The sequence below is a fragment of the Wolffia australiana genome, chromosome 2 (genome assembly GCF_029677425.1).
Source record: "Wolffia australiana isolate 7733 chromosome 2, ASM2967742v1".
Taxonomy (NCBI): Eukaryota; Viridiplantae; Streptophyta; class Magnoliopsida; order Alismatales; family Araceae; genus Wolffia; species Wolffia australiana.
Window position 1 is genome coordinate 16,335,997 of NC_135836.1, and position 72,089 is coordinate 16,408,085.

General features: G+C 39.2%; 2 protein-coding genes and 1 pseudogene across 2 annotated transcripts; 1 reads left to right on the forward strand and 2 right to left on the reverse strand.

Moving 5' to 3' along the window:
* Window positions 1-13,905: 13,905 nt before the first annotated feature.
* LOC144717011 (protein PIN-LIKES 7-like) lies at window positions 13,906-17,811 on the forward strand. Its single transcript, XM_078592321.1, has 10 exons — window positions 13,906-14,247; window positions 14,528-14,607; window positions 14,673-14,797; window positions 14,882-15,003; window positions 15,090-15,260; window positions 15,344-15,451; window positions 15,526-15,626; window positions 17,097-17,149; window positions 17,222-17,407; window positions 17,557-17,811. Exons 1-10 carry the CDS (start codon window positions 14,113-14,115, stop codon window positions 17,679-17,681), a joined length of 1,206 nt encoding a protein of 401 aa, XP_078448447.1. The 5' UTR covers window positions 13,906-14,112; the 3' UTR covers window positions 17,682-17,811.
* Window positions 17,812-21,735: 3,924 nt separating this feature from the next.
* On the reverse strand, window positions 21,736-23,402 carry LOC144717012 (uncharacterized; annotated as a pseudogene).
* A 3,953-nt stretch (window positions 23,403-27,355) lies between these two features.
* On the reverse strand, window positions 27,356-39,192 carry EMB2763 (ribonuclease II family protein). The gene is made up of 24 exons (XM_078592322.1): window positions 39,053-39,192; window positions 38,773-38,913; window positions 38,524-38,681; window positions 38,213-38,268; window positions 37,922-38,044; window positions 37,674-37,804; window positions 37,338-37,581; window positions 37,105-37,258; window positions 31,154-31,394; window positions 30,900-31,056; window positions 30,758-30,826; window positions 30,092-30,217; window positions 29,961-30,013; window positions 29,751-29,857; window positions 29,462-29,516; window positions 29,254-29,353; window positions 29,069-29,180; window positions 28,872-28,992; window positions 28,725-28,784; window positions 28,538-28,643; window positions 28,354-28,449; window positions 28,172-28,253; window positions 27,718-27,783; window positions 27,356-27,634 (listed from the first exon to the last, which is right to left on the reverse strand). The coding sequence occupies exons 1-24, from the start codon at window positions 39,104-39,106 to the stop codon at window positions 27,442-27,444; spliced, it is 2,805 nt and encodes a 934-aa protein (XP_078448448.1). The 5' UTR covers window positions 39,107-39,192; the 3' UTR covers window positions 27,356-27,441.
* Window positions 39,193-72,089: the final 32,897 nt, after the last annotated feature.

The window sequence follows — 72,089 nt, forward strand, 5'->3', positions numbered from 1 at the left end:
AGGTAGTGTAGATATTGAAGAATAGGTTCTTCAATGATCTTTATTATGCATAAGTACTAACTGGATTGATGGATTATACTTAGATGGTTAACCATACCTTAAGCCATTGGGATTCCTATGCAGATGAAGGATTGTAAATCTATGATAATCGATGACAGTAAAGGCTCAGTGAGAAAGTTGATACACTTCTATGTATCTTCTATTGGGTTCTAGAGGCCTTGACATATATGAACAAAACAAAATGGTTCGTAGCGGAAGATTTGAACGAATCAAACGGCATCAACAAAACCATTAAAAGGAGTACCTTTACACAGATCGCATCCGTGATTTCTTGGATCCCGGAGTGAGACGAGTTGAGTCGCTCATGTGTGCAGCCTCTAGACGTATCCGCGCGATCCTCGGCTCGCCGAATCTCCTCCTTCTCCATGACAAGCCCCGTTCTACCTCCACTATCGTCGTTATGCCGTTCCGATCGCATCGGGCATGGAGAGGGGTGTGGGGAGACTGGAGAAGAAGGGGAAGGCCCCCTGAACAATTCTGGCCTGGGTGAATTTCGTTCAGGGCCTTCTCCTATTTATACTAAGTGGTATTTTTCATAACCCCCCAAAACTTAAGTATATCTTCCGACGTCCAAAAAACCATTTGTGTGTGACCCTCTAGGCCCATATATCAGTCTAGATAACGACTCCAACGGCCTAATAACCTCTATTGGCCTTCAAAATTAATTAACTATATTATCATATAGATTAATTTAACCCAATTGATAGGTCGAGTCTTTGACACGTGGGGTGCCAATCTACACCTCGTGTCCTAGAAGATACAAAGAAGTGTGTATCAACTCACTCGTGGAACCTATTCGTCATCAGTTATTGTGTATATATAATCCCTCATCCACTTCACGCTCCTTGGATGACTTAGGGTATGGTCAACTGTAAAACCCTAATCGATCATTCGAGTAAGTACTGATGTATTCAGAAGTCATCGAAGAACTCTTCTCTAATATTTCACTGCCTTGGCCTAGGACTTCATCGCATCAACTTCCTTGAGTTGTCACCTCTTATACTGAGAGTGGAAGATCCCATCTTGACCACTCAATCTTCTTCGTGAACTTCTTGATGTACCCGAACTAAGACCACTTAGAATCCCACGATTAGAAACTCGTTGGCCATCGCCAAAGTACAATCGTCCGTCCACAAGACGTCTTTTGTGTCTCAGGTCTAAGGACCATTTACACAACCGTGACGTGAATCAACCTGATTGACACTTCAGTATAATACCATTCAGGGATTCGTACGGATCAATTCGGTGAACTCTTTCCACTAAAGAGCACCCACTATCTATCCTTATTGTCTCCACACTAATGGCTTTCGGAACGGCCATACTCATCATATGAGTGAGGCTAGATAGTGGTATTCTATCCGGATACTACGATGTCCTTCTCGCGTATCCTTCGAATAAGAATGTTTAGACACATGCTTAAAGACTAGTGATCTTTGTATTACAATCTCATCATAATTCACTAAGTCTGATCATGTGTTCACGGACGTCATTATAAGCATCACACATGCACTATAATGAATATGTTCTATTAATGAACATGGAAAGAGATGTGGAATGCGTGGTTGGCTTGCCGACCACATATATTTCCATCATCTTCTGGAGGACAAGGTATAGCTTGGAACCCCATCGATTGGTAACTAAACCTGTTGATGGTGTTAAATTGTTCCATCATTAATTATCTATATCTTGATATTATTAATATAAGGTTATCAATAAATGTTATTGTGTCACTAAATTAATACATGTTCCTAGAGGATCACACAAACATCTATGGATGCTGGTGGATATACTAATATTCTAAAGACTTTTATGAAAATATCCAAAAGTAGTATAAATGGAGGGGCACCCATATCAAGTACACATGCAAGATAGGTTTGGGTTCCCTTTTATTCTCTAACTCTCCAAAATTAATCTTATTCAAAAGTAACTGGATGGTGAAGAGATTCAACATGAGATCCAATTTTCTAGTGATCATGGGATCCAATTTTCATCAGGGTCCAAAATTTATCTTCAATCCATGTGAGTGTCTTGAAGGAACCAAATGAGAGTGTTATCTATTTTAGAAAAGGTCATAGCATCATCCTACGTTTTGTTTCTCAAATATGCATTTATTTTTTCATTCCACTTCATAAAAGATCATTTCAGATAGTGAATCAAGCCCATATCATCCAAACCCCTACACATTCTATGTTGATTAAATGAGGCATGCATGTAGGCCTACAGGGAGAGTAATATTATAACATATTTATATTCATTGTATTTTTTAACAACTAGCATGTATTTACACAAATTTTTAGATTTTTTTAATAGGGAAAATATTGTCTCAATCCTTTGCTATTATTTATATCCACTCATTACGTACAATACCTGAGATATGATATCTAAGAAGTGGTTCCAACATCCGCCATCTTGTTCACGATGGTGACATTCAATATTTTCCACAATGCTGATATCCATCTTGATATTTTTATCAGATTAAATCATGTTTTCTCCCATATCAGATATTGGTCTAATATCAAACATCAGGACCAATATCAGAGAGCAAACACTACCATTGAGTCTCCTTCCAAATTTCATAAAATTTATGATTATCATTTAAAAGATATTTTTTTCTTTTCTGAATGAAACATGAGGGAAAATTAGTTCAACATTTTATCTTTTAAGAGTGACTTCATTTTTATCTTTCAATATGGTCACCCCTACCGAAACTATGTTTTCCGTTCCAACATCATTTGCAAAGGTTAGTACATCTTGTCATAATTTAAGATAAAATATTTGGACAAAAGACATTACACTCTTGAAATAAAAGGCTTGTTGATGAGGTCGAGTTTGGGATCTTGAGATTAACAAAATCTTGTCTTAGATAATGAGATAAGGGTACATGCTAGAAATTCAAATGAGATTCTAGGATTATTGAAAACTTTTAGTGTCATGCTTTCTCTCTATCTCTCTGTCCCTCTCCCTATCTATGTTTAGAATTACCTATACATCCATCTTTCTATCTGTGTATACTTCCATCCATGTTTCTTTCTCATAGACTTTCTCAAAATGTTTCTCTCCATTCAATCAGTAGAGGATTAATGATGTCAAATGGATTGAATGGTCAAATGGATAAACAATCTATAAAATAAATTTCTCTCACCATTTAGATAAATTAAATTTAAGACACACCCAATGCCCTGTTGGATCTTCATGAGAATAAAACTTTTATCAGGTGAGTTTTTTTAATGGTTTATCAACATTTTGAATTTAATGAGTAATTAATCATTCTTGATGCAGGTTATTAGAGTAGTTAAAAGAATACTATTATTTGATTTTATAAATAATAATATTTTATTAATATAAACTTGGTTTAAAAATATTATTGCTTTGGGTTTTGAACCCAAGACTTCTCAAGAGTTTGTTTTAAAGAAGAGGGCCTTTAACCATTCCTCCTACTTTACTTTTTTGATATAAAAGAAACAATACCTTTTTCGGCCCATTAGGGTAAAGGTACTATAAAAGCACCTTTTTTGGAAAACGTGCTCACTTTTTTGGGCGCCCACTCTCTCTCCAAATTTTGTGCTCACCTTGGGATGTGAGATCAGTTCTTGCTAGAGGGCTTCAAGCTTCAAGAAATTGGGGCTTTGTTGGTGGATTGATTCAACATTCACTCTTTGGGATCTGCATTCATAAAGACTGGTGAGATCGTTTCATAATAACTACTATTGATATTTTCAAATCCTCATTCCTGAGATATTGGTTCATTGATTCAATTCTGATAATCTTGTTGTGAATATAATAATAGTTTCAATCTGTGATCTGCATCTTGAATCGAAGTTCTGATATAAGTAGTTCAGATTATTCGTCACTCATTTTAAATTTTCTTGATTCTTCAATCTGAAATTCAAAATTGAATATTCCAATCTGAGTTTACTAATATGAAATCTGAAAATGACAATTCCAATTCGATTCTTGATTCTTTAATCTGTAATTCAGAATTGGGTATTTGAATTTGTTTTTGGGATTACTAATCTGAAATTCTAAATTGACTTTTCTATTTTTGATCCCTGAAACCACATAGATGAAAGTTGACATTGATTTTCCTAATTTGATTCTAAAATTATTGATTCAATTATTTGAAGACTGAGCTGATTATCCAGATTTAAATCATCGCTTATCTACTCTGAAATGCATTCTTGTTAAATCGACTTCGTGATAATCAATCTATTGTTAATCATTCATCTTATCCATATCATATTTGCTTAACTTCATCAAGTAAGTGCATTCATATAATTTGATCATAACACATAATTTGATTCGACATTAACTGTTAGTTGAAGTTTATCATTTCATTGCAATTCAATTAATCTGATTGTGACCATACTCTTCAACTGATTCTATTTGTATTTTTTAATTCATTTCGATCAGAAATTTGATTGAAAAATTGAACATATTTGTTTTGGTCATTGATTTGATAATACTTCATCTCATCTGGTGTGCCTAAGTTTTGACTTGATCACATTGTGGAGACAATTTAATCAATCTGTAAAATTGACTTTATTTTGACTTTATCAATTACTTTTTACCATTCATAATTGATTGAATATGATTAAGACAATTGAAGTGAATCTAGATTGTTATTAGACTTTATTTGATCACACTGAGCTTATTAGCTTTGACTTGAATTATTGAACTGAATTTGAATTTCCAACAGGTTTCATTCTACGATTCTGTTTTGATTTAAATTGATTATTAAGATTCCGTATTTGATCCATATTACATTAGATAATATCAACATGTACTTGATTGGAAGTGACTTATCACTCTGAAGTTGATAGTGTAGTGTCTTTTGATCCATTTAGTTAGGAAATATATTTGGACTGAAATTGGAAAATCTAAGAAGCCAGTGTGTTGACGAAGGGTCAACTAGGGAAGATTGGGCTTTGTTCTATTGCAGGTAGGTGGTCACGGAGGCTGAGAAGATTAGCTTGGGTCAGGAAAAGGAGGGTGGACGTTAGGAGCTCCGTGGTGCTGTGGAGGAGACATCTCTAGTTTCCTTATTCTTGACTTAAGTGTAATTGTAAGGCGAGAGTGACGCTCACCCCGCATATAGTGAATTACGGTTTTTTATAGGACTTTCACTGGGCTTTTGAGCCTGTGACTGTCCTGAGATCTAGACAATCTCCCGCGGCTGCATTAAGGGCACTTTTGTGTCCCAAAGCACAAAAATACTGTGTTAAGGCGAGAAGAGTGCTTGAGAGACAATATTAAACAAGGAATAATGAAAGGACAATTAGATCATATAAATACAGAAGTAGACTAATTCACCCCCCTCTTAGTCAACATGCCCAGGTCTAGATCAATCCATCAATAGGTACATTCAAATTTATATAAATATTATAATTTTTGGGATGGAGAATGGATGATGGTTACAAGTACATGGGTGGGACAAAATGGACGTCTGTTCAAAGGATTCATTGCTTTCTCGACCATCATTCATCACCATTACATCAATAGTCTCATTCAACCATCCATTAGTGCTGAAAAATGGAACACATGACACAATTTGGACGTCAAAATTACTCATATTTTAGAGAAAACATAAATATTTTGTATTTATCCCAGTCTATCACCCATGCTAAAGTTCTGAAATGGAAGCTTTGTTCATTGAAAGATCTGAAAATTATAGGGACTAATGAATATCACATTCATGATTGATGTCAGACGTCGTCAAGACGTCATCCGGTCGACACCGAGGGTAGCGGCTCGGTATCGAATCAGGATCTCAATCAGACGACGACGGGCAGCGTTGTCCGAGAATGCTGATGGGCAGGTATAAATGATGACGATGATGCGTGAAAGCCCTACTTTGGTACGTGCGTGCGCCGAAATGCGGTGTTGCCCTTCCTGAGAATGACGGGATCGATTTTGGTGAGGTCAAACGGACCTCTCGAACCTTGCTCGAGAGGATCGAGGGCGAGTACGTCGCCGAACGGGGGATACCCCGTTGATATGCTCACACGCGTCGGGAGAACCCGACTCGTACCGGGCAGGTAGACTCTCGTATAAATTCGTCGTTTTCTCAACCTGTCCCACTCACCTATATCTAACCCGAGCACGGAGGAGACAAATCGAAAGTATCTGAAGAAAGTAAGAGACGTAAGGAAAGGCAAGGAAAGGAGTACCTTCGTCGCGTCCAGCGACAGTAACTTCAGTCAATAATCTTCGGAGAATCAGCAAGCTCGATGGCGATGGCGGGGACTGATGCGGGAGCGGAGGGTGGCGACGGTGCGGGCTGAACCGGGAGGGTGACGGCGTACTGGGCGCAGAATGGGCTCCGGCGCAGCGCAGGGCGGCGAGGCACGCAGGTGGCCGCAGCGCGTGGCGGACGTTGTGCGCGAGTGAACACAGCGGGCTGACGGGCGCGGCTCGCTGGCGGGCGTCACGTGCGGCAGCACAGGGAGTGGGGGAGCACGTTGCGCAGCGGCTTGGCACGTGAGCACGGCGCGCTGGCGGGCGCGGGCGCGGGCGGACGCAGCGTGCGGCCGCGTGGCGCGGGGAGAGGCGCTGGGCAGTGAGGCTCTGCGCCGCGATGAGGGTAGTACTGGGCGACGACGTCGAGCAGACGAGTGGGTCGTGGGGTGGCAGACCGGCGGGGCGAGGATGGCCGGCGGCGGCGACTGTCGGGCTGCGGCGAGGCAGACCGAGCGAGGTGAGATCGATCGACAGCGGTGGGCGTGATTGCTGCGGCGAGTCCGACCAAATTCGGCGACGGGAACAGGCATAAGGACGGCGGCATGACCGTCTGAACGGCGTGGTCAGCCGACGGTGGCGAGCAGACGGCGGCGACAGCAAGGGAGTCAGACGAGCTGCGGTCGATGGAGGTGGAGCAGGCGACAAAGCTTCTTCCTCTTCCTCCTTCTTCCTTCTCCTTCTCCTTCTTCCTTCTTCTTCTTTCTTCTTCTTCTTCCTCCTCTCACAGTCGTGACTCTTGGAATTCCAACGTTATAACTTTCAATGAAAATCAAGAGTAAGTCTGGGGGGGCGCCCACCCCTCCTTATATAGGAAGGATGAAAATGGGCCCCCTTAAACAACAAAGGGAAAAGAAGAAAAGGAAAGAAAATAAGAGGGCTTGTAAGGCCCATTAAGGTAGGTGGGAGGGGAAGATATCCTCATATGGGTTCTTCCCCTCGCTACAACGACAAACGATAAAGACGAAAAGCGATGACGGGAAAATAAGAAACCAGTAAATGATCTGAAGGTGGCGTGTCATCATGCCGTATATCTGAATCCGGGGTTGCGCGTCGATGCTGCTGCTCGTCGTGTCGGCTGGACACGTGTCAGTGGCGGGCTCGATGACGGTGCTGGCTCCTCGCGTAACGACCCTGCGGTGTCAGACGGTGTCGCGCCATCAATGATGCTTGACTATAGCATTCTATTTTGACACACTAAAATATTCTTTTTTGATTTTATCCCTCTATTCCATTCTTATTACATCATCCATCATAATACATTGTACCTCTAGCATTTTCTATCGCCATTGATTCATCATATTAGATAGATGACTGATGACTACTGACAAAAATGGCTTTTTCATTTTTCATTCGCCCACCAGTGTACAGGATCACAGATAGGGAATAAATGGGTGATGATATGTCATCCATTCTCCAATTTTAAAAAATGTCACCTTTTTATTATATTGATCACTTAATTAATCATATCACCCTTTTATTTGGGTTTCTCTTTCCTCTCTCCCTATGTATCTCCCCTTCACACACACACACTCTCGCTCTCTCTCTCTTTACTTCTCTCATGGTTTCTAAGTGGGACAACTGGCTTCCTTTTATTCACAAATCACAAGATGGTTTGGTGGTTTCCCACTAAAACTGACATCCCATCATTAGAAAATTCTTGGGAGAAAAAGAGCCAGAAATGAGATGTTCAGGATGCCATAGAAGTGCCATAGCCTACCAAAAAAATTATAGAATTATTCTATTATCACTTTATTTTTGGATTTGCATGTTTTACCATCCAAAGGTTCAGTATGAACCCTTTCTTTGAGAACTCACCGTCGGATTTTGAATAAACTTGAGCTCGTCTTATTTACTCATGAGAGTCCTTGAAGTGTCATAACCATTATATAAATGCCATTTTTGTTGCGCCCTAGTTTGCTTGGTCAGTTCTATAAGTAGCATCACTGCCTTCTATTTGATTGATACCCCACACATACCCCTTTAGATAGTCCAGTACCCACAACATCCTTGTCATATGCTTGATGTGCCTATCATTCCTCTAATGCTCTTTGTGCCTTCCACAATTTGTGGCACGTGCCATGCCAGCATGTACGCCCTCCCATCATACCACACTATGAGCCTCACCTTGGTGCATGCTTCCACATGACCTCTCTCTTGGACAACACGACATGACCTTGCTGCACTCTACCTGCACGCTAATGGGTACCTTACATGCCAAAACAAATCTTACAAGAAATCCCTGTGTGCATTATCAAAGTCAAAGTTTTGGGAAATTTGATTTTGGAGCTTCAATCAATGTGGATACAAAATTGATTCTGCATGAAAAGAATTCTGAAAAGCAAGAACATAGAAAAAAACAAAACATCACCTTTACATGAATTGAATTTACAATTTTTTGGTTCCTCCCATGAGTATTTTCAAGCTGTTAAAATGTCCAGCATATATATATCCATGTGATCTTCAAAGTGCTGGGTCTTCTCTTCTTTCATGAACTCTAATCCTAGAAATCTGATTTCCTCTCCATCCAGTCACCACTAGAAGTAATACTCATGGAAGAGGAATAAAAGAAAGAGGGGGTCACGGAAACTGATCACATATGTATCAAATGAGAGAGCCTCCTCTTTTTATACTGTCAGATAATTTTTTGGAAAATGCATTAGAAACAATTAATGAAAGCCCAAGAACTTTTAGTACATCAACCAATGTCCAAATACCTTGTTCGTGTGACCCCTTAGGCCCATGTATCAGTCTAGTTTATTACTTAAATGGCTTGATAACCTTTATTGGGATAACCTTATTATTTAACTATGTCTCATAAGCATCGATCTAACCCAATTGATTTGTTAATTTTCTGGCCCGTGGGATACCAAACTAGACCTCGTATCCTATAAGAGATAAATGAGTACGTCAACTCTCTCATGGAACCTTTACCATCATTGGTTATTTTGTATGTTTAATCCCTCATACACGCTAGACTCCCAAATGACTTAACGTGTAGTTAATCATCAAACCCTAATGAGCCATTCTAGTTAGTACTAATGAGCAACAAAATCATCAGAGAACACCTTCTTCGATATTTCCACAATCATGGCCAGAGATTTAACTACATGATCATCCTATAGTAGATCTCCTCTAATGTTGAGGGTGGATAATCCCATCTTGACAACACAATAAGCTTCATAGACTTGTTACTGCATCCCTAATATGACAGATTAGAAATTTCTGATTAGAAACTCGTAGGTCATATTAAAAATACAACAATTAGATAAATCAAACTAATTGATGATAGTATAATATCATTCGAGGATTTATACAGATAATTTCAATAAACTCTTTTCCCAAAGAGCGCTCACTATCTTTCCCTTATATCTCCACACTAATGGGTGGGTGATTGGTTGTCTTCATCATATGAGTGGGACTAGATACCTAAGATCTACATGTAACAAAATGCACCAATTTTCAGTGGCAATGTTGTTTAAATTAAACCACCCCAAATTAAAACTATATATTTGGGTGCCGTGAAAAAAATAATAAAATCATTATATTTATTACAATGTTTAGATATTTTTGTTTTGAGGAATTAGAAATTCCAATTTATTCCATATTTTTATGTTTAGAATGTTTGACTTCTGCAACTGAGTTTTTCTACGACATGTGAAAGCAATATGTCTGATGGATAATTACTAGAGAATCGTGAACATAAGGATTCCATGCAATAGAAGACTTATAACAGAATCATAACGACATCGTTAAAAGCAGGAAATTAATTACTTGAGCACAGATCACATCCATGATTTCTTGGACCCTAGGGCAAGACGAGTCAACCTGCTCATGTATACAGCCTCTAGACGTATCCACACGATCCTCATCATGTTGAATTCTCCCCCTTCACCTTGGCAAGCTGCGCTCAACCTCCATCACTGTCGCTATGTCGTCTCAATCGCATAAAATGGGGATGATGGATGGGGAATTTGTATAAAATGGAATTTGTCAAGGATTATGAAAGACAATAATATAACTCCACGAAGAAAAAAGATGAACCTAAGAAAATCTGGGGCGTAAATACTAACATCAAGCTATTAGACTTTGGTGAATTCAGTTTAGCTAGGGCGGAAATAAATTCAACCATGTAAAATGTGTACACTATCTTCAAATTTCAAATAATAATTGTTTTCATTTTTCTAATAATTTATGAATCAGTACTTATTGAGTGATATTTAAATAATTTATGAAAACTGATGAAACATTTATTTCATACATTGTACTGGGAAGACATCATGTCCTCTTACGATAATATTTTGGGTATTTTATAATTTACATGAGATGTCGAAGCTATTTTTTTACTTAATATATATACTATTCAAGGATATTTATAAACTGAAAAATAAACTTCTTGGTGATGTCAACCATTTTGAATTTATTGATGTAGACAAGCATAAAAATTATGCCTATGAGTATATACATTATCTAAAATCTGAAAAACTTCTAATAGTCTATTTCCTCCTAAAACAAAAATAGGAATGTCGACTCAAAAGTTGAGAATCATATTAATCTACGAGATGTTTGAAAATTATCCTCATGCAGGATTGGCCAACCAAATTTGCTTAATTTTTTTCCTTATAGATGCTATGTTAACATATAACACAATTAAATAAACCATTTAAATATTCTTGGTGAACGATAATGAGCCTTATAACTCTAAATTGTCCTCACCTCCAAGTGGTTATTTGAATTATGCTTTAATTTTCAGAATTTATTATTATTGTTACAATTTAATGCCTGGTATGAACACCTGTAATTTATCAAAAAATAATTCCCTAACCGATAGTGCTAATATTTAAGGAAATCAAAGTCATAGAGAATCAGGAAGAAAGAGTAGGAGAAAAATAAAGATATCAAAGCCCTTGAGATTCATATTTGTATTGTATAGTTATTGTGCACAAAATATTTTTTGTACTTTGAGTGTCATGTGACACATATCAAACATGAAAGAAGCGAAGGAAATCATTCATGTCAATATAAAAAATAAAATATCAAGTAAACATCACAACTGCTATTTATTGACATTAAACAATATTGAGTTATTCATAAAAGTTATACATTAGAATATAAAATGTGATCTCAACATCATTAAACATGCATTTATCACTATGATATAATAAATAAATATTTCAAAAAATCACACATTATCTAGGATAACTCATGTATTAAGTAATTAAAAATCGAGAATATTATAATTTCAAGTCACTATTCAAAATATTAAAATGATCCATATATTTTATTTATGTTAGTACAATTTCTGTCCTATGTGATTTGAATAAAGTTTCTCATTCTAAGTAGTATCTCATATTATTATTTATTTTATTCAGTGTACTATTTTTATTATTCAATTATTTGGTTTAGGTTTTGGTAAGAATATATATTTTTTCATTTTTTTCATTTGCTTGATACCTATATTGTTCCAAATGCCAGGTTAATATGTTTAGTTAATACATATATCATTATCAGCATCTCCTATGCATATAATGCAGTTCATACCATATAAAATATGAATACGTTTAAAAATTTTTGATTTATTCACATTCATAACCACCTCAGTACTGAAATGTTAAAGTGATACAAATGACCAATTAAGTTTGTGAAAGGTATTTCCAACATAGGGGCCATTTATGTTATACATCGATTTTTGTGGGAAATGGATCTGCTGGTTCACTGATCCATGGGGGTTTTAGGGTCTCTATACCAATGGGACAATCTATTTACGCAACATAATTGGTAAAATGAGGGCTCTCTGCAGTTGCTATTCTCATCCCTTAAGCCCTTTTAGTTCTTAAAGCAAAATTGTTCAAGTGACCTGTGTTTGCTTCTGGGATAAGTAAATAATTAAGGATGTACCTCCTAAAGTAACGAAACACTAATAATTAGTGGGCACCATTATTTTTTGACATTTATTTTTTGCAAGCTCAATATGGTTACTACATTAAAATGGAGGGTCGTCTTCATTCAGGATATCTATTAAATACTTGAATACTTCTTGTTTTATCCTAATTTGATGTTAATTGGTTATTATGTTAGTTAAAATATATGTCGATGTGACCTGTTTGATTCAGCCTTGGCAACGGACTATATACAGAACATCAGGATAGTCAAGAACCATGTATTGAGTGGAATTGTTTATATTCAACTTAGTCTCTCATTAACTACACGACTCAGCATATATTTATAAACTCTATTCTGATTATACATGTTTCGGCCCAAATGGCAAAATATTTGTAGCTCATCTTTTTTTGCATGACTTCCATAAGCATGTTACGATGTGCTTGGGCGTCTGAAAATGCTTTCACGTCCATCTTTAAAATACTGGGAAAACCTGTTCTGTTTTCGTTGTTATAATAAGATCAGAGGAGGCCTCGTAAAATACCATCGGCTATGTAGTCTAGTAAGTTGATACTCAAGCAAATCTTCCCTGCCCCAATCAATTCGTCGTCTTCTGGTTATTTTGTTCGTGCCTTAATCCGTTTATCGTATGTTGAGACCAATAAAATAAATCAATTCTCTACAAAGGGAATGATTTCCTCTTTGGCACTTGTTCACAATCTTTCCATCACCTCATAACTGTTCATTTTTTTATTTAATATCAAGTGGAGCTGCGATCTCCAGTTACGTGGGGATATTTTATACGCTGTCGACCCCAGTCTAAGATTCTCCAGAAAATAGTTCCATTGGCTTGCTGACACCTAGACAAGCACACGCTCGTTCTCTTTTGGGTTTGAAGCATTTACGACGTCCAGTATTGTCATCTCTCTCTCTCTCCCCCCCCTCTCTCTCTCTCTCTCTCCCCTCCTCCCCCTCTCTCTCTCTCTCTCCCTCTCTCTCTCCCCCCTCTCCCCCGCTCCCCTCCCTCTCTCCCTCCCTCTCTCTCTCTCTCTCTCTCTCTCTCTCTCCCCCCCTCTCTCTCTCTCTCTCTCTCTCTCTCTCTCTCTCTCTCCCTCCCTCTCTCCCTCCCTTTCTCTCTCTCTCTCTCTCCCTCTCTCTCCCTCCCTCCCCCTCTCTCTCTCTCCCCCCGCTCTCTCTCCCTCTCCCTCTCTCTCTCTCTGCTTGTCTCTGTCGTTGTCGATCTGTCTGTCTGTCTCTCTGTACGTCTCTCGCTCTCCCTGTTTCTTTCTTTCTCTCTCTATATATATATCTATCTCTATATCTTTATATTTGTATATCTGTCTATGTATCTATCTCTTCTCGATTTTATGGACGGAGACTGGAGAAAGTACTGGGAAGTGGAGGTAAGTGCCATCCTCTATGAGCTATCGAGTGTTTTGACTGGTCTTAGATTAGATGGATAGACTTCTCGAGGAGCCAGCGGATCTAAACTAGTCCGGACGCAGTGTTGGACCCGTCAACGGAAACAAGTTAGACAAACGAATTTCTCTCTCGATACTCCTACATGTAGACTGGTTTTCTCGATTCAGGAGAGAAGCTGGTTTTAAGGACACAGTAAATATCAGCGAATAAATACAAAGAGATATTTATTTCTGCTGATAGAGAGAGAAACAAATGTGCTACCCCGCTCCATACTCGATAGATACCCCGGTAAGAGAGCCGGCGCCCATCGTTCACTCTTTATCGCTCTCTCACTCCCCCCCCTCTCTCTATAAATCTATCGAACATCTGTCAGTTCTTTCAAGATCTTTCCTGGAAGGTCAGAACTCGGCCGACACTACTAAGTCTGATCGGCATCGTTACAAGGGGTTGTCATATTTCTTTTCAATTCAATTGTCTCATCAACCAGAGCTTCCTGTCAAGCCGCAAGAAGATATTATGGGGTTCTGGAATTTGTTGGTGGTGGCCAGCGAGCCAGTCGTTCAGGTCATGCTTATCGGCTTCGTCGGCGCCTTTCTCGCCGCCGGCTCTCGCGCCATCCTCTGCGCCGACGCCATTAAACACATCAACAAGGTTTACCCTGACTCGTCCTTGTTGAGAATAAGCCAGAAAAAGAGAAATTATAGAGAATGGACAAAAGAAAGAGGATGAAACTACCACAAACCCTTTCACTACAATTGAGAGAAGTGCTTCTTACAAGTGATTATACACTTAGAGATCGAAATTCCAATGCTTGAATTATGTGCTTTGATTAAGCCTGATAACTAACACTCTCTACCCGTAACGCAGAAGTTGGAGAATATGTAATGGAGATGATGAAGATGATGACTTTGTCTGTGTTGACTCGTTGCAGGTGGTCTACATGGTGTTCACGCCGGCACTCATGTTCGCATGCCTGGCCAATACCATTACGCTGGGCGACATCATATCCTGGTAAGACTCCCATTATTGTGTATTCAAGAGAAGAAACAAACCAAAGCGCGGTCTTCTCTGGGCAGGTGGTTCATGCCGGTGAACATTGGGTTAACCTTCGTCGTCGGCGGCGCTCTTGGCTGGATCGTGGTGAAGATCCTGCGACCTGAGCCTCACCTCCGTGGTCTCATCATAGCCATCTGTTCCGCCGGTACCTCCATAGCTTCATTCTCCTCCGTCTGATTTGGAGATTTTTGAAGAAGCTCACGCTTCGTTTTTCCTCTTTATGGGACAGCGAATCTCGGGGTTCTGATGGTGGTCGTCGCCCCCGCGGTCTGCTACGAGAAACCAAGCCCCTTCGGAGAGACGTCTTTGTGCCACTCCCGAGCCCTTTCCTATTCCACCTTCTCCATGGCGGTAAACTCATAGAACAGATGTAGCAGCTCCGCAATCTTCGTGGGTAGAACCGATATAATGAGATGATCTTCTTCTCAAATTTGCAGATCGGGAACATGTACATCTGGACGCATACATATAGCCTCATGAAGAACTCGGGGAAGATCCACAGGGAAATGGTGGAGGACGGTGATCTCAAGGATGATGGCCAAGAAAAGAGAAACGACCTGGAGGCGCCATTTTTGTATCCATCGACGAACTCCGCCGCCATTGATAGCGTATGATCTTTATCGTTGTCAAGGAGGACAGAATCTTGCTCAAGAAAGTGACCATTCAAATTAATCGGCCTGTTCGTCCGCAGTCACAGGAAGTCACTAAAGACGACACGCCTCTGAATTTCTTCGAGAGGGCGAAGGAATCGGCCGTGCAGGTTGCAGAGGAACTCGTGTCGCCGCCTACTGCTGGAGCGGTATGGTCCTCCGATGTTTCTCTCTTTTCACCCTCTCGTATGTCTCTTCCAAATGCTGATTCCGAATGCGGCAGATAATGGGCTTCGTCTTCGGCGCCACACCATGGCTTAAATCTCTGATCATCGGGCCAGCTGCTCCCCTCCAATCCGTCTACGAAGCCATTGATTTAATGGGGTTGGTTCTCTCTCTCTCTCTCTCTCTCTCTCTCTCTCTCTCTCTCTCTCTCTCTCTCTCTCTCTCTCTCTCCCTCTCTCTCTCTCTCCCCTCTCTCTCTCTCTCTCTCTCTCTCTCTCTCTCCCTTACTCTCTCTCCCCTCTCTCTCTCTCTCTCTCTCTCTCTCTCTCTCCCTTACACTATCTCCCCTGTCTCCCTTTGTCTCTCTCTCTCTCTCCCTTACACTATCTCCCCTGTCTCTCTTTGTCTCTCTCTCTCTCTCTCTCCCTTACACTCTCTCCCCTGTCTCTCTTTGTCTCTCTCTCTCTCTCGTTCTTTCACTCTCTCCCCTGTCTCTCTTTGTCTCTCTCTCTCTCTCTCCCCCTCAAACTCTCTCCCCTGTCTCTCTCTCTCTCTCTCTCTCTCCCTTACACTATCTCCCCTGTCTCTCTTTGTCTCTCTCTCTCTCTCCCTTACACTATCTCCCCTGTCTCTCTTTGTCTCTCTCTCTCTCTCTCTCCCTTACACTCTCTCCCCTGTCGCCCTTTGTCTCTCTCTCTCTCTCTCCCTTACACTATCTCCCCTGTCTCTCTTTGTCTCTCTCTCTCTCTATTCATTCTCCTCACGCACACAATCACACACACTGTTTCTCTATCTTCCTCTCCCTCTCTTTCTATGCCTCTTCCTCTCACACACACCCTCTCTCTCCCTCTCTCTGCCTCTCCTTCTATGCCTCTTCCTCTCACACACACCCTCTCTCTCTCCCTCTCTACCTCTCTCTCTCTCTGCCTCTCCTTCTATGCCTCTTCCTCTCACACACACCCTCTCGCTCTCCCTCTCTACCTCTCTCTCTCTCTCTTCCTCTCCTTCTATGCCTCTTCCTCTCACACACACACTTCCTCTCTCTCTATGCCTCTTCCTCTCTCATACACACACTCTCTCTACCTCTATCTATATGACTCTTCCACACACACACACTCCCTCTCTCTCTATGCCTCTTCCTCACTCACACTCTCTCTCTCTGCCTCTCTCTATGTCTCTTCCTCAAGCTCTCTTTCTCTCGGTTTCTCTCTCTATACCCCTTCCACACACTCTCTGTTTCCCCTTTCTCTTTCTCAAAACCCCCTGGGCTCGAATTTTAAAGGAATTCCAGCCAAGATGATGGATCCAGCCGCTCTCTCTCTCTTTCTCTTCCTCAATCTCTCTCCCTCTCTCTCTATAAGTATGTGTCTCTTTGTCACTTTTTCTCTCTCTTTATCAATGTATCTCTCTCTCACTTTCTCTCTATAGATATATCTCTCCGTCACTCACACTCTCTATCTATCTATCTCTCTCTCTCTCTCGCACTCTTTTCCTCTTCCTCTCTCTCTCTCTCTTGCGCTGTCTTTCTCTCTCTTCCTCTCCTCCTCCCTCCCATTTCTCTCGCTCTGTTTCTCTCTCTCTCTCTTCAGAATGAGTTCTCTTTCTCTCTCATCGTAGAGTATGACACAGGAACGCGACCATCCCGTCCCTGACTCTCATCCTAGGGGGGAATCTCTCCAAGGGTAAGGAAAATCCAACTGAGCCGAATTTTGATCCATGAAAACTGTAATCATGAAAGTACCCATCTCCGACAGCCATCGGCAAGTCGAAGCTGAATTCGTCGACGATTATCGCCGTGATGATTGTCAAGCTAATACTCCTTCCGGCGGCGGGGCTCGCTGTCACAGAAGTAGCCTTCCGGCTTGGTTTGCTCCCCCAAGACCCTCTCTTTCGCTACACCTTGCTTCTCCAGTACACCGTCCCCTCCGCCATGGCCATCGGTACCCTCTCTCTCCCTCTCCTTCCCTCTCTCTCTCCATCTGTATCTCTCTCTCTCTCTATCTATCTATCTATCTATCTATCTATCTATCTATATATATATATATATATCTCACCCAGCAGATGTCATGATAAGAGACGCTTCTCGCAGGAACAATGGCGGAGCTCTTCCACGTGGCGAGGGAGGAATGCTCTATTCTCTTACTCTGGAACTACTTGCTCGCCGCGCTTGCGCTCACCCTCTGGACCACCTTCTACCTCTGGTTTCTTTCATGAGAGCTCGCCGGGAACTCGAACTTAGTACGTTAGTAGCTCCCAAAATGGCAAAATGGTTTCTTTCATGAGCCATGGCCAATTTTTCTTCGTATCTCCCAAAATGCAAGTAAAGAAATAATATTTATAGTGAGATGTACGCGATAGAATTGTAGGTTCAGACGTGGAAAATAGAGATAGGGAGGTAGGGAAGGTCTGGTCCGGGTTCAGTTCGCACGTCCAACCGGACCAAATACCGAACCTAAGAAAAATAAATAATATTATTAAAATTTGGTATTATTATAATATTATAAATCAAGAGAGAGAATTGCCTCTCCCTCCTGATCCCTCTTCGTCAGCCACGGTCTAGCTCTCACACTCTTCTCTCTCGCTCTCTTCCTCTCTCTAACTCTTTCTCTCTCGCTATCTCCCCCATCCTGCCTCTTTCTTCTCGCTCTCTCTCTCTCTCTTGTTGTCTCTTGCTCTCTCTCTCTCGTTCTCTCTTTTTTTCTCTCTCTCTCTCTCTCGTTGTATCTTGCTCTCTCTCTCTCGTTCTCTCTTGCCCTCTCTCTCTCGTTCTCTCTTGCTCTCTCTCTCTCTCTCTCTCTCTCTCTCTCGTTCTCTCTTGCTCTCTCTCTCCGATTCTTTCTCTCCCTCCCTCCTTTCTCTCTCTCATTCGCTGTCCCCCTCCCTCCCTCCTTTCTCTCTCTCTCATTCGCTGTCCCCCTCCCTCCTCCTTTCTCTCTCTCATTCGCTCTCTCTCTCTCTCTCTCACTCACTCACTCACTCGTTTTCTCCCTCCCTCCTCCTTTCTCTCTCTCTTTCGCTCTCTCTCTCTCTCTCTCTCACTCACTCACTCACTCACTCACTCACTCGTTTTCTCCCTCCCTCCCTCTCTCTCGCTCGTTTTCTCCCGCCCTTCTTCTTTTCCTGTCATTCGCTGTCTCCATGTGTCTCTCTCTCTCACTCGTTCTCTCCCTCCCTCCCCCCCTCTTTCTCTCTCTTATTCGCTGTCTCCATGTGTCTCTCTCTCTCACTCGTTCTCTCCCTCCCTCCCTCCCTCTTTCTCTCTCTTATTCGCTGTCTCCCTCCCTCTCCACCTCTTCCTCTCTCACTCTCTTTCCCTCCCTATTTATGCCTCTCTCTTCCTTTCTCTCTCTGTGTTCCTATATCTCGGTCTCTCCCTCCATCAACATCTCTTTTTGACAGAAACTCGCCGGAAAAACGACGCCGCCGGCGAGATCACCACCGTGACAGAAGAAGGAGCACCTTCGTTGTAAACTCAGAAAAAAAAACTGTATTCAAAAAGAACCTATTACATCTCTTAAATAGGAAAACAACAGCGTAAGGAAAAACAACTAACTATCCCACGATCGGCCAGTGATGCGCGGCGTGGAGAAACTCCCGCATCACCGCACAACGTGCCCAAGGTGCAGTTAAGTGGCCACGAACCCACGTGCAAGGCTCACGTTGACAATCTCCTCCTGAGCTTTGCTGTGCTCACCCTGGACGAGGCCAATCATGGCGCGAAACTCATGGAACTTGCCTCTTCCTAGTGGCTTTGTCAAAATGTCACTTAACTGTTCTTCACTCCTGATGAAATCCATGCTGATCTGTCCCATCTCTGCCGATTCCCGGACAAGATGATACTTTACTTCAATGTGTCTGCTACGTCCATGGAGGACCGGATTCTTGATCAGTGCAATGGCAGACGTGTTGTCCACCCTCAACGTTGGTACGCTTGGGGTTGAGCCCTGCATTTCTGCTAGCATCCGGGCAAGCCACAAACCTTGGCAGACGGCATTGGCAGCCGCAATGTACTCTGCCTCACAACTAGACTGAGCCACCACTTTCTGCTTCATCGATTGCCAAGTAATTGGGTTGCTGGCCGAGAAGAAAATGACTCCAGTTGTGCTCTTTCGAGGATCAACATCACCAGCGAAGTCACTATCGCTGAACCCTGTCAGCTAGACCTCCTCCTTCTTTCTTTCAAACCTAAGACCCCAGCTCTTGGTTCCAGCTACATAGCGGAGAATTTACTTCACATCTGCCAGGTGATCCTTTCGTGGCTCCTCCAGAAAATGACTAACATATCCAACAGCGAAAGCAAGATCTGGACGAGCATTGACCAGATACCTGAGACTCCCCACGATGCTTCTGTACATTGTTGCATCAACCAGCGGTTCCTTGCTTCTCTTGCTCAGCTTCAAACTTGTAGCCATTGGTATTTGACAAGGATTACACCCTGTCATGCCGCTCCTCTCCAGAATCTTGGCGGCGTAGGCTCTTTGGCTGATGGAGATACCCCCCGCGCTTTGCTTCACTTCAATGCCGAGGTAGTAGCGAAGTAGGCCGAGGTCGCTCATCCGGAATGCATCAGCCATCTCCTTCTTGAAATGCCTGGTGTCGTTGCAATTTGCGCCGGTGATGACTAGGTCGTCGACATACACCCCCACCACCAACTGCGCATTCCCTTTCCGCTTGGTGTAGATGGCGTGCTCCAAGGCCCTTGGCTCTTTATGCAAGCCGTAGAGCGCCTTCTTCAGCTTGAACACCTTTTGTTCGTTGCCGGTGACAATAAAACCGGCAGGCTGCTCCACGTACACCTCCTCCTGGAGATCTCCATTCAAGAATGCTGACTTCACGTCCATGTGATGCACCTCCCACCCCTCGTGTGCCGCGAGAGCAATGAGAAGGTGCACCGTGTCCAGCCGTGCCACAAGTGCAAACACCTCGTCGTAGTCGATCCCCTGGCGCTGCGCGTAGCCCTTCACCACCAGGCGCACTTTGTACTTCACCACGGCTCCACTTTCATCCCGCTTCACCTTGTACACCCACTTCAACCCAATCGCTCGGCAACCGTGCGGGAGGTCGACCAGGGACCAGGTGCGGTTCTCCTCGATCGACGCCATCTCCTCCTCCATAGCCTTCTTCCAGCTTGGGTGGCGCTCTGCTTCAGCAAAGGAAACCGGTTCATCAGAACTTACAGCGTGCAGCTCCTCTGCAATTAACGCCCGTGATGCGAGCTCACACGGCGAGGCAAGCCCGATGATGTCGTTGATGTTGGGAAGCGGAGTGGTGCATCATCATCGTGATCAGCATCCAGGTTGTCGACGCGGACGCTGGGTGGAGTGGCGAACTCCACCTCCTCTCCTCCATCTCTGATCGGTGTTGCTTCCCCTCTAGAGTGCCCGGACGGTGGAGACGTTTGCTCAGATCCCGGTGCATCATTCTCCGCAAGCATTTGATTCCCGATGGTATACTCCACCATGAAACCGTTGCCCTCATCGCCTTGTTCTTTGCCGCTGCACCAGTTCCATTGGGCATTTTTGTCGAAGACCACGTCCCGTGTCTCATGGACACGCTTCGTGGTGGGATCATAAACACGATAGGCTTTTGATCCACGCTCGTAGCTGATGAAGATCATCTTGCGGTCGCGGTCCTCAAGCTTCTTGAGATGTGGTGTCGTGTTCCGGACGTAGGCGATGCAACCGAACACCCTCAGATGGTGCACCGCCGGCTTCTTCCCGTGCCACGCCTCGAACGGCGTCATACCATCCACGCTCTTCGTCGGGCACCGGTTCAGGATGTATACAGCAGTTGCTACTGCCTCACCCCACAGCCAGCCCGGCAGCCCCTTCGCCTTGAGCATGCTCCTTGCGGCTGCTACCATCGTACCATTTCTGCGCTCGACGACGCCATTCTGCTGCGGGCTATATGGCGCTGTGTGTTGACGATGAATACCTTCTCCCACGCAGTACTCCACGAACTCGTGTGAGGTGAATTTGCCACCCTGATCGGTATGGAGCGCTCCCATCTTCAGTCCGGACTTGCCTTCCGCCCGAGCCTTGATCTCCTTGATGGCTGCTGCAGCATGGTCCTTTGAAGGCAGCATGGCCACCCACATGTACCGGCTTCGATCATCCACGAGTAGCAGGAAATACTTGCTGCCGTTGGGTGTCTCCGGGGCAAGTGGACCACACAGGTCGGCGTGTACCAGCTCCAGAATGCGTTGCGCCCGGTACTTACCCTGCTCAGGAAACGGCGACCTCTTTTGTTTGCCGGCGAGACACGCCTCACACAGCTGGTCCACCCGACCAACTTATGGCAACCCCCGCACCAGCTCCTCCCGAGCCATCTTTCTCAATGCGGCCATGTTGACATGGCCAAAGTGTGAGTGCCATCTCCAAGCTTCCTCGTCAAACTTCGCCGCTAAGCACACCGGCCAAATCAGCTTGACGTGGAGGATGTACAGCCGGTTCTCTCCACGCATCACCTTTGCTAGGAGCCGTCCGCCTGGTTCATGGATCTTCATTTCCCCCTTCTTGATGTCGACTTGGTACCCGGCCTCATCGAGTTGGCCGACGCTGATGATGTTGGTTGTCAATAGGGGAATGAAATACACCCCCCCGAACGACCGGTGCTCGCCATTCTTGCATTGGAACATGACAGTCCCTCGACCTTCGATCTGTGCCACTGAGTCGTCGTCAAACCGTACCGACCCGAGCACCGCTGCATCCAGCTCGGTGAAGGCCATACGGGAACCTGACATGTGGTTCATGGCACCCGTGTCCAAGACCCACGTTTCTTCACACGCTGTTCCTTGTCTCCAAGGTGGGCGAACACCTTCTCTTCCCGCAACTTGATCTGGGTCGGGGCGTCTGGCCTCTTCTCTTCTGCCTTCGGACTCGCAGTAGAGCTTCGTGGAGTGGAGGTTGGTGCCGGCGACGTCGATATGACCGGTGTTGACTCCACCAAAAACAGCGAAGCCCACTCCTTTTCTTGGACGACGTGGGCCTGCTCCTTCTTGGGTTTTGAGCGGCACTCACGAGCCCAGTGGCCCAACTTCCCGCATTTTGTGCACTCATCGTTGGACCGGCCTGAGTTGCCCGACGAGCTGCCTGACAACGACCCTTTTTCGCTGCCATGGCCGGGTCCGCGCCCACGTCTGCCACGGCGTACTGCGTTGCTGCTGCCTCCGCCACCATGTTTGTTCTCAGCATCGCGCTTCTTCCACCGCGCGTCCCACTCCTCCTCAGTCAGGTACAGCTTGCCCTCGTGGTGCATCAATGACGGCGTCTCTTCGAAGGCATCCTCTGCCACCTTGAGTCGACCCGTCAGATCAGCAACAGTGAGCATTGATACGTCGAGCAACGTCGTGATCGCGACCACGATCCGCCTGAAACGTTGGGGGACACTGCGAATTATTTTCTCCACCACCTGTGTCTCTTCGATTTGGTCGCCGAGAGTGGTGAGAGTCGATGCCATACTGTTGAGATGCAGCGCGTAGTCCTCAACGGACTCTCCCTCCTTGAACGTCGCCGAGTCGAACTGCCGCCGCAAGTTCTGAGCCAACGTCTTCCTTACGCGGTCATCGCCGATCCGCATGGTGGCGATAGCTTCCCACGCTTCCTTGGCCGTATCCTTGTGTGCAATCACCGGCCACATCTCCGACGGCACGGCACTACAGAGCGCATCGAGCACCTGCATTTCTTCATGGGGTTCGGCGCCGCCTTCCTCAATGGCGCTCTAGAGCAGCCGGGCCTTGAGCTTCACCCTCATGAGCAGCGCCCAGTCGGAGTAGTTGGTCTTGGTGAGCATTGGGAACCCGGTCCCGGCGCTCACCTCACGAATCACCCTCTAGACGATGCCGTCCTTGCTTCCTGCCATCAGTGCGTGTTGATTGCGCGATCACGATTCCAGCGGCTGTACCCTGCCGCGATCGACTCCCTACCCGCAACCAGTGGCTCTGATACCACTTGACAGAAACTCGCCGGAAAAATGACGTCACCGGCGAGATCACCACCGAACACTGGTGACAGAAGGAGCACCTCGTTGTAAACTCAGAAAAAAAACTGTATTCAAACAGAACCCATTACATTTCTTAAATAGGAAAACAAGAGCGTAAGGAAAAACAACTAACTATCCCACGATCGGCCAGTGATGCGCGGCGTGGAGAAATTCCCGCATCACCGCACAACGTGCCCAAGGTGCAGTTACGTGGCCACGAACCCACGTGCAAGGCTCACGTTGACACTCTTTCTCTCTGGGCCTCTCCCCTTCTCCAACCCGCTTTCCCTCTCACTTTCTCCCTGCACTTCTCTCTTGCACTCTACTCTCTCAATGTCTCTCTCGCTCCCTCTCACTCTCTCCCTCTAACCACCTATCTCTCTTTCACTCTCCCTCTCTCAATCTCTATCTTTCCCTCTCACTCTTCCCATCGCCCTCCTATTTCTCTTTCGCTCTCCGTCTCTCAATTTCGCTATCTTACCCTCTCACTCTTCACACCATCCTCCGATTTCTCTTTCACTCTCTCTCTCTCTCTCTCTCTCTCTCTCTCTCTCTCTTTCTCTCTCTCTCTCTCTCACTCTGTACCCCTCTTTCACTTTTTCTCTTCCCCCCTCTACCATTATATTTTTCCAATTTCCTCTCTCCCTGTATCCACCTCTTTCTTTCACTCACACTCTCTCCCTCTCTCTTTCCCTGTGATTCTATCCCCATCTCTCATTCTATCTCTTTCCATCTTAGGTCCTCCCCCTCTCTAACTTCTCTTTCCTTTCTCTCTCTCCCCCTCTCTAACTTTATCTGATTCCCTCTCACTCTCTCCCCCTCTCTAACTTTATCTGATTCCCTATCACTCTCTCCCCCTCTCTAAGTTTATCTAATTCCCTCTCACTCTCTTCCCCTCTCATTATATCCCTTTCCTTCGCTCTCTCCCCCTCTCTAATTATATCCCATTTCCTCACTCTCCCCCTCTCTAATCATATCCCATTCACTCACTCTCTCCCCCACTCTAATTATATCCCGTTCCCTCACTCTCTCCCCCTCTCTAATTATATCCCATTCCCTCACTCTCTCCCCCACTCTAATTATATCCCATTCCCTCACTCTCTCCCCCTTTCTGACAATATATTTTCCCCTCACTCTCTCCCCCTTTCTGACAATATCTTTTCCCCTCACTCTCTCCCCCTTTCTAATTTTCTCTTTTCCCCTCACTCTCTCCCCATCTCTAACTCCATCTCTTTCCCTTTCACTCTCTCCCACTATCCACATCTATCTATTTCCCTTTTACTCTCTGCCTCTCCCTCTGTAATTGTAATTCATGTTTTTGATGCCCTTACAACCCATAATTGTATATGTTTTTATATCCAGCTTGAGAAATATAATTAACCTGAAAGGGAGACCAAGTTTTGTGGAATCCATCGAAAGTTGAATATTATGTTTTTCAAGAATGACTTTTTCATATTAGGACAATATTCATGTCAATATTTAGGTTGATTTATTGTATTGTTTACCAAAAATTGCATGTTTAACTTTGACTCTGAAATCTAAATTTTTTCAAAATTATATCCTTGACTTTTTAACTTTGACTTTGACATAGACAAGTCTACATGACTAGACAGAGACTGCACTAGGTAATTCCTTTACTGGACTGAGACCAGACCGAACTGCAAGTCTATGTTTAGATTTTGTCTATAACGGGAGCAAGACCAGATCGTGACCTTCCCTATAAAGAGGAGGCTTAGGAGAAGCATAGAGAATCAGATATAGAAATGAGGAATGTTGTATTTACATTAGTTGGTTTGGAAGATCCATTAATTATACAGGATCACAAAGGAAGATTTACTGTTTTAATTGTTTTTTGTTTCTTGATGCTTCTATGTTTGTTGTGCCCTAGTCAGTAAATGAACTAATGTTTATTGTATTGATGATACAAGGCATATGGGAAGGATTACATTGTTCTGTTGAATGTCATTGGTACATCTTATTATGTTATTATTGGTTAATCAATGGTAGGGAAGGACAGTCTCGATTTCAGTTTAGGAAAAATCCATACATAGACCTAAAGTTTGTTCCAGTCTTAGTTAGGTTTGCTTGTCAATGTGAAAGGTGAAGTGAAAAAGTTAAAACTCAGTAAAGGAAATTAAGGATTGAAACTCAATATTATAGAATAAACCTAACATTGTTGAGTGATGGACTTAATGCAAAAAATAAATAAATAATATACAAATCTGAAATATGAGGAATAGAGTAGTATTAAAGAATATATTATACGTATATTTGAAAGATAAAGTTCCCATCTCACACTGAGTATCTATCTCAGCATAGCTAGGGTTTTGCTTAGGTGCCACATAGAGTTCTTATTTTTGAGCTACAAGAATCAAGAGATCGCTCTCCCATTAAAATGTGCAAGTGGAAAGAAAATAACTTATAATTGCTGGACAGACAGGGGGGTTTGGGAGCGACAAAGAGGAAGAGGCATGAGCTAGGAGGGGGCAACGAGTAGAGAGAAGCAAAGAGATAAATAGGAAAGATACATAGAGAGGGACAGAGAGCAATTAGGTTTTAAAATGTCCTCCATTCCGTATTCTATTAGAATGATACATAGAGTTTGGATACATAGAGAGAGAGAGAGAGAGAGTGAGAGTGAGAGAGAGATCAATTGAGTTTGGATGTAGTCAGATTGAAATCATGACTCCCAACACAATGTACTCATGAAGTGTAACTATCTACGTCATTTTCCATCTTTTTGCCTCACAGTAAGCAATAGGATAGGCCCATGATGAGATTTCACCATGAAGGGATGAGGACAGCCCACTTCATGTCCCTCTCAATCCCTCACTGTCTATCTCACTTCCCCACTCATCACATATCCCCCAACTTGGCCCTACCCACCTACTGTCTTCTTTTTTTGTATGAGGAACCTTGTGTTGTTTATGGATCGGTATGATGGCCATTTGGCCGCCTATTTTAGAACAAAGTCCATCCCTACATTCGGTTCCTATTTGGTTTGGAGGCAGGCCAATATTTCTGGCTTCAATAAGACTTCTAGTAACTGTTTTAACTTGTAATCATCTAGTGTCTTTTCCACTATGTATGAGAAACATTGTATTGTTTGTGGGTTGGCATGTGGCCATTTGGGTGTCTATTTGAGAATTGAATCCATTTGAATCCATCCTTACATAAGGTTCCTGTTTGGTTCGAAGGCAGGCCTATATTTCTGGTTTCAATAAGACTTATTAAACTGAAATACTTTGTAATCATGATGCATTTGTATGTGTTACAGGTTGAAAATATCTAGCAGCACTTGGCACCCAGGCAGCAACAAAATAAAGAAAAAGTACAATGCCATCCAATCCAAACTTCATACGGCAAGCAAAGCTGACATGAGGCGCATGTTTTTTGAAAGGGACATCTATTCTACAGTTTCTTACTTTTCCTAAATGTTCTGATATAGAAATCTCTCGCCAATATTTGGTCGACTTAAAGCAGTGTGCCTATGACCCAAATGGTATGTTTACGTTCCAAATTACAGTGTCGTTAGCTTCATTGACCTTAATTATAACTTAGAACGTTTTTTACTTTATATGTTTTGTTGGCTCACCGGCGACTAAATTTAAAGACGTGATGGAACCAATTAGAAACCAATTGGTAGACCTAGACTGAGGTTTCTTCCAGAAAATTGTTTCTACGTGCAGTCCATTCTATAAGTCCACAGAATAATAACCCAGCAAAACGACCATAAAAATCGTAAATAATAAAAAATGGGAATTCTATACTGAGTTCCTCCTTTAGGTCTTGATCAAGTGGATTGATCAACCCAGTCAGATGATCTCATGGAGTTTCGACCAAGCCATTTAATGATGGGATCAGATCATTAATCTAGCTGATCCATAGATCCGAATCAAGATTTAGCCTAATCCAAATATAATCTCTTCCCCAAATGACTAAGTCAAACTTACATATGATTTATGTTTGCAGAATCATGAATGGTGGCTGAAGGCTATATGAGAGTCAGCTCGAGCTTCGGTCTGTTGGGTTGAGGTTCCACAACTTCCATATGAATCTTGACAGCCTGCAAAACCCTAAAGCTCACACCAGTACCCGCTTTAGATACTCTCTGATTTGTCTCATCCACCACCCAATCAGTCTTCTCGCCTCTCTTTGCCAGGTAGACAGGCCCTTCAATCCCAAACCTGAGCAAAGTTTCAAGAGATTAAACGCGTTATAAACACCAGAATTAAGCTTGTTTTTCTCCTCTGCTATGAAAATATCATACTTTGGCACAAAGACGATGAAACCGTTGGATCTGATCTTGACGATCCTTGCCTCTGTGTCCGTGGGCCTAAAGACAAATAACAAAGAAAAAATTGAGAATGAACAATGGCAGAGACCAACGATTCACCATCCCGGGAATAAGCCTTCAGTGCCATCCAGAAACAGTCTCATCATCACATGTGTGCTTGAGGATGACGATTTCAAGATAAAACTGGGTGACAAAGAGGAGATGACAAGTGGACAAGAGGAAGAGAGGGGAGGGATGAGATAGAGAGAGAGCAAGTTGCGGCTGGCTGTTTGCACGAATGAGCTTTGACAAATGGACAAATAGATTGCACCACGATGACGATGACGACCTCATCATCGTAATCATCATCAAGGCGCTAAGGAATGGCGAGGACGATCATCGTCAGCGACATCAAACACTCGAAGGAGCATGTTTTTGATAGGCTCACCTTTTTCGGAAGTAAATAACGGTGTTGAGCTCAACAGATGCCCTGCTGGCCATCTGAGCATTTCTATGCCGATAATTCAAATCTGATGGAAATTTAGTCACCAAGTATGCGGAGTCAAATTTTTGATAATTCAAATCAATATTCTTGGAAAAAAGATATTAGTGCAGTGGAGAAAATCATACTGTCTGATATGCTCGTTAGTTGGCCTTTATCCAGAAAAACTGGAGGAAGCTTTGATATCCCGAGGGCAGCAGCCAACAGTCTGTGAACAATAACATCTGACAAAAAAAAGATTGAAAAATAAAATAACTTAGTTCATTGCAAAAAAGAAGAGAGGAAGAGAGGGATGTGACTGTAAGAGCATGCCTGCATATCTACGAATAGGTGACGTGAAGTGTGTATAAAGAGGTGTCGCAAGGCCATAGTGATGGAACTCCTGACGACTGAGATCCCCACTGCAGAAGTAGACCGCCTGGCAAGCTCAAAGATGCAGAATAAGCGCTAACATAATAGTTTTGAATTTTAGTATTGTTTCAAGATCGCAGTCAAGAACCTGAGTCATGCATCTGGTTGCGAGAATCCGGATCAGTTTATTGAAGTACGGATCGTTACCCTGGTTCAATGGTAAATATGAAACAGTCGCCACAAATCAAATGGTACGACCAATAAAATGAAAGAACTGTAGGTTTAGGGGTTTTACCACAGCACGGTCTAGTGAATCAGCCAACGCCTTAGAAGAGGAGGCATCCAAGTCTATGCCAATGGCAGCCGTAATCCGCAACAGCGGTTCAAGCATCTCTTTAGTCGGAGTTGGATGCCGTCTGCATTCTCCATTTAGAAATTAGGAAAATAAAACCCAAAAATAAGCTCAAAATTAAAGACTCCAAGTCAGCATACCTTAACAAGGAACACAGAGGGAAATGCTTTAAAATCTTTTCTGCCACTGAAATGTTGGCCGCCAACATGAATTCTTCGATCATCTGGTTCGCTTCTCGGATCTGGTATATTCCTACAAAAACTCAGACACGATTTCAGATAAACAGTAACAAACCGACACAAAGATTAGCAGAGAAAATGCCCACCTATGTCAAGAGGATCAAGAGTTTCTGTGTCAATTTGGAATTTTACTTCTGCAGAGGCAAGTGTAAGTGCGCCCCTATCAATACGTCTTTGCCTCATTATCTATAAAGCATAGGTAAATAATCGATTTCAAATTTCTAATTTGAGCAGTGCTATAATCATGGCCAGTCAGTAAAGAAACAAATTTTTGCTGTAGTCAAATCAGCAAACCTTAGCCAGTGCATTTAAATTCCGGAGATTAGTAGTCAACGCGTCCACTAAGCGGCTGCAAATGACAATCAAGCTTTATTTATACCTTGACTAAAGCCAGATACTTTTTATAATGTGCAGTTAATATGAAGCATAATGTCAGCAAATCTTCAGCAGACCAAAGATATGGTACAAAAGCAATTTTCTTTTTTTTTTCAATTGTAAGGTCATTTGTCTCCGTGCAAATAAAGAAAATTAAGAAAAATAAGCATGCATATTTTCAAAAAAAAATTATGCCAGACAAATGCACCTGTCGTCCATTCGAGCTTGAGCTTCGACATAAGACAAGGCAGCGCAGGACTTAATGACACTCTTCGTGAATCTCGTGGAGATAATTTCCGCCTGAGGGGTCATTTCCTGAGAAAAACAGGAATACAACACAATAAATCATTTGCCTTTCGGGAAATCGCTTGTCTTTTACATGCTGGTAATCTTATACTTCAAATAACTGAGGAATTACCCATATAACAGAAAACGCCAGTCTGTCCACATCAGCGCGAAGAGAACAGGTATCTGACAAGGCAAGCTTATCACATTGATGATACAGTCTACATAAAGAAAAAGTACAACTAGAGTGATATAAATCAATACCTTCTGTCAACGGCTTTGGAAGCATGTCGATCCGGCGATCAACTAGATAAACAGATGTGCCCCTTTGCGACGCTTCCTTGTCGAGTGGCGTATCAGGATGGACAAAATGTGTGACGTCTGCAATATCTGAAAATTTTACATTGAGGAGGTTTCTTGAAAGATAAATGGATCAATCTTAATTTGCTTAGGCAGGTGAATAAATGGGAAATTCGTCTACTGTAAAACAAATGCTATGGCATAATATGTTTTCAGTACGCTTTTGGCAATCACGGACTTCTGTTACCTTATTCAAAGTAGGTGTCCAAGACAAATAAGTGATGTCTTTTAATTCAAATAAATATTTAATAACACAAAGTTTATGAATCTTCTCGGCTCCATTGGTCCCAGTTTCACCAACTTTTTCAACCAAATACCGATGGAAAAATGAAAAATACTAGAAATGTGGATTGGACCAAAGAATACAAAAACGTGATCAGAGCGCAGAGACATTGGTAAGAATTGAAAATTCATGAGAGAAAATGTTTTAAGCGTAGGCAACAAATTTACAACTTACTTACGATTTGTGAGTAATGAGTGCCATATGAGTGACTCGTTTGTGGAAAAATGAAAATAAATAGATTCTCTAAGTCCTTCAATAATCACACAAAATGGAGGAAAAGAGGATACGGACTCCAATTTCAAAGTTCCCGTTCGGAAGAGCAATGCAGTGGAGAGCATCATCAATGTCCGTGCACCCTGCAGAAGAAGGTTTCTCCTCTCAATAAATAACAATTTAAATGGGGACATTTAAAGATTTTAATTTCCTAACCAGGGGGGTCAACGCTAAAAACCCTAAGATGTCGCAAATCTTGTCTGTTAAAACTCGTCAAGTCTTCGGGGGAAAGATTCCAGGGCAATGGAGGCAGGCAAGCCAAAACTTGTGCTGAAAAAGGCCTAGAGTTTATATCATTCTCAATCAAGATCACCTGAGGTAAGCGGGACGATGACAACCATATCAGAAACCTCCAATCAAACTCAAAAAAACGACGCTAGAGTAATAAGAAGAATCACTGATTTCCTTACCTCATCTTCTGTTTTTTTATCACCAATATCCCCAATGGCACGCACATAGTGTCCAGATGGATAACGAGACGAGCAGTCCCAAGAATCAACAGCAACAATAATTCTCTTCTTCAGTAGATTCCCAAGTTGTCGAGTTTGTATCCTTATCTTTGGAATTCTACGATCCTTGGAGAGAAATAGGGCATGAGCTACGCCACCATTGCCAGCTGGCAGAGGCATTGCTTCCAAAGACCCACAATATCTGCAAAATGATGAATTCTAAAACGAGGTTCATGAAGCGTAATGTATTTTCTGATGACAAGAAAGTTTGAATAAACTGAAAATAAATTTACAGGAAAAATGAGCAACTTCTGTTGAAGACGTATATCTTTCAAAGTCATGCTGCATTTCTCTCATATAGATCATCTATCATGCAAAGATTATACCACTTTGAACGGATAAAAGCTGAGATGAAGTTAAACCAACTTTGATTCAATTCATGCAGAAGTTAAATGATACGATCCTCCCTTCCATAGGTTACAGAAGGAAGTTGTACATAAAAAACTAAGGCCTGAGACAGAGATAGAAGGCCCAGAGAAGACAAGGCAAGTTGGTTACCACTTGACACTGCACGAGATGACCTCTCCAGCTAGTGATTGGCCCGACTGAGGGCTGGTCGGTCAGTTTAAATATCAAGAAAGGTGGGAGAGAAGATTTCGTTTCTTCTTGGATCTGATTTCGAACTGAGAGTCAGGGTAGCATTCAACCTTGGAGCTTCTGAGAAGTGCTTGGGTTGTCAGCGCAAGATGAGATAGGGGCAGTGGGTTGCTGGTCGAAACAGTAGATCAGAAAGGATCTAGGTGGCGGATTCAGTTCTTGGTACTCAACTCTGATTTATTCATCAAATTTGATACTCTACGTATCAATTACCCAAGATTGATTTTATATCCAGCTACACAATTTCCTGACGTTGATTCTCCTACTAGAGAAACAGAAGATAACGTTATTGCACCACTTGAATATGTTATTCCTCATCCAGTTCAGACTTAGTAAAGATGTCAGCAAGCTAAGTTACCGGTGCAGGATCCTGTGCATGAACATGTTGAGGAAGGAACCAAACCAGGGGCAGAAGAATCTAGGGAAAAGGCAATTGAAGTTGAGACAAATGCTTTTGAAAGCTGAGCAGTTGAGTGGGAGATTAGCATTGCGCAAAAGGAAGAAGAGTTAAAAAACCTAAGTCCCAGTTATAATACCTTTCATTTGATCGGATAATCCTTGAGTACAATAATTTTCAACGTAATTTGAATCCAGTCTGTTAGCCAGCCATCTTATTTATATCTTACTATGTTTCTGTTATTTTTCTATCTGTAAGTGGGCCACGTGCTATAAGTGAACCCACTTGTACAAGTCACTTATTCTCTCACGTGAGAGAATAAGTGACCCAAAGATAATGGGCCCAGCCCATTTAAACTGTACTAAGCTGGTATTTAAACCAGCCCTATGACGAAAATCGTAACAAGGGTTTTCTGTTCTTTCTTTGGAAAACCTAACTGAAGGAGAAGGAGACAGGAGATCCAGGGAGCTGGAGGACGATTTCTAACACAGTCACATACCAACGACATTCAAAGAGACTGTCAAGTCAAGATTGTTCTTAGGTCATAAAGTTGGGAATGAAGATGTTTCAGAAAAATAATTTGGGATGTAATCCTACTATACCACAGGGAAGAAACCAGTGAGATGTCGACGATAGTGTACACTAAATTACAGGCAGATCGGACCCTTGAATGATAGAAAGCCATATTGGCAGTGAGATGCCACACCCAATCATATGGAATATAGTTGCTTCAAAATGTTTGGCTCGGAGACAAAACCTAAATCAGTGAGATTTCTAATTGCTTTTGCAGATGACACTCATCAATATGTAGAAAAATGCCTTCTTGCATGGCAATCTGGAGGAAGAAACTTATATGATAGTTCTACCTGGGTTTGAATTCAGAAGTGAACCTAGGTGCTTGAATTAAAGAACGCACTTTATGGCAACAAGTAAACTCCTACGGCTTGGTTCGGAAAGTTCATTCATGCAATGAAAAAGCTAGGTTGTGTAATGCAGATCACATACTGTTCCTGAAGAATACTCAGTCCGGCAAGATGACAAATTTGATCGCACACATTGACAATAACCACGTCACATGGGATGATGAAGTTTCAGTCCAACTTTGACAGGATCTTTCAAGTAACTTATATCAAAGGCTGGGGAAGGTTGAGATATTTCTCGAGCATTCAAGTATCCCATACAAACACCAGGTACATGTATCTCTCAGCAAAAATATATAATGGATCTTCTCCAAGAAACTATAAGCCTGAACAGCAGGACAACGAATATTCTAGTTATTTAGTAGGTGGAGATGATTGCCAATCAATAAGGACTCAATCCAGAAGCTAGTTGACAAGTGGATCTAAATCCCACTCAACCAGAAATTACTTTACAGTTGGTGCACTAATTACAACATGCACGATCATGGGGATCATAAATACATACAGCATATAGAGTTCCAGCTAATTTGAAACATAGAATCCATAAATGAGCATTGTACACTCAGAGTTGATATTTTCAGCAGAAATAGGTACTGAAAAAGACTGCAAATTGTTCAGCATTGGCAAGAGCTGTGCCTGGCTATTGCACATTTATTGGTGTTAATCTGCTCACCTGGAGTAAGAAGTAACATGCAGTTTTCCCGTCCAATGCTTAAGTAGAATTCAGACCTATGGCCCAAAGAATTCTGTGCTCTGACTATTGAAAGACATTAAGCAATGGACACAAGAATTTATCACACACTACAGTACAAAAGACCAGAAAGCTAAATAGCACATTCCAGTGCAACTCCAGAGCAAAAAAAATATTAATATTGGTAGATAACATATAAAAGACAATATTGCAACTGGTGTTATCTGTCAGACATGGATATTTTTTTTCTTTATTTCTTTCTTTTTCCCTTACTTTCCTCCTGTCGCAAATGTATCTGATAAGTACTTCAGCAGAGCCTACCAGAGAAGACGGTTCAAAAGAGCAGGAACCGTTACAACAGACAACAGCTGAAGCGTCGTCTGGCGGGTTATAAAATAACACTGCAGGGGCAAAGGGGGAAGGAAGTTGTTTTCTCTTCATCTCAGACCCAGTGAGGGTGCAGGAGCTGGAACACTGGGAGAGAGCTTCTCGGCGGCCAGTTGGGGAGGTCTTCGGATCTTATTTCCTCTTCCATTATCTTCTGTTTATCAAACATTCGGTGGTATCTGTCTCTATTGATCTTCAGCGGAATCGTTGTCTGTTTGATCGGTATACTGCGGCCGTTCGATCGACTGTATTCTTCTCCTAGTATATCAGTATCCTTCCAGACCGAAACTAAAAAGGTCTTTATGCACCATCCTAAAGACAAGCTGAGTCCAAGATTCCATCAAGTGTCTTTGTGGGGTACAACATTGGGCAAGAATGGTAAAGATGATACCACTTCCACTCCGGCTCAAAGAAATTTTGTGTTTCTGCTGAGAAGGAAAGACTCTTTGCATCAGGAGAGGGACACCAGCTAGTCCCAATAGCTTATCTGAGTTCTGATCTGGTGATTAGCTGATTCCTAGCACAGGAAGAGGCTATTAAAGTACGGAATGATAACCGACGATCAAACTACAAAATAAGCCACACCTGCCGATCACCAGTTATCACAAGTTCGCACCAGGAAGCGGATGGGAAGGTAGGGAGAAGACGTTGGAATGGTTGTCTGAGTCAAGAACAGGGAATGCCAAGGTGGACTTTGGCTAAATGAGAGGCAGGTGGAATGGACATTGCCAAGGAGGTCCAACGGTGTGGACGTCGCCGTAGAGAAGATAGCGGCGTGATGGACTTTACCAGGGAGCCAAACATCTATTGAAAATTCTCGGTGCACTATTTAAAGGGATTACATAAGGATCAAAAGACTAAAATGCCCCTGCAGGGCTGGAATAACGAAATAGACCCTGACACAACGGGCTTTGTATCATCCCCCAAGCAGATAACAGGTGCCAGTTCCTGATTATCAGTCTCTAACTGGCCCCTCATACAAATATCAAACCCTAGCCCTTGAGGAAGAAAGTGACAAACAAACCCAAAAGCCGATGAATGACAACTCTTATGCCTGGCCAATTGCCTTGAGACACGGCAAGGGTACATGCACTCAGAATCCTAGATATCCAATCAGTCATACTGTGAAATAAGGACACTTGTCACCTGAGCTTAGAGCTTTCAGGACATCACTAAATTCAAAAACCTCTATTCTGTGAATAGTTGGTGAAGCCCTGGCTGATGAGAACAAGAAGGTGCAATGGATTCAAAGATGACAACCCTCCTTAAAAACAAGACTTGGAAGCTCACTGCCTGCCAGCGGGAAGAAGGTGGTTGGATGACAAATGTCTTAAGTATGGATCGGATGACACCTTAGAAAGGTACCTTGACTTGTTGCCAAGGGTTACACAAAATTATAAGGTATTAACAGATAGATTTTTTTCCTGGTGGCAAAACTCAATACTGATCAGATACTTCTTGCACTGGCTACTCATCTCATGCAGAACCTACATGTGTTTGACATGAAAAAAAATGATTGTCTGAATGGTGAACTGGATAAAAAGATCTATCGGGAGTTACTACCTGGTTACTACAAGCACCTGTGTGAGGGGAGCATATGTGAGTTGAAGGTAACACAAGATACTAAACAATCTCTAAGAACTTGGATTGGGAGATTTACTGGAGCTATGAAGGTGCTGAGGTTTCATAAAAACATTCAATTATGTAGTCAGAAATCTATTTTTTGTGGATAATAAAATTGTCGCTGGGGGTGATGAAGCAGAAATTCTACACCTGAGTGATCCGCTGTCCAGAAAAATTTGAGATAAATTCCATGGGTAGATTAAAGTACTTCCAAGGAATTGAGGTCGCATACTTCTACCAGGGAACTATATTCTAGATTTGTTGCAGGAATGACTGACTGCAAATCATCAGCAGTGCCAATCAATCATTATCTGACGCTGGGTTTCATGAGGCAACCAGCCAAGTAAATATGGAGCAGTACCCAAGGCTCATTGGAAAAGTTAACTATTTGAACCATACTGAGTCCCTACATTACATTTGCAGTGGGTCTTCTCCGCTTTCTCATACAGAGTCCCAGAAAAATGCACATGCAGTGGCATACAAAGTATTAGCCTTTCTTTTAGATAACAGCAGGGCACGGCATCCTGTTTGGAGAACATCACCAGCTGGATCTGGAGGTCTACACAAATGCTGATTAGGCAGACTCAGCGGTTTATTGTTGATCAACCACTGACAATTGTATGTTTCTAGCAGAAAGTGTTATCACCAGGCAGAGGAAGAAACAAAAGGTAGTCTCAAGGTCCAGAAGTCAAAGTCCAAGTTGGGCATGTTCTGCAGTGTGTTAGACAATGAAGTATGAAAGCATTATCGTGATTCTACATTTTCTTCAATGTGTTCCATTTCCATATTTTTGTACCTGATCCTAAACAGATCCCCCGGGTCTTTCTACCTTAGTGGATCACGTAACAGCTATCACTCAATGCATAACAGCCATTGTCCATCAAGGTTCTATCAAGTATTTAATCTAGTCTTAGAAATGAATAATCATTTTTCGTTAAAAAATCCCTAATAACGGGGTTAAGTCACTGGATGAAGGAGGTTGACAGGATTCTGAAACAAATGGAACAGGTACAAAGAATGTTCTGATCATATTTGCACATAAAAACCAAAATATAAAAGGAGATAATACAGTTCAGAAGTCTGAATATACGGAACACATCTTCCTTTACCAGTATTTAAAGTGTCCATTAGAAAGTGCCTGTAAATAACAGGCTAGAAGAAATAATACGCAGATATGAGACAATTATAAATAAAAATGATCCACAAGAGCAGAGAAAACAAGAAAATTTTCACTTACGATTGCCAATTGCGCTTTATAATGCCTATTACTTTTCCAGATGGGCGACTTGATGCAGAGTTCGTCTTGTCAGCTGACGGAGCTGACGGAACTGCACTACGTGGTGCATCATCTGCACTTCCAGGAACCAAATGAACATCTTCATCCTCGTCATCTGTGAATAAAAAATTCCCGTGTCAGACAATAACAAGATTAAATCGAAATGAACTCCCTTATTCTTTCAGGCATAATACCACTTCCTTCTTCAATTTTTAAATTTTTTACATCATGCCACTGGTCTTGAGGCAAGAGCTCGACAGCAACAATATCACCATCAAAAGCCCGGTTCATACTAGACCGTCCATAAATCACTATCTCGTCACCAATGCTTTCGCTTCCAACATAAGCTTCAAATGGATTATAACGGTTGACACGAAGTTTTCCTTGATGATATATTCCACGATGCAGGCCTTGCGTAATTTCTGACATAGGTTTGTGCTGGAAATACATGGTAAAACAAAAATGCTAAGACAAGACCAACTTTAAGGCAAAAAATCCAAGTCCCAATAGATTTGAGCATAAGAACATACCTCACTGTAAACAGCTTTTCTCTTTGACGGCCTAGTATCTTCCACTTCCATAGCATTCACGTCTTCAGAGGATGAAACAACAACCAGGTCCAGCAACTCGGGCTGACCAAGGGACCTTACATATGACTCAACTGAGACCAAAACAACGATTAATTTTTGGCACGTTTTATAGGCTTTAGAGGTAAATGGACCACAAGAATAAATGCAATCACTAGATAAGGTTTGAATGCGCAATGGATACATTTTACCTGTTTCTGCCAAAAGACCTTCTTCCGTGGCTTTTATTTTATTTTCTCTGTCATTAGTAATAAGTAACACCCGGCAGTTGCCAGCCAAATGGTTTTGATACCACTGAGATGCCACTCGTATTGCTGAATTTAAATAAAAATTAGAGGTAAGAGACTAAGACAAAATCTCAACATGGATGATTTATGTCAACTAACTATAGCGACCAAATTTACGAAACACGGCATTAATATCTCAGTACTTTTAAAGCGCCATACGATTTCAAATAGCAAGAATGAATGTGATTAGAGTACCTCTGTCATTTCTATCGTTAGAAGTTTCTCCAACCATTTGCTTGACATAAGTATCCCTACAGGAGCAGTAATACAACGTGAAAACCATATGATATAGAAAACACCGCATAGTTTAAGTACGGAAAAAGTATGATGCAACGCTTTCACAAAATCATCCAAAGGAAAGGAAAAATAAGAAAAATTCGTGAAGCTTCTGTGAACTTAACAGCCCAACGCGGCGACCCTTCAAAGGAATTTTCCAAAAAAAATCAAAGGTACTTATTTTCTCCCACATTTTGGAAACTAACAATAGTAGAATGGCAAGTACTCACTTGTGGAATTCGTTGTAGAAAATAAAGAATTTCCGCTGGGAGCTTGTGCAGAGGGCTTTCAGCCTATTAAAAACCGATAAATTCTTGTTCTTCACCTCCTCCATCACTACGTCGAGGATAACCACGTCTTCCATGGCAGGATTCTCCAGTAAATCCATCTAATTTAAACAACAAAATAAAACATATTAATAAGAAAAAAAAATCCAGAGGAGAAAACTGCAACGGGCTGGACGGCATCAAGCCAAAAACCTGGTGGAGAACGACGTTTGTATCAACCACGAGTATGGTTGACGACGCAGATGCCCCCAGAGGAGCATCCTTCGAGTCGCAAACTTTACAAAAATGAACACCGCAATAGATATCATCACGTAGGTAGTGCTCCCTTACCACCTAGCCATAACATGAAGCAAGAACGAACAAAGATGATAATTTTTAGAAGAAAGTTAGAATCAACAAAGATGATGATTGGAAGAGATGTAGGAATCTTCCCATTTGGAAAAAAAACACGAACAGAGAACGAACAACGCACCTTCACGGCCCTGCCGTGCCTTGTCATCTTCATGAAGGACTTGCTCTGCAACATCTTGTTCGATCGCCGATCCTTGTGGCTGCTGCTAGGTTTTCTGAACTGAGATTTCTTCCCGCTCTTCCTTTCTCTCAACCCCAGGAGGAATTACTTTGTATTTGTTAAATTAAGAACTATTATCTGTATTTTTAATCAGAAAAAAATGGGCACGACAGTAGGAATTCAGTCAATCGTATATTTTTAAAAAAAGTTGAAAATATGGTAGATACTCCAGGGAAAAGAGATGACCTTTAGAGATTTGATACTATGGAGTAGCTAAAATCTTTCCAATACAAGAAATAATAATGATGAAATATTCCTGCTTGCAAGAACAGTTTAAGATATGAACTTAAATTTAAAATAGTTTAACTAACTTTTGTAATTTAGTAAATTGACATGCTAGTTATCCCATGCATGTTGAATTGTCATGGAGAATCTATCATTGGGGGATTTCAGCCATAAATGAATTTTAAATTTAAAATAGTTTATCTGTCTTTTTAAAGTCGTAAATTGACATGCTATTCATCCCATGCATGTTAAATTGTCATGGAGAATTTATCATTGGGGGATTTCAGCCATAAATGAAGTTTAAATTTTAAATAGTTTATCTGACTTTTTTAATGTCTTGAATTGACGTGCTATTCATCCCATGCAAATTAAATTTTCATGAAGAATCCATCCTTTGCAGATCAGCCAAGTCATCTTGGTTATCTAAAAAGGGAGAATCGTTTAGTTATTTTCCAAAAAGTAATCTAAAGTTATGGATTCAGTAGCTGTTGCAGGAAAAATTAATTGCTAAATCAAAATGTATGATTAAACAAATCAAATTTTCAAGTCTTTCTCGAGAAAGCATTAATAGGGATCTCAAATGAATGAGATCTCAAAGATATCACAAAAGGAGATATGCCCTCTTGCAGAAGGGATTATATGAAAATAGATAGTAGTAAAAAATTTAACTGTACAAAAGTTACCATTTTATGCTAGGAGAATAACGCAGCAATAAGAGAACTGCAGATGATATAAGTAGAAACAGAAATTGGCCACTGATGTCTCCTTGCGACTTTTCTTTCCACGTTTAGCAAAAAAAGGGATATGTTAAATTTTATAATTTTGTTTCAAATGACAAATAACTTATTTTGTGAGAAATTTTTTATAAATTTAGAATAAAATAAAATAAATTAATATAAACGAAATTAAAAGATATCTAACAAATAGGAGATCACCTTGATTTCATTTGTTTGGAAATCCAATTCTTGCACCATAAATATGTTTGATACATTATTTATGATACCTTTTTACATGGGAATTTATCACCAAAAAACAACTTATAAGATGACTTAAAGCAGACAAATCAAGGATCACTTTAAATCTCATGTGTTAGACAAGATATTCAATTACTTAATGCACAATGACAGAATCTACATCAGATCTTTTATTAAATATGCACATGAATTTTGAATTATGTTGGATTAATAAGAGGACATGTTTTGAGTTACAATCATTTAATTTATTGCCAATTATTGGATTGTGTCAATGACCATGATCAATTAAGAAAAACAACATTCAGCATAACTGTGTAAACATCTTGGTCCAATATCAAGTAGAATATGATTATAACATAGTCTATGGAAGTTGTTTATGTTTGTGCATTTCCATGCATTTACAATCCATATGGTTCTTGAACTTCATTTCACATCTATTTACCATAAACTTCATTAGGAGGCTGATAACATGCATCCATATCATGTATTTTTATGGATTTTATCATCGTTTAATGATTATGATTGAGTCTTAAATCTATGTTATAAATTATTTTCCATTATTCATGCATGAACATAGTTCGTTTCCATGTTATATTTAGATGATTCAATATTAATCAAATCAAACTTCCCATATCTAACTTGAAACATGGGTGTATTTCATGCACATAGTGATGAAAATATGTATGGCTTGTATGCCATTCATAAATTACAAATTTGCATCTCGACCAGTATGTACCAATACAAATGATATTCATTATTTTGCATGTGAAATGTTTATACGCAATTATTAGTGAATTGTGAGGAGCCTATGCTTTTATGATCACTTATATTTTAACATATATTCTAAAAATTCATATTAATATGATATTTGAGGACATAAAATTTTCTAGATAGAGTAGCACTATTTGTTCCCACTCATGTGGTGAGTATGTTTGATCTTGTAGACACTAGTGTGGAAACACTTACAGATAAATGTTACTTTTGAGTGAAAGAGTTCACTGAATTGATCCGCATAAATCCCTAGATGACTTTATCACTAACTACCAATCTTGCTTATATAAGTCATTTTTGTGTAAGTGGTCCTCAAATATGAGATACCGACTATATCTAGTGGATGGAGTTTTGTGTTAGGACTATGACTTATGAGATTGGATCATAGAATTCAAATATCCTTAGCTTGTATTAGAATCAAGTTCACGAATGTGATTGACCGGTCAAGATGGGAGTGCATGTCCTCTATCTGATAGGAGATGGCCATAGGTGGCTGATATGAGAAAGTTTTTGGTGAAGATATTGGAAATATCAGAGAATGAGTTCTATGAGGATGAGGATTATTTGGTCGGCCATACTATATGTCATTGTAGGAGTGTCACGTGGATGAGGGACTATGTGTGCATAATGACTAATGATAAAAGGTTATACCAAAGAGTTAAATTCCTTTGTACCTTCTATAACACACAATGTAGCTTGGCACTTGATATGTCGTGACTCTACCTATGGATTGGGTTCAATAGATCTATAATTATATAACCTATATTTTTGATTTGGTTAATGAACAAAATTTGCTCACGCAAGTCTTTCTTTGGGAACCCCACCTTCTGTGTATATATTTGGGACTTGTCCCTTATGGTGCAACCCAAATAGTGAGAAGATGATCTCAGAAAAATGGTGGTGCTGATTGAGTAGAATACAAGGAGATTAACATGTGAAGGTTTATGTGAAAATGTCTAGATGTCCAAGATTGACAATATCATACTCCATTCATGCTAGATTATTACATCATCATTTTTTATTTTAAAGGTTTGTCCAGAATAATTATATTTTTTCACAAATCATTTTGAATCGTTGATAATGGTCCATAATATTACATTCAGAGACACCCATGAGTGACTTATCTTGGAAGGACACACTGAGTGCATGATGACCCATAAAGTAGGGTTAAAAATGCCTTTTAGGGCTTCTGGTTTATGCAACAATATTTACAAGTTTCCTTACTAGCTAAGGGCAAACAAAGGTCGAATCCCTAGAGAGCAAGTATTGAATAAGTGAATTTTATTTTTGATTTTTATTTTTAGGATTTTTATATCTATTTTAGGAAAAAAATAATTTAATGAAATAAAAATATTGAAAAGTAATTTAAAATAATTCTAGGAAGGTTAGAAAATATTGATTTTATTTAACCTAATGTATTCAAATTTTCTAGAATAGTGTTGGGAAATTTTATAGAAATTTATAATAAATTCAAATTAAAATACCATATCGAGCGCTTCCAAAGTGCCATGTGATGGTTGATGGAGATAAACATATGTAGATTGGAGAGGATGAAAGAGATACCATGTTGTTTGCAACAGAGATGATGGTGGATACAAGTTGATGAATAAAGGTGCAAGGGCATGTTGTTTGCGACGAATATGGAGGCAGATTCTTGCCAACGAGTGGTGGAGTTGAAGTGGTGTGCATGGGAGTGGAAACCCAGGCTATCGGTGATAATAACGTAAGAAAAATGATGAAGACGTAAGTTGGAAAAAGACGAAGGTCACACTAACCTTGTCATCATGTGTGAGATGTGCCGAGTGGTGATTTTTGTTCACGTGTCTTGATCTGAATGCCACTCACTCAATCCTTCTCTTGGAGTACAAGAATGGACTCAAACGGCATTTTGAATGTGCAAATCACTCAACTAATCATAATTAGGAACATAATCCAAGAGTGCCTTTTTATAATGATGGGGGCTCTATTAATAGATCCAAGATGTGGATGGATAGAGGAGGGAAATGTAGAACTAGCCTCACTAACCTCGTTGTAAGATGGAAAAAGAGGAAGTTCACACAAGGCTCATCATCAATGTGTCCAAGGGGTGGGGTGGTGGTTTTCTTTTCACGTGTCTTAATATGAACATCACTACTTCAATCCTTTAATCTTGGAGTACAAGAATGGATCCAAATGAGATTTTGAATGAGCAAATCACTCTATTAGTCAGAAAAAGTAAAAACATCCAAGGGTGCCATTTTTAAAATTACGGGGGGTTTTATTTATAGATCCAAGATGGTGGCTGGATAGAGGAGGGAAATGTGGACCCACCATCAAAATTTCAGCTCGAACCTCCTTTGGATCACTAGATATCATCGCTTCAATTTGGAGCAACCTGAGCCATCCAATATTCTCTCCCCTTTTGAATTGCATGGTAGATTCCCAGCATGGCACAAGATTATAGGAGTGTAAAAATCAATTAATTCATTAAAAATATTTATATCAATTCAAAATTATATTTTCTGACTTATAAAATTATTTTCTTTATGAGTTGAACTTCAGCAAATTCCATAAAAATACTAGAAAATCCAGAAAAATCAGAATATAATTTTAAAATATAAAAATTCCCTTAAAATATTTAATTAAATATAAATAAATATTTTCTGACCGGTAAAATTATTTTATTAATGTCAAAAAATAGTAAAATACCATAAAATTAAGAAAAATTGGAAATTCATTCTAAAAGTGTAATAAATGAATTTCACAATTAATAACATGTATTTATGATCATTTGGATGAAAATAAGCACATAAAATGTACAAAATCATTATGAAAAATTGCATTTAATTTATGATTACAAGTTTACAACATCCAATGATGGGATGGCAGGATTTACTCTACTATTTCCAAAATTCCCCCCTCTTTGCCTGATGATATATTTCAAATATTTTGGCAGTGTCTGAAAAATTGGTGTCATGTTAGAGCATGTTATTCTAATTAATGGAAATTAGAGATTTACAATATGGTGTCGAGTGAGATTTTTGAGGAAAATATTTTCGTAATACTTGAAATTCATTTCAAAAATTTTTATTCAAATATTTATTATATTTAAAGGAGGTTATTGTGAAATAGAGCTAGGAAAATATATTTTTTACATATTGGCAATACAATTTTATGGATTTTGAAAATAGTTTTATAAGGTTAGACTTGTGCTTGAATTATTTGTTTCATTGTCATATGGATATTAATTGTCATCCAAATAAGGTACACAAGCAACCTTGAAGTATCAATTCATGCATATTTAAAATCTCATATGTATGATGAATGATATTATTGGATGGTTCTCAGTTAGTATTACTCGAATTTGTTATCTTTATTTTCATAAATATGATATTAGTCTCTTTCATTCATTTTCTATGGAAATTAACTTTTGTTATTGTGGTTTTAAATTTAACAAGTAGATATTAAATCATCAATAGGATTTCATCATCTTTAAGTGAAGGGATTTTTTAAGGATTACAAAAAAGGAAGACAAGCTAAATGAGCGCAATAATTCTTGGAAAAATTGTTATCATTTCATAGTTAAACTAGCATAAGGAACATTTATTTGTCATTTATTTTCTTAAAATTTTTCCTTGCATTAGGTATAATTAATGTTTTAAGTGGTGAGACGAAATATTTACATTCTATGGTTCCAATTTTTTTATCCGTGCATCATGTCAAGTGTGATTCAGGATTAAGTAGTTAAAAATAGGGAAAATTCTAAAAAATCGAATCCTCTAAAAAAGCCCTGCATGAATTTAATCATAGCCCATTTACACAACTTCCTAGAAGTAAGAGTGTTGAAGTTAGCTTTTGTAATGAATCAACGACATCTCTTGATCATATGAGTCATGGTTTAGACTCATTTGATCTTCTCTTCACTGGCTAGGATATATGTTAATGTAATGAAAAAGCACAAAAATCAACGGATTGAAGAGTACTCTTCTTCTAGGTTGAGATTGAGTGTAATTAAACTTGACATGATGCACGTTCCACTAGGCAAGCCTACTTAGTTGTTTTGTATATCCATAGATTAGAATCTTACATGCGGTAGGCCGGCCATCTCTTCAGGTGTTAAGCATAGAATCGTATCTCTTTTAGCCACCCATATCTATCTTCGAAACATATATACATATATATGAGTTTATCAATGATATTAATTAACCCCTAATCTATGAATTAATCAGGTGGTAAGGTTCAAATATAGAAGAAGTTAATGTATTGAAATATCACAATCAGTTGTGAAGGATTAGATAGAGGGTTTGAACACTAGTTTAATTAGATTATCTATCGACACATTTTCACGAGAATATAATTACAAAATATGATGAGGATATTAAGAATATGATAATTTAGATAATAGATCATATGTATGTGACTTAAAATAATCTAAAAATACTGAAAATAGGTGATACATTACATATACCGTCCCATTGTCAATACTATCACTAGAAGCAAACAGTGTGGTCATGGAGAAATCGTCAAAATACATTTTGTCACACATTTGGACAGAAAATGGGTAGCTCACCAGTGACTGTAATTTACAAAAGGTAGGAAAATTTGGTTGGTTGTTTGTTAACAAGTACGTAGGCCTACAATTAGAAAGATTCATGGACATAAGAGTGATCAAGTGGGCCAGCAGGAACCCAATGAGCAGGTCAGGGGTGAGCATAATTTGTGGATGATGGTGCACTCTTGGAGAGAAATAATCAACTAATGCACATAATAATGGCTTGGATGAATCATGGGCCATTATGCTAACGATGAGCCAACAAGTATGTGGTTATGCAGGGATAACTCGGGTTTCCAAATGATCACACATAACAATAAAACCTATGGAAGAACAGGGAAACGAATGCCAAGGGATGGATATGGCACAAACCTCATCTTGATGCTATTCTTGGGCCATGTGATGCCGATACTCCATAATATATAGGATAAACTCTACAAATTTGTGTCCGTTGTAGTATTTTATCAAGTGAGCCGTTAAAAAGCTATTTCACAAGGCTAGAAACTTTTAGAGAAAAATCATAAGGCAGTTAATACAAATGATAAAAAGAGATTATATAGCGCCCCTGGATGACCCATATCTTCCCTGTGTTGATGCAATAGAAATGGTGAGTTCTTTTGTCCAAATTTGGGCCAGACTGAAAAAAGGGGCACCATCTACTAAGTCATGGGCACCTAAAATGTCTGTTTTTTACCCCTTAGTTTCCCTTTTGGGCTGTGCCTTGTCTTCTACTCCTGGTCATCACATGGGGTCTAATTTTATCCATTTGACTCCATGATTTCTTAGTAAATATAACTAAGCCATGTGCATCTAAACAACCTCAAGACGATGTGAGAATCTCAACACTTTACTTTAAGGAAGCCGTGGGATTAGGCTCATAATATCTATACATCTAGAAAATATTTAATATTACTAGTTTGGCGGTGATTCATGGGATGCATGTTTCATTGATAACTAATAAATCATCATGTATTATTTCTAATAATGCTAAAAAATGTAAGGAATTTAAGCTTCAAAATGCAAATAGCAAGTTTGTGTTATGACTTTGTCAATATGTACACTCAGTCCTAAGACATTAGCATGGCCTGTCAAGGTCATGCATCACAAAATCCCATCGGAGATCTACCTGTATTGTTGTAATAAGTCACCCGTCACTACCGATAAAGAGGATGTCATCAACATGCACAAGTAACACAGTAACCTTCTATGTTTCTTCCTCCATGATAATAAGGCCAACGATTTAGCCCATGAATCCTTAATTTGTGTTGATCTGATTGACTTTGAGATACCCTATTTCTGGAATCTTATCGGCACCATAGAATGCTTGCCAAAATAAGTAGACTCAAGAAGACTCATATTAAACATACCCCAAATTTTTTTTATAAGACCTTTTCATAGATGTCACCATGTTGAAAAGCATTAGAAATATGGATCTGATTGAGCGACTCTGATTGGTGAACCATGAAAGGGAGGATAAACTTGGTAAAGTTCAGGCAGACCACATGGTATAATATTTTTTGCCATAAGCATGCACAAATTTGCAAGTGACTAGATGGGCTTTTTCATGTGTGATAGACCTATCCAGATTGTACTTTCAAGTTAATTTCTATTTGCACACCACTATGTTGGTGGCTATAGATTGCAGTAAAAGATCCTTAGCGCAATAAAAAAATAACATGCAAAACATTTTATCCATAATACTGGCCAACTTAGGTGCATGTAGTGGTTTAAGGTAGGTCTATGAAAGAAACTTAAAGGAGATGATGAGGCCCATGAGAAAATGTAGGGTGAAGTTTTTGATCCTGATGAACACCAATTTGAGAGCTAAGGGTCAAGTGTGCAGAATGAGTGACTATGTGGTGGACCAAGGCTGAAGTAACCAAAGACATCACGAGCCATATGAAAATATTCTTTCAGGTGGAGCCATTAGAGGGGAACAATACCCTCAAGAAGGTATGAGGGAAGACAATTGAGGATGCATGTGATGTGAGGAGGGCCTATCTCAATGAGGCTGAGTCATGTTGAGGATATGCCAATGATTATGCCTGATGATGGCTTTATGGTGGGAGGTGTATGGGTAAAAGTTTGATGGATGATCCGATTGATCAGATAAAAAAAAACTAAATGCCTCTTGCAATAGTTCCCAGACATCAAAATAAACAAATAAACATGTTACTAGAGAATAGGGAACGACACGTCTGGGACGTGACGCCCCGGACGTGACGGAACAGATGACGGATCGTGATGGATGGTGATGTGACAAAATTGTCGTCACATCACCGTCCCATCACGCGTCCCAGCATATACAAAAATTCCATCACGTTACATCACACGTCCCTCCGTTGGGCGTCCCGTCACGTCCACGTCACTGTGACGGCGTCACTATCACCGGTGACATGAGAAAACCCTCCCTCTATTGTTCCTCTTTCTCTCTCGTTCCTCTGTCCCGGTGACATGCGATTATGTGAGATTTTGGTGACTCTCTCTCCCTCTTCCTCTCTTGCTCGTTCCTCTCTCTCAGTCTCTCCCTCTTTCTCTCTTGTCCCTCGCTCTTCTCTCTCTCTCTCTAGTTCTTCTGTCTCCCTCTTTCTCTCTCGTTCCTTGCTCTTCTCTCTCTCTGCATCTTTCTCTCTCGTTCCTCTCTCTCCCTCTTTCTCTCTCGTTCCTCGTTCTTCTCTCTCTCTCTCCTCGCTCTTCTCTCTCTCATTCCTCTCTCTCCCTCTTTCTCTCTGGCGCTCTTCTCTCGCTCTCTCGTTCCTCTCTCTCCCTCTTTCTCCCTCGTGCTATTCTGAAAGTGCACACCTAGTAGAAGAAATAGGAGCATCATAATGTTCTCCAATACTAAAATAATGAAGGCAATAGAGGATATTTGGTACCTCAAGCACATGTCATGTACCCGATTGGGGACCATTGAACTTATAACACCAAGATGAGTGCTTACAATTTTTTTTTGATATAGAGTTGCTGAGTGATTTAGAAGAGGTTTATCTAGTAGAAGCACCTTTAGGATGTCTTGAAGCTTACACAAGGGATCATATTTCACAATATCATCTTTCTTAGGCCAAATAATGGACCTGAAATAGCTAAAAAAATTGAGATTTATACATATTTTTGCACATAATATATCCATGTGAGATAAAGTTTGTGCATCGAGTATTTACGAGCTCAGACAGATCGACACTTGCCAACATCTAGGAAAATATGGCTTGGTCAACCATGTCCCACTAATCATAGTGGGACCCGGAAGGTTGTAGTGGGGTTGTCATGGGATAATAGAGCTTGTTGTGTGCTTGAAGAAGTTTTGGAAACTCACTCAAGATGCATGTTTGAGGCAAGTGAATGGATACATCAGTGAGACAACTAGGTGATTATCTCTGATAACATGAAAATTCTCATTAGAGTATCATGCATATAAAATGAAAATATGCACCAAACTGAAAAAATAACCTTAAGTGTGATTTTATAATTTCTCCACATTTTTAGGTATTTAGAGATTGTTGTGACTATTGATTGGTTAACAATGATTTTACAAGTCATTTAATAATTATATTGAACTAAAAATCCATTAAATAATTTTTCTTGAATTTAAAATATTTTTTCCAGAATTTTAGAATGATTGTTTCATTTATAACATATTTTAATGTTACATAAATGCATTCAATATCATTCTTAGGGGTTTAATCGTTGCTCATCACTTGCTGCCATGTTTGGGCAGTTTCTGCCCAATGATTGATACATCTAATCAGTTAAAGCTTTGAATGCATTTTACTAATGTTGACATGCATTCAGTGTGGACTAAGAAAAAAATTTCTCTCTTTTTTCAGCAATAAACATGACTAGAGTAGCTAGGAGAATTCAAAAATTGAAATGTGACTTGGTATGTTTTTACTGGTGCAAACATGGATGTTTCGAAGCGTGGAAACAAAGCCATAAAACAGCTAATATTTTACTCAAGATTTATTAATTTTTAATAGCGGCCAATAACACGGCACTATTTTCTTGGCATAACATGACCCCCCTTGGGCGCCGAAATCAGCATCATAAGGGTGCTAAACCTTCATCATTTTGAGTCATTTTTTAGTGATTGGCTTGGTACAGTACCCAAGACACCTTGTCGCATATGAGTAATTGACAGAGAACACATGGAAAAGTTTTCTACCAATTACAGCAGAGATCTTGATCCAGGTGGAGACGCGTGGAAGAGAGGTAAAAATCTTTCCAATGGAAAAGATTAACCAAAATTCAAATGGTATATCTTGAGATCTAATCGTTAGATCAAACCCAAATTTTAAGGTTGTGGTCATGTTTTTAGACTATATCTATTCATATAGTAGGATTATTAAAATAATGTAAAGAGAGTGAGAAAATTACCTTTGAAGCTTGCTGCAATCTGACAGGCCATGAAATACACATCAGATGCTTCTAGAGTCAAAGTTTTATTGATTCTTAGATTGAAATTTGTAAGTTTCTTATTGATGTCTCAGTTTATTTTTTTAACATCTTTGCAACACTAAGACATGGGGAATACGTAGATGCCCTTGGACATTGTTAAGGATGGAGAGCATTGCATTACATTCAAGATCAATATTCAAAGTCACAAAATCCTTTCTTTTAAGATTCTCATCTCATTCTTTATCTTAGATTCATAGATCTACTTCAAATAAACCTCAAAATATATGTTTCTATTTTTTCTCTACTTTCTCTGTTTAGGATGATTTTCATATTTTCTCTATTAGTGGAGTTCTATTGTTCCATAATTCAATTCTATATCTAGCATATCTCTCCCTGAAATTTTAAATTTATTCGGCTTCATCATCAATATGAATTCCTATTTATCTTCATAACCATTTCAAAATTTAATTTAATCCCGTTCTGTTCTGGATTTCCTCTTTGGATTCAACGAAAGCTTTAGCAAAAGTAGTAGTGCTGAATTCTTATGAATGAATATTTAAATCTATAAAATCACATTAGCTTCTAAGAAACTAAAGAAATAGTATATGAATATTTCTTTATTTCTCTATTTTATTTAATATCTTTATGCAAAATTTGGATTTAGATTTTTATGGGTAGTTGCCTCCCTATGGATAAACCCCTTTCTAATCCTATACTTTATATATTTTGAAAACGATAAATTTATAAGTATTATTGGATAAGTCTAAACTTTAAAGTCAAGATTAATTCACCTTAACCACACACCATTTTTAGGCTTTTAAATCCCTGATGCAAATTTTTTTGGGAGATGATTGCAGCATTTGTATGATGGATATTACATGGTCATGAAGCCAATCACACTTGCATGTTGTCCTTATGTTCACTGAAATAAAGTGTTTTCATTATTATCCTCACGTGACGTTTATAATCAAGTCCTTGGATTCATGCAATGACTTAGTCAATTATGATAATATCATAATAGAATGAGGACTAGACTCTTAAATTGTATTCAAAATGTTCATATTTGAAGGATATTGTAGACATGTATCAAACAATCCAAAAAAGAACTATCTAATCCTACTCATGTTGTAAGTATGGTTGATTATGTTGCCATTAGTGGAAAGACACAAATGACACTTGATGGGTGTTCTTGAGGGAAAGAGTTCATGGAAGTTATTTGTATGATACCCTGAATGGTTTGAACACTCAAGTTTATTCATGTCAAGGTCGCATGCATGGTCTTAAGCTTGAGACACCAAATACATCTTGTGCATGGAGGCCTATGTTTTGACTATGACTTAAGTTCCTTATCACAATATCTAAAAAGTCGTAGCTCAGATTTAACAAGATGTACATGAAGGTTAATGAGTGATCAAGATGGGATTATCCAACATCGGATATAAGACAAGATTGACTCGTGGAAGATGTATTACATTCTTTAGCCAAAGTACAAAATATATTCGAGAAGATGTTCTCTAGTGATCTCCATTATGCATAAGCACTGATATGAATGATAAATTAGGTTTTGGTGATTGATTGTATCCTGATTCATTTGAGAGTTTGCATGGACAAAGGATTATTCATATACACCATCCAGTGAAAGTAAAAGTTCCATGACAAAGTTCGATCACTAATATGTATCTTCTAGATCACAAGGTGTATCTTGGCACCCCACCATTGTCAACTTAATCTAAAAATTGGGTTAAACTGATCATTGATTAATTAATCTATATTCCAACATAGTTAATTAAAAATATTGGTCAATAAGTGCTACGTGCCATTAATTATTAGCTAGACTGATTCATAGCCTAGAGGGTCACACCCATAAGATCTACTGATGTTGGTGGATACACTTAAGCTGTAAGGGTTTTTGTGAGAAGTTTCAAAATAAAAATAAATAGAGAAGGCAACCATTTTAGCTACCCAAGCCAATCAGATCTGTCTTCTCCCGTTCTTAAAATAACCTTACATCTAGTGAGAGTTGAGGGTGAGAACATATTTCCATGAAGAAGATCAAGAGGATATCAATCATTACATCAATCACATGGATACATCAAGAGGACACGAATGTGAAGTTTACAAAGAAAATCTTCTAGGGAGAAAGTAACGAGTTGAATTAGTTCCACACAAGGATCTACTATTTTATTGATAATTTTTTATCATGAAAAAGTCAAAGCCAAAGAACCCAACTCCAGGGTCATCCATACTTAACATCTAACCAGGATCAGCCAGTGCTATTCTTTCAATATTGTTTGATGTCCATCTCGCGTATTGATATAATTGAAGACTATTGATCACACATGGAAAACATGTTGAAAGACTACTGATCACTACATTGTGATCTCATCATAGATCAGTAAGTCATGACATGTATTCAAGGTCTTCATTTTAAATATCACCCATGAATAATATTTAATAAACATTTGTTTAAAATCTGACATGGAAGTGTGATTGGCTTCCACATAATATAAATAACCTTTTCATTATTTATCATGGCCTTGAATACCCATTTTTTTGGCACAAGCCATATACTCTGGACTTCGTGTTTGATGTGCACTTCCTTTTTTCTCCTATTTTGACCTCATAATCAATCTGTCAGTTGACCGATGTCCTTGCATTCAAAAAAACCTCAAGGCAAGTGAGAGCATATCAGTTTTCTTCAATAAAGTCAAGTAGGTTAGTTTCAAAAAACAATAAATATAGAGAATAATGTATATATGACATTGGTGATAATTCATATCGAACAATGTGCTATTTATAAATAATCAATAAATGTGTTGTGTTCACTATAAAATTTTTATAAAAAAACATTGAAGAATAACTAAAAAATATTTTTTGATTGTTAAAAAAACATGGCTCTTATCCTGTATCAAGATATGATGATAAGTATACTTGTGGGTTAGATCCATTTATAGAGGACTTCGGGAGGATAGAGAGACTAATGGACCAAAACATGGTGGCGTGTTATAACATAAATACCTTAAGACACATTAAATTTGGATTTTAAACTCAATAACCAACATGTGGCAACTACAAAGCAATCTATAAAATCTGATTACAAATGATTGATAATTGATCAATCACTTTGAGGATCAATCTTGACTCACCGAGTGTAATTTAACGAATGATTAATGATGTTTTTATTTTCAAGATTATTTATAAAATAAAAAGTGATAAGATAAATTAGTCTTTTAAATAAGACATAAATGTGGGAAAACTAGGAAATTATCCTCGTATTAAAAGTGATAAGACTGCCCCAACTTAGTGGGGATATTCCTAAGGATAAGAAAATATGACTCAATGGGTAAAATATGAAAGGTATTAGGGCTGTGAAGAGTCCTCCAGATGACCTAAAGGGCATCAGAATCTGTCATTACCTCAAGAGTCATATCAGGTTATGTAAACATACATATTCACATCCATACTATCCTATTCACCTCCCTTTGCTATATTTTATTGCTCACAAAGAAATCAATTTGGGATACCATCAATGGATCAAATGATTAAAATGAAGGACCCTTTCCCAACCATGGTCTATAAGATAGTGAAAAAGCCAATCTGATGTTTGACCAGAATGTTACCTTCAGAATTGATTCTTACTTTCTTAATTAGTTACCTATATTTATGGGAATACCTTCAAGAAAGAATCATCAACACGTAGAAGGCTTTTGCATTTACTCTGATACAAAAGATATGAGAACATCCCACTAGAAACCATGATGATCAAAGTGTTTCCTTTGAACCTCGATGCTATAGTGAAATAATAGTTCATGAAATTTTCTTAGGAGTTCAAAATTTGGGGGGAATCACAAGCTTCAATTTTGTGGGAATTCTTATTAGGTGGGCAAAAGCCTTTGAGAAAAGTAATATCTGATTTTATGTAGGAAGTGACTGAGATGTTATATGAAACTTATGGGGACATGAATTACATTAGACAATATCCACATCAAGATATACCCAACCATATTTCATGATTCATGTTGAGATGAATATATTTAGGTTCTAGACAAAACTTCTAGAGGGACTTACATAGGTAAGTATGAAGATGAAGCTCGAGAGATGATTGAGATAGTAGGAATTCATAATCAATATTACATGAACTTGTTATGAGGAAGATACTCACATCTTAGAAAGGGAGTCATTGACATTATGTAGAGTCAAGAATGATTGACATACCAACTGTAGTTGTAAGACCAAACACAAAGTCTAATGCGTGAAAAACTTTCATTTAGGAAGGGGTCTGAAGAGTTATTTATGGAAATATATGTGTCTATCAAGTTAACCACAGATTCCATATCTCGTTCAATGTTCAGTGAATTCATTATTCATCATAGTACACATTTGATGCTTATGATGAAGTACATCAATACATTTTATGACTACGCGAATTTTGATGAGATCATTATAAAAATATCATTAGTCTTTAAGGGTGTATTCTAAATATTTCAATTTTAAGGATGCCCAATAAGGATATAAAAATATCAAGATATTATAGCATTATATAGTCCGACCCATGTGATAAGTATGGCTCATCTCATGGCCATTAGTGTGGAGACACTTAAGACAAATACCAGGTCCTCATTAGTGGAGAGAGTTCACTGAATTGATTTCCATGAATCTCTTAATGGTATTATACCAAACTATCTATCAAGTTCCTTCATATCACACTTGTGGAAGTTTTCCTTAGACTTGACACACCAAATACATCTTTTGGATGGACGTAAGTACTTTTCTTGCACCTATGAGTTCATATTGATGGAATTTCAAACCTTCTTAGATAGGGTGTATCAAGAAGTTCATGAAGATGATTGAGTGGTCAAGATGGGACCATAGAACCTCAATATAAGAAGATAAAGCTCAAGGAAGATGATACAATGTCCAATGTAGTGGAATGTCGGAGAGTTCTCCAGTGATTTGTGAATGTGTACGTACTAATTTGGAAGACCAATTTGGTTTTGATAGTTGACCATATCTGAAGTCATTCGAGGAGTATCAAGCAGATGAGATTCTATATGACAGAAAGGTTCCATGAGTGAGTCAATACACTCATTTGTGTACTCTAGGGCACCTCACGGCTGGAAACTCAACCTATCGAGTAGGTTAAATCAGTCCATAGATAATTGATCTATATGTCGATATAGACAATTAGTTTGGAATACTAATTAGGGTTATTGGCCATTTGACTAATTAAATAGACAGATACAAGGGGTATAGAGTCACACACAACAGTTTTTTGAGAGTTAGAATATGAGACATCCTTGAAAAACATTCACCCACGCGAATTATTTACATGTCCATGCTCCCTCTCCCCTCTCCCCTTGGTTCCTTCCCACTTCTGATGCGATTGGGACAATGTAATGATAATGGATTGATAATAGGGATAATCCAGATGGAGAAGATTTGACATGCCATGGAATGCACATACACATTTAGAAGCTAGATTGATAACTTGCAATTTATAATGTTTAATCGATGAATATTACATACATATATGTGTTCTACTAGCCATATTTGCACGTTATCATAATTAAATGGGCATAAATGGCTTGCACTATAGTTTCATGATTGTTTTTAATTTTTTAGTATTTTTTACATGACATTTGACCTCAGTGCATTGAAGATTTTTTTTTCAGGGCATAAAATACTTGGCTGGAGGCCGTTAATAGTTTTTCTAATTTTTCTGGAATTTTTTCATATTTTTTGATAATTTTTTGACCATTATAGAGCCAAGAAATAATTTTTATAATTTAAAGAATATATTTTTTGATTTATTTGGCATTTAAAAAGGGATTTTTTGAAATTAAATTATGTGGCATCCATGCCATTCGCCCAAAATTTGGGCGAATGATTGGATGCATCAAATAAGTATTTTATTGGCTCATTATGGCATCGCAATGCGCGATGCCATAATGAGCAAATAATTACCTCTATGATATAGGGCGTGGGCGGCGAGGAGAAAAGATAAACTTGTCTTTTTGCCCTTTTGGAATATTTCGTGTAATATAAATACACGCGAAGAATTGATAACCGTGTGCAATAAATGCAAGCGGCAACTCGATACTCCACGTGCATTTATTAAAGTACCATTCTTTATTTTTTTTAAAACGAGAAGCTGATGCTGCGACGTGGCGCTCTCCCAGCCGCTAAAAGGTATAATCTCTCTCTCTCATTAACGATAATGATTTCATTGTTTTTTGCGCACAAAGACGTGGCAGTGTGTGATTCGAGTGCAGAGAAAACAAGGAAATTGCATCGACGAATCAGAGAACAGCATTTTTTAATTGCGTGGAGGAGAGATAAAAAGATCTATCGACTAGGATTTATCGCCAGTAAAATGGTGATATCTTGAGATCTAGCCGTCCGATTGCGCCCAAATTTTTTGACGGTAGGTTTGTCTTTTCACCCTCTACGATCCATATGGTTGGATTTTTTAATAGAGGTCAGGAAGAAGGGGAAAACCACCAAGGAAGCTCTCCCCAAGTTGTTTGGCCAGGAAGGACACATGAGTTACTTCTGAAGTCAACAGATCTTGCTTCAAGAATCAAAGTTTTAAGTTTCTTCTTCACTATTCAACCTTCTTGTTGAACGATTCAAAACGCCAAGGAATGGGCAAAATGTACATGCCCTTGGAGATGATTTGAATGGTGATGAGCATTGAAATTTGAATTTGATTCAAGATATGGACTTTAAATTCTTAGTTCTACATTGATTCTCATCTCATATTGCATCTTAGATCCCTAGTTTCGAGTCTAATTTCATCTCTAATTCATTTCCCCCAATTCTTTCTACTTTCTCTATCTAGGTTAGCTCGCCTACTTACTCTCTCTAGATCTAAATTTGATTGTTGGAAAATTCAATTCAACATCTAAAACACCTAAATCCAAAATTTCATCCAAAAATTTGTCCATCTTCAAGCCCAGTTTCAAAATCCCTTTCTTGATTATTTATGCCCAAGTTTAATACGTAAAAAATAATTTTGAAGAATCATCTTGATTTGAATCTTGGCAATCCAAATTACTCTGACACAAGAATCAGAATTATCCTCTCCAGAGTGTTCTGACTGAAAATATTAAGATTACTATAAAGATTCAAAATACTTCTGAGTAATTACAAAACAAAATTAAACACAATTAAGGTCCATTAAATACAAAAATTAATTCATTCTTGAATTAATTCATAGAAATTAGGATAAAAATTCTTGAGAAGTGCCTCCCTGTGGTTTGACCCCTTTCTCATCCTATACTTTCCGTATGTTGAAAAAGGGAATTTTGTAAATTTATTGCATAAGCTTAAATCCAAACAACACATTTAAATTTGCATTTAACCATACCGAATTAAGGATTATCATAGACACATGAACATTTAAAAATTTCTGACTCAAGGCACCAAAAAATGATGCATCTGGTCAATGCCAGTAAGATTTGATCATCTATTTTCAAAGGTCCATTATGATTCTATTTTTTGTCTTCCACTATGTGAATCAAATAAGTTTTGTCTCAATCACAGACCCAACAATTAGCTTGAGTGATTAACTAAGATTCTGCATCATGCACATACTTCTTAACGTTTGATCATAGAAAGGATAATAGATTAGTGATGGAAATTCAAGGCCCTGTATACTCTAGGTCCTCTTTATTCACTAATGATACCCTAATTATCCTGAAAAGTCTACTTAACTGAACTATTCTGACCACACTTCCTAATGTAGATCTGTTAGGCCTATGATAATGACAAATAACATCCTAATTACCAAGGATTTAAAAATTATGCCTAATTTTTATTAGTAATCTAAAATGTTCCATTTTTTTAAAATTTAAAATTTTAATTTTTTTTACATGAGATTGATTAATAAATTAATTTCATTTCATAGTTTTTTTTGGTTGATCTATTTAAAAAATTATGGTTATAAATAGACTATTATTATTTGCTTTGCTTTGGAATTTGTCACTAGCCCATTTTTTCAGATTTCAGCTAATCATTGGTTGTGGGCTGCAGGTAGCTGCCCAATCATTGAGAAAATATGATGTAATGACGGCATGACTTGTGATATCATAATTCACCAACCATGAATAACTTTTCCTCTATTTTTCTGCATAATGAAACATTATGAAATGATTAACATCAGGGATTCAAAATGTAATGAATGTGATCTGATGTGCATGAGAGATGGAATATTTTATTGAAGAAGATTTGATGGACATAAAAAATGTAGACTTTCCTATGTATCACTAGAACCTTTTTTATAAACTCTAAGGACATGTTTCATAAGCTTATTAAACTGGCTTTCAAATTTGATATTTTGATGCATAACCTTTAGGGAGGCTAAGGATTGTATTGTCATGCTGAAGATCCATGGTGTGGAACATGAAGAAGAGATAATTTAGCAACCGCTTAGAATTCTCCAATTTGAAAATTCAAATAATATTTTTAATTAGGAATTAACTTAAAAAATAATTAGGAATTAACTTCAAGGACGCCGTTTCTACATAGATGGGGGTTATATATAATCATTAAAATATAATAAACTGAAAATTCACACATTGATACATGCTCTTAGATTTAACATTAGGCTAATATGTGGTTGTATGGAAATTAATGAATGTTTTTAAATGAATTTGATAACTTTAAATATTTTTTAACCGCAGCTTTTATTTTATCAACCTCCTTATTCAGTGGAAGGAGAAATTTGATAATTACTCAGCTTATGGACTCTATAAAAGAGATGCCTATGGAAAATCCAAAGATAATATCATAGCTTGGGAGAATTGAGAAGTACTATTTAGATAATTCAGAGCATTCTTTAGAACATAAAAAAATATAATTGATTGTGACAACCAAATTTGGTTCTAATTTGCAAGTATTCATTGAAACATTGGACCATTAGGTCAAACCACAAAGTAACTATGGGTTCCAAGTTTGTAACGATTCACAAGTATCTTTAGTGTCTCTATTTGTGGAAAAGAATACTACATCAAAGACTGTGATGTCCATAAATAAAGTACCCAGTAGGAAGAAGAGCATACCCTAATGAATTTGAATAGAGAAGTGTGTGCAAAACCTACCCTACAACCTTAGGTAGTAGAAAACTACTATTAATCAAGGTCTCAAAAAACCAATGACCACACTTCACCATACTAAATATAAAAAATTTTGATTCATTCTCCAAATTCAATTAAATACACAATGAATATATTTTACAGGGATACACAATTGAATCTCATTGGTTTTATCCAAATTTTAACTAATTTAAGGTTATCGACATCCTAGTTTTTCTAAGGACTCGACTATTTAAATTATCTTTCTATTAATTTCCAAAACTTCATCTTGTACATACATTTAATCTTCAAATTAATTTCAAATTCCAATATTTCAACCCATTTTTTTTAGAGTCAAACTTGACTCACTGAGGCACACAATTTCTAACTATAAAGAGTTATTTTAACCAAATATAATTCATCCTTTTAATGACCATGAAATCTGAGTTCCCAATTGTTAAAAAGAGAAATAAAAATTAAATAAATTAAAATAAAAATATGATTTTGATTTACTAAAAGTACCATAATGAATCTTACAATGCAAAATGAGCCAAAGTAGGAATTTAATGAATAATCTTTTGTGAGAATTCATAATATTTATAACTAAAAATATAAAATATTTTTTATTAATGAGGAAAATTTGGATAATTTATTACTGATATTAGGCTTTTAGTCTAAATAACAAATAAACTTTACTATATGTCATGGAAAACATAATACTAGTTAGACATAGTGCTGTATGTGTAAGGTATGACCATCAGGTCGTAGGAATACATAAACCAGCTTCTATTTTACCTTAAAAATACAATACCTATGATACTGTTTAAACTATGTATCATAAGTCATAATGAGCCTGGTGGGTTCACTCAGCTTATGTATATCTATTCCTCGGGATCTATTTATTTTCAATGTTAATGTTAAATATATACTTTATGATGTAGCACATGACGCTCACATGCTACGTACCTTTTGTCTAAACTAGACTAAAATGGCAGTTGTAACCTAAATGTATATATATGCACATTAAGTGAATCAAGCATCTATTGTTCATGTTCTCCTCTTTTCTTCCCAGACTTCCTATCAGCTTTTGTCTCGAGGTGCCCTAAGAAGTACTCTCTCTATCGTAGAGAACTTGACGTGGTATCAAAGCAAGGAGATCTCTGCAAACGTCCTAGGTGGTGATTGGGCTGACTAGGAGACAAGACAATGACGTTTTGGCAATCCTTATTTTTTTCTCATTGATTGGGAGACAATAAGGATCCTCCATTTTTTACGTCTGATTGAGCTTCGACAATAAATTTTTATTTTGACTAATTGGAAGACAACAACAATTCTGTATCTCCGATATCTGATTGGGATCTATCAGCTCCTTACTGATTGGGAGATTAACATAAAACTTGGTGACAAAGAAGCAATTTCTTTTTTTCGGACTAAGGTCTAGGTCCCTACATCACTATGTCTTACTCTCATGTGTGAACATTCCATTCCCTTACTTTTTGGCTCATTGTTGTTTCCTTAACTTCTTTTATAATACCCTGTGTCTTCTTGTCACACAATAGTATGATTAAAGAAGTGGCAAGGTCAGAAATGAACACTGGTCATCCTCAACTTCATCATGGGGACAAGTAATATACTCACCTACCTGCCACCACGGCCCCCCCCCCTCCAAAATGTGTACATGCCACAATCTATATCACTGGTCCAAATATATAAAGTGACATTCAGGCCATAAGGGAAACTCTATCATCTTATGGAGATGCCTCCTTCAGAGTTTGATAAAACATTTAAAAATGGCACAATGAAGAAAACATCTTATTTGCATGGTTATTAGATTCTATGTTGAGTGATCTGAATCAATATTATATGGACTTTGACACAGTCAAGGAGGTTTGCGATGCAGTTCAAAAGCACTACTCTATTCGTGATGACGAGTCACACATCGTAGACCTAGTAGACAAATCTATGCAGCCTATGTAAGCACCGAACTGTCCTAGCATATGCAAACGAGCTCCATGCACTGTGGAAAGAAATTGACTTCTATCGACCCACCACTAATACTTCAGTGGATCATGGATACATTCTGCATTACATGGTCTATCATTATTCAGAGGGACTGCGACCAAATTTGAAGCCACTAAAAAGCAATTATTCAACCACAAAACAAGCTCAATTTGAAGACATTGAGGTGCGAGTATGTAAAGAAGAAAGTTGACTTGGACCACTTTCTAGTCAAGTCACTCGTAAGGAATCTGAGAGCAATGCACGTGTCATCAAGACTGCAAGTGTTCAAAGGCTGCAAGGAAACAATAACAGGGGCCACCTTAGAGAAAAAAAGCCCAGATATTACAAAATAAACTTCCAAGGGAGATTCACCAACATTCGCCACTAGCTAGGAGAGGGGAATCATACGCTGGATGTCGTTGCTAAAATTCAGTAGGCTCTCACACTCATTCCCTCTATACTACTAGGCAAAATCTTCCCAGGATGTCCGAGGCAGTCATCGCGTCAAGAGACTTGGCCTTGCATCTCTCTGCACATGCCAGGCTCTTGCGGCCGACAACCCTTGCAAGTGGGGTATCGCGTGGAACTCTAGAGGCAGGAGTGCATGTCATCCATCCTAGACGTTGTACCCTTTGCAGAGCTCCAAGATGATACCTGATGAGCGCGAACATAACCCCTGATCCATGCATCGCCAACTCCGGGGGGCACGGATGAGCTGTTGGTGCATGATGTATCCACAATGACATGTAGCGGTATCACTATTGTATCTTTTTCCCTTGTCGACTTGGGTCCGTGTGTAATCGGGATATTTATGCTTGCTCTATACCTATACACTTTTCTAAAGTTTAAAGCTTACATATAAAACCCCCTCGGTTGTGTGGCATCTAGGACAAAATTGGATTGGTCTAGGAGCACAACCTTTGGGTTGGTCGTTCTTGGCACCATGTTTTTGTCAATACAAAAAAAACCTCCAAGGGGGGATGGCAAGGATCATCTCCATTGTAGTCACTGTCGTCACCCATGTCACACCAAGGGAACATTTTGGAAACTCCTTGGTTGACCTTCATGGGCCCGTAATTAAGTTAGGAAAGGACACAATGTCAAAATGAGCAAGGATGGATCATCCGATACTAGGGTTCGCCCGTCCAAATACCGGTATCGGATTTGGGTATCGGAACGGATGCTGTACCGGATACCGAAAATCAAATTTTTGATATCCATTTTTTTGATATCCAGATATAGGTTGCTATAGTACCGATATCTGATATCGATATCCATCTCGATGTCGTCATCCGCCTCCGTCTCTCGGGGAGGATGACGATATCGGATATCGGGTGTGGATATTGGATTTCGAGATCCAAGTTAGAGAGAATATTTAAAAATATAATTAATCCATAATTATTCAGTAGTTAGAATGGATCAAAGTGGGCAAGAGGGTAATTGGGGAGCTTTTTGATTGATTAAGTGGCTCTTTTAATACATACAGCGGAATCTTTTCAATTTCTTCCATATGGGATAACAGGATTCGGAGTTTAACATCAAACTCCGAATCCTTTTATCCCATATGGAAGAAGATAGAAATTAACAGCTCTATTTATTGGACGATGTGTTATTATATTAAATAACTAACAATTATAAGGGGCTATAAGTTTAGCGGCTATAGATTACAATATTATTTTATCATTTAATGTATGGACCCTGCTACGTGGGCAACCGGTTGCCCCAAAGGAATCTTGGGCAACCGGGACATGTGGAAAAAGAACTCCAAAAAAATATGGTTTATTTCATTTCTCCGGCGAAAATACGCTCGTCCGGCGATTCTCCAAGGCATGGCAATTCTCCGGCAAAACAACCCTGGCGATTCTCCGGCAAAACAACCCCCGCGTAGCGGTGTCCATAAATATATTGAACAACTATTTTACGGACTGGTAAACGAGACAAACCTTGAAAGTTTGAATCTCAAATTTGTCTTCGGAACTTTGGCGCAGCAAAGGATTTCTTCGATTACGGTGTAAAACGCCGCGTGGTTTGTTTGTCTTCAATTTTGATTTTAAACCAGAACTACTCAAAGTTATCGAGAAATTTGGGGTTTGCAGTCATTCTGTGGTGTAAACGAAATTTATCCGCAGAATGACTCGTGATTTTGCGGTCGTTCGAGTTCCAATCGCAAACCCCAAATTTATCCACAGAATGACTCGTGATTTTGAGTAGTTCTGGTTTTATCGATTTTGATTTTGAAACCAGAACTACTTTTTGGTGTAAACGAAACTCGAGTTCCAACCGCAAACCCCAAATTTATCCGCAAACCCCAAATTTATCCACAGAACTACTCAAACGACGCGTGATTTTGTTTGTCTTCCAGGCGCAGACCCCAAAGATGAGGAATCTCTCCACAGAATGACTCAAATTTATTGAGAAAAATTCCAATTCCAACTGCAAGAACGATTCCAAAGACTCAGATCTGTCCTCGATCTGCATGTTCGCAGCGGCCTCGTGCAAGCTTTCGAATGCAGGGATCAGCTTACGGTGATGCCGGAGTGGTGATTTCGTATGCCGGAGTGGTGATGACGACAGTGATGTCGCCCTCGACGGTGTTGGAGAAGAAGGTGACGGCAGCGGTGACTGGTGGCGAGGCTTTCTGGAGGCTGGAGAATCGCCGGGAAGAGAAAGAGAGAATATAGTAAAATGAAATGGGCGAGAGAGAGAGCGCGAAAGAAGCGCGCCAAAAAAAATTGGCTAACCGGTTGGTCCAATCTTGGGCCAACACGTAGTTTTTTTTCCACGTGTCCCGGTTGCCCAAGATTCGACGGGGGCAACCGGTTGCCCGCGTAGCGGTGTCCTTAATGTATTGTCCGACTCATTTAATATATACATAGCAAAATTTCTACTTTTTTCCATGTGGGATAACAGGATTCGGAGTTTACATTAAACTTCGAATCCTGTTATCCCATATGGAAGAAAATAAAAATCTTGCACTCTATATATTAACTGAGGTTGAACATACATCAAAAGCATACAACATTGATGTACATTAGTCATTGAATGTGATGATAAAATTTCTTTTATATGTCGATACTGGATATCGATATCCGTATACCAAAATCTGATATCCGGTATCCAATACCTGTTTCATCCTTACCCCCCCCCCCTCCCGCCCTCAATATCCATCATCAATATCCATCTAGACCTAAAGGACGGATATCGACCGATATCCAATATCCGATATCAGACACCATCCCAGTTTTTTCCCGGATATCGGATATAGGTTGTCTGATATCAGATATCGGACAGATATCGGTTGGACAATCACTATCCGATAATGAGCGTGGCAATTTAGGATCTCAAGCATCATCATTTAATTTCAATAGAGACAAACTTCTTCAGCTCAAGAGCCTATTGAGGTCTTCATTTAGGTAATCCATTTTGTTTTTCTCTTACTCATGTACTATCTCATAGGTCAATCCTATGGATCCTTGACTTTGGGCCATAGATTATATGGCGTCGTGTAAATATCATTTTAAAACCTATGAACTCTATAGTAATAATATAAAAGTTTAGACTCCTGATGGTACTCCTCTTCAAGTAGTTGGCATTGGAAGCATTGAGGTTGCACCCTTGGGATTAATTACCTTGGTCCTTCACGTCCCATAACTCTGCATTGGTTTACTCTCTTTTCAAAACCTAGCTAAATGGTCCTCCCATAAGTTGATTTTTGATGGCATTGATGCCTTTCTTTGTGACTATATGGCATATATGAAGCATGGGCTAGCTAAAATTTCTGAGGGTCTCTACTACTTGCGTCAACCACAAAAACTAAGGGAGATGCCTCTAAAAACTTCCACTACAATGACCACTAGAAACGAACAGCTTTGGTTGTGCCATAGCCAATTAGGACACCTGTCTTTTTCCATTCTCAAGGACATATTTGCAGATTTATATTATAGTGTATGTACATACACTTTGGTGTGTGATGTATGCCAATTGGCTAAACATATACATTCTGCACATCCCACTTCCTTGACTATGACTTCTCACATGTTTGAGCTCGTGCACTACAATGTCTAGGGCCCGTCTCCATTTGCAGATCTGTTTGGTTTCCTATAAATGTCAAGCAGTTCCAAACTGATTATGGATGAGAATTTGTTAACTCTAAAACATATCATCTTTTTAAGGACCAAGGCATCCTCCATGAAAATTCATGTCCTTATACACATCAGCAAAATGGAGTGGCTGAGAGAAAATTAGGTCATATTCTGGAAAAGACGTGGGAGTTCACTATTCAGAGTTCTGTCCCCAAAAGTTTCTAGGACGAAGCTACAATGTTCTCTGCCCACCTAATAAATTGTTTACCAACTGCCATTCTCCAAGGTCGAACACCCTTGGAGATAGGTAATGCCTCCTATCTAAACACTCGATTTCAATCAAAATTATTCTTTGGATGTGTATGTTATGTTTATATACCTTCCCATCAAACCAACAAGTTGGCTCCACGAGCCGTTACTTTTATGTTTGTTGGGTACTCCAATACGCAAAAGGGATATAAATGTTTCCATCCTCCTATATGACGAATCCTCATCTCTAAAGATGTCACCTTTAACAAACAAAAAAAATATTACTCTGGCAAACCACTAGAGTCCGGTGACTCATCTCCAAATCCACTAACTTCTTCTCATCCCCTTTCTTTATCGTCCTTGGATCAAGTGATGAAGTACAACTACACATAGTTCAAACACCTGCTGCTCTTGCTCCCTTGAGTAATGTACTCGACAACACTTCCCATCTTGCCCATACACCATAACCCTTAGTTGAACAAATACCTCATCTTACTCACGTACCCCCTTTATCTCCTTATTTTTACGTGAAGAAAATTAAGGGCTATATCCCACCAACCACACTGCCAACACTCTGTACCTAGCGCTCCTTCCAACAATCCCACAAGTCTCTCTAACACTACTGCCCCCCTTCTAGATAGTACCCAGTTCTGCCATACTATCCTTTTTCTATCTTATCATAATGTAACATCCTCTCATAGGGCATTCCTCACAGATCTTCTGTTGGGTTCGGTGCCTTGCTTCGTCCATGGAAAACACAATTTCATGGATGCAGAAGCGTGGTAATCGATTCACAATCCATCTTTAAAATCAAACATTGAATGTACCTTGTGGGGAACTTGTTCCACCCTTGAATTTGCCACTCTGAGATCGTTCTTAAGCCGTTCACACGTTCGGCCACTAGAAGTTTCCATGCGATCACTCGGCGCTTAGATCTCCACGTCTTCTTCTTCAACTCTTCTTGAAAATCTTGAAGATCTTCTCACCATGAAGACACTCTCCTTGGTTGAGTGGAGAAGATAGTGGAGAAAGGGGGGGGGACTCTAAAATCTGGCTGTCCTGGGTGCTTGAAATGAATGCCCCTTTCCTATTTATATTTTACTTGAGTTTTTCTCAAAAACCCTACAAAGTAAAATATATCTACCAATGCTCTTATGACCTTATGCGTGTGACCCTCTAGGCCTATGTATCATTCTAGTTAATAAATTTATTGGCCCAATAACAATTGTTGTCTAACCTTATTAATTAACAATATCAACATATAGATTAAGTAACTAAGGATCTATTTAACCCAATCGACAAGTAAAGTTTCCAGCCCGTAGGGTGCCAAGCTACACCTCATGCTCTAGAAGATACCGAGTAGTGTTTGAACTCTCTGATGGAACCTTTACTATCATCAGTTACCGTATATTTAGAATCCATCATCCGCACGAGACTCTCGAATGATTTAGGGTATTGTTTATTGTCAAACCCTAATCTTTCATTCAATTAGTACTGATGCATAACAGGGATCATTGGAGAACTCCTCTAACATCCTCAAAACCCTGGCTAGGGATTTTCTGCATCGACTTCCTTGAGTCAATCTCCTCTTATACCGAGGGTGGATGATCCCGTCTTGACCACTCAATCATCTCTGTGAGATTCTTACCACATCCGAGCTATGACTTTGTTTGAATCCCATGATTAGAGGCTCGTAAGTTGTAGTCAAAATGTAGTCGTCCATTCACGAGATGTCCTTGGTGTCTGAGGTCAGTGGATCACTTATACAACCATGACATGAATCAACCTGATTGACATTTAGGTATAATACCATTCAGGGATTTATTCAGATTAATTCAGTGAACTCTTTCTCTAAAAATCATCCACTATCTGTCTTTAGTGTCGCCACACTAATAGCCACAGAATCAGATATACTTATCGTATAAGTAGGATCAGCTAGTGCTATTCTATCTGGATAATTCGTTGTCTGTCTCAACTATCCATGGAATAAGAGTATTTAGAATACATGTTTAAAGACTAGTTATCACTGTATTATAATCTCATCATAATTCACTATGTCATTGCACGTATTAATGGACTTCATTATAAACATCACACTGGAATAATAATGAATGTTAATATTTTTTTCGGTGAACTTAAATAAACATAGTGGTGTGATTGGCTTGACGGCCACATAATATCCATCATCTTCAATAGGTCATTCTACCCCAGTCTGTTCATGAAGCTCTAGCTCTTCCTCAATGGAGCACTACTATGGATGCTGAGATCCATCATTCAAGTTAGACATGGGAACTAACTCCCTTAACAACTGGCAAATGTGTCTTTGGATGCTGATGGGTTTACATCATCAAGTATAAAGCTGATGGCTAACTTGAATGCCATAAGGCCCACCTACTGACCTAGGGATACACCCAATAGTATGGTATTGACTAGAATGAAACCTTTGGTCTCATTGAAAAAATGAATACTATATATATTATTATATCCCTTGCTGCCTGTCATGATTGGCTCTTATGATGTTAAAATGCATTTCTGCACTAAGATCTCACTGAAGAAGTATATATAAAGTGCCTTGTGGGAACCAAATTCTAGATATGAGTTCCCATTAGTTCATGTTTGACATCTTCGAAAGGTTCTGTATCGATTGAAATAGCTAAACTTCATCAATGTGATGGTGAGCAAACACCATTTTTTCAATGTACCCCTCGTGGGAAGATTTTTCTCCTCATTGTCTCTGTTTATGACATTATTATTTCCAAGAATGATTCTCAGAGTATTCTAATTCTGATTCAGCACCATATGGAACATTTTGAAATCAATAGCTTAGGTCTTCTTACCTATTTGTTAGGCATTGAGGTAGCTCACTCTCCCAATGGAATTGTGTCATCTCCACAGAAATATATCTATGATCTACTTAATGAGATTTGGTACCTACAATGTCGAACCTTATCAACTCCCATGGTAGTCAACTTAAAGCTTACCCCCGTCATTGACGACCCTAATAATGACACCTTAGCTTACCAGCGTATTTTGGGTAAGCTTATATACTTGTCTCACAAACAACCTGATATCTCTTACACTGTTTATGTTCTCGGCCAATTTATGACGTCTCCTAAAGTATCTCATTTGTCGGCAACTCACTGAATTCTTCATTACCTATAGGGTACCATCAGCCTTGACCTGCCCATCAGACGAGGTAAGCCACTGATCATTGAAGTAAACACTAACTTTGATTTTGCTGGTTCACATAAATCATAAATCTACCACTAGTTATTGCTCCTTTTTATGCTGTAACTGAAGCCAAGTATCAACATGACTACCTTTTATACTCACCCAGGACAATAAGAAGCAAAAAGTTGTCTCCCTCTCCAGCACTAAAGCTGAGTCTCATGCCTTGGTTAAAGGTGTCTATGAGACTATGGATTCACAATCTCCTCCATGAATTGGCATTGCCTATTGACCTACCTGCTATGCTTATCTGTGACAATAATTCTGCTATCAGTCTTGCTTATGACCTGGTTCAACACGAGCGATTCAAACACATGGGTCTGCATCACCACTTTATCAAGTAACAATTGGAGTAATATATTCTTCAAATTCACTATATCCCTTCCAAGCACCAACTCGCTGATCTTCTCACCAAGGGGTTGATCAAGATTCAACATGACTACCTTGTATCTAAGCTGGGCCTGAATATTAACCACCCTCCAGCTTGTGGTGAGGTGTTATGAACATAGCACATGACACTCACTTGCTATGTACCTTTAGTCTAAACTAGCCATTACAACAGCCGTTGTAACCTATATGTGTATATATGCACGTTAAATGAATGAAGCATTTATCATTCTTGTTCTCCTTTTTTGTTCACTGCCTTCCTACCGGCTTCTGTCTCCACGTGCCCTAAGAAGCACGATATCTATCATAGAAGCTCACAAGCGCGACCTTGAGGATATCAATGATGTGTTTAGTTTCACCATATATAAGTCCATGTATTATCTCATTTATGTTGACTCAGTCAATTATCTTGAATTCTCTTTGCCTTGTTGATAGGCTCTCTTGATGGGTTGGTTGGGTTCCTCTGGTCCCCTACCTTTATTTACATCATTTATTTACATATACTTCCACTTATTTCCTCACCATCAAAAATGTATTTTCTCATTTCTATATTAGAAGACAAATGTATAGGGAAATCAATTTTATAAATATCTGTATATTCCTTGTTAATTCAATGCACATTTACATGATTATTTAGATGAATTTTCAAGTAAATTATAAAATCAGTTATATATATGATATGGAGTTTATCATTTACTTTCTACATATCACATATCACATATCCATATGCTCTTGAAGTGAAAATATTGGAAAATTAAAAATTATTTTTTCATTAATCTAATATTAATTATAAAAAATGATATTTATAAGGTCCTCTGACACCCTTGTATCTGAAGAATGAGGGCAAAATATCTGACAATAAAACCTTTGAGAAAATTTGCAATATCGAGTCCATTACAGGAATTAAAAGTATGGAATATCCAGTGAGAGATTGAGAGAGGAGAAGATAAATGTATACGGAAGAATGTGGAGCTTGGCCTGATGTGGGACACGAAAATGGAATTGGTGAAATTAATAAATTAACACAAATATATTATTAATAACGTGTTCCATGAGGATGATCCGAATTCGGTTTAATCCTATATAAGGGGACTAAGTCAATGGAGCAGGGATTTAACAACGACACTTTGGTAATACTTATGATATTCCTAACTTAATGGAAATAAGAGATTAGAAATGATCGACCAATGTTTAGCACACGGAAATTCTAAAGTAAACAATCACTGGGAGCAAATGAACCATTATCATTATCCACAATTATCTCAAAGTTAAGGTGTCACAAGGTACCTCCGAGAAGGGAAGCAACAGCTTGAATGTTCTGATGTTGAATGGCCTTGATTGATGTTGATCTGCAGCTCCACGAGCAGATGTGAATACCGAGAGGAGGTGGAGAAATGGATAAAAGGAAGAATGAGATTTGATTGGCACGAGAAGTTGTTGATGTGTAATGTGAAAGGGGTGGAGACGATGTGTGGAAAATGATTTACAAATTGGATGGGATAAGGCGTGGGAGTTGAAGAAGTTAAGAAGAAGGGAGACGATGAGAACTAAATGGAGATGATGGGGTGAGATGAAGGGGTGTGTTTCAATGATTGGGATGATGGGAATGGTGGGGAGAAGATGATAGGCAAATGATGAAGATGATAAAGTATGGAGAAAGGGAAAGGAGGAACCCAAGAGGAGTCGACGATGCTGAAGAAGAGAAGCCGCTGTAGCCGTTCCATTGCTGTTATCACCAGAAAATCACCAAGGAATCACTCTTTTCTCACAAAAAACTTCAGATTAATTCTCAAGAAAAAATGTCCATACAAGCAGGCTCATGGCCTTTTTAAAGGAAAAGAAACATGCAGTTACAAAGAAAATAAACTGTTAATTCGAAATGGTGGTTTAAGAGAAAGGAGAGAATGGTGGTTTAAGAGAAATGAGAGAAAGTTGTGGGGAAAGGTGAGGGAGAGAGGTTATGAGAAAAGTCAATTTGGAAGTTATAGGGAAGAGAGAAACAAAAGACAATTAGAGAGGAAAGAGAAAGGTGGAATAGTCAATAATAGTACGCTTAAGAGGATGAGAGAAAGAGAACTGATAGAAAGAAAGAGAACAAGTGGAGAAGAAAAGTCAAACAGAGGAGTTGAGTAGGAGTGAGAGAAAAAGAACATGAGAGAGGGAGGAGAAAAGTCAAAGAAGGAGGCTGAGGGAGGAGAGAGACAAAGAAACTGAGAGATAGAGAGAAAAGAAGAGAGAGAAGAGAGAGAGGGAAGGTGGTTAAGCATTTCCCATCAAGGCCAAATCGGCTTCGCTCATCCAGCGGGAGGATCTCCTGATTGCTGGCCAATCGCTCGGGCAACTTGACTTCAGATGGAAGAATGCTAACCCCTTCTTGAACTCGAAACCCCTCTTATTTATAGTTTGTCATCATGCTTCCTCCTCTTTTTTGGTAATCCACATGTGCTTCAGTAATAGGCACGTGTGGTATTCTTCTTCTTCCTTCTCAAGTAAATCCTCTAGAGATTCTTATCAGATATTCATCTACTGAGTATACAAGTCACTGATTTGACTGCAAGATGATACATGACTGAATCCATCACAACTTAAAATATTAAGTGTGTCATTATAATATTTATTGCTTGGATATGACATTTATTGCTGACTTATTTACTTGAGAATATTTAGTAAACTTATAATAAAGTTTTAATTAATAATTTCATTACAGTGAACTGTATGTCTGAATTTATAAAAGGGAAGCAATGAACTTTATGTTTTGACATTATGACAATATTGACATGACGCTTCTAATAAAATAAAACATGATACAGATAAATAAAATTGTATGAAGTTTCTAAGCTATTCATAAGAGCAATATTGAACAAGAAGGACACGTGTCTTCCTTATTGTTTTGTATATAACGAGTACATCTACAAATAAATTGAATTGAAATAAAAATTTGCTATGAATATTTCAAGTCAGAATGAAATTTAATGACGAATTTGATTTTATTCTATTTATCTTACTTCTGATTGAAGTACTGGA

Bases quoted from the DNA above. Each gene is read 5' to 3' on its own strand.
- EMB2763 (XM_078592322.1), bottom strand. From the start codon at position 39,106: ATGTTGCAGAGCAAGTCCTTCATGAAGATGACAAGGCACGGCAGGGCC. The intron at 31,057-31,153 runs GTAAGGAAATCA...CGCTTACCTCAG, and splicing joins ATAAAAAAACAGAAGATGAG to GTGATCTTGATTGAGAATGA. The intron at 27,784-28,171 runs GTGAGCCTATCA...ATTTGTCTTTAG, and splicing joins GTTATTTACTTCCGAAAAAG to GCCCACGGACACAGAGGCAA.
- LOC144717011 (XM_078592321.1), top strand. From the start codon at position 14,113: ATGGGGTTCTGGAATTTGTTGGTGGTGGCCAGCGAGCCAGTCGTTCAG. The intron at 15,627-17,096 runs GTTGGTTCTCTC...AGTATGACACAG, and splicing joins GAAGCCATTGATTTAATGGG to GAACGCGACCATCCCGTCCC. The intron at 17,150-17,221 runs GTAAGGAAAATC...CATCTCCGACAG, and splicing joins AGGGGGGAATCTCTCCAAGG to CCATCGGCAAGTCGAAGCTG.